The sequence below is a fragment of the Oryx dammah genome, unplaced genomic scaffold (assembly GCF_014754425.2).
Source record: "Oryx dammah isolate SB20612 unplaced genomic scaffold, SCBI_Odam_1.1 HiC_scaffold_21, whole genome shotgun sequence".
NCBI classification, from domain to species: Eukaryota; Metazoa; Chordata; class Mammalia; order Artiodactyla; family Bovidae; genus Oryx; species Oryx dammah.
This window is the reverse complement of record NW_024070205.1, coordinates 32996371-33068200: the sequence shown is the minus strand read 5'-3', so window position 1 is coordinate 33068200 and position 71830 is coordinate 32996371.

Below are 71830 nucleotides of genomic sequence, written 5' to 3'. Positions count from 1 at the left end.
GATTTTCTCAGTAGTCATTTACGTGAGAGTTGGACCATAAAGAAGGCTGAACACCAAAGAATTGATGCTTTCAAACTGTGGTGCTGGAGTAGACTCTTAAGAGTCCCTTGGACTACAGGAGATCAAACCATTCAATCTTAAAGAACTCAACCCTGAATATTCATTGGAAGAATTGATGCTGAAGCTGAAGCTTCAATAGTTTGGCCACATGATACGAAGAGCTGACTCATTGGAAAAGACCCTGATGCTGGGAAAGATTGAAGGCAGGAGAAGAAGGGGATGACAGAGGATGAGATGATTGGATGGCATCACTGATTCAATGGACATGAGTTTGCACAATCTCCTGAAGATAGTGAAGGTCAGGGGAACATGGTGTGCTGCTGTTCATGGGATCACAAAGAGTCAGACATGACTGAGTGACTGAACAACAAACAACAAGGGCTGCTGAAGCAATGTACGAGAGACAGGGGACAACAAAGGTCTGCTCTCTCGCAGTTCCAGGGGAATCTGAGGGTTAGCAGGTTGGTTCCTTCTGGCTGTGAGGAAGAATTCAGTCCATGCTCCTCCTCTGTGTGTATCTCTGTCCTAATTTCCCCTTTTAATAAATGCACAGTCATCTTTGACTAGGGTCTACTCTAATGATATCATCTTAACTTGATTATCTGCAAAGACTCTGCTTTCAGATAAAGCCACACACACAGGGACTTGGGGTTAGGACTTCAAAGCCTGTTGAAAGTGTGAAAGTGTTAGTTGCTCAATCGTGTCTGACTCTGCAACCCCATGGACTGTAGCCCACCAGGCTCCTCTGTCCATGGAATTCTCCAGGCAAGAATACTGGAATGGGTTGCCATTCCCTTCTCCAGGGGATCTTCCTGACCCAGGGATGAAACCCATGTCTCCTGCACTGAGGGCAGATTCTTCACCACTGTGCCACCTGGGAAGCCCATAACACCTTTTGGAAGGGATAAAATTTGCCCTGTAACATTCTCTCCCTGGAAGGGGTTTTTGGTCATTGTCAGGGAAAAGATGGAAAGGATTTCTAGGGTGAACCTGCTTTCCAAATGATGCTCCTGCTGGGGGTTCTGTCACACAAAACTTCCTTACTGACTGCTCCGTCTGTCCTAAAAACAGAAGAGAATGTTCTCAAAATAAAGAGGGTTGAGAACCAGAAACCAAAGAGGAAAAAAAGTCAGATTTTCAGAAATAGCAAAAGGAACTCAGACTGTGGCATCAGAGGGTCTGTTGGAGGAGGTCACCTAGCAGACCTGATTGCCAGGTCTCTCGAGCTGGCCTTAGGCATCAGAGTTTCCTCGCCTCTCCTTGTCCTTGAAAGTCTACCATTTACACAGTGGGAGCTGTTTCCAAGGACACAGCCCTGAGAAAGCAAGGTGTTAAGACCGTCTGAGCTCCTTTAAGGCCTCTCTATGAAAGACCCTGGAGAAGGCAATGGCAACCCACTCCAGTACTCTCGCCTGGAAAAATCCCATGGATGGAGGAGCCTGGTAGACTGTAGTCCATGGGGTCACTGAGAGTTGGACATGACTGAGCGACTTCCCTTTCACCTTTCACTTTCATGCATTGGAGAAGGAAATGGCAACCCACTCCAGAGTTCTTGCCTGGAGAATCCCAGGGACGGGGGAGCCTGGTAGGCTGCAGTCCATGGGGTCACTGAGAGTCGGACACGACTGAGCGAATTCACTTTCACTTTTCACTTTCATACATTGGAGAAGGAAATGGCAACCCACTCCAGTGTTCCTGCCTGGAGAATCCCAGGGGACGGGGGAGCCTGGTGGGCTGCCATCTATGGGGTCTCACAGAGTCGGACACGACTGAAGCGACTTAGCAACAGCAGCATGAAAGACCCTGATGCTTGGAAAGATTGAAGGCAGAAGGAGAAGGGGGCGACAGAGGATGAGATGGTTGGATGGCATTACCGACTTGATAGATATGAGTTTGAGCAAGCTCCGGGAGTTGGTGGTGGACAAGGAAGCCTGGGGTGCTACAGTCCATGGGTTGCAGAGTCGGACATGACTGAGTGACTGAACTGAACTGAACTGATGAACCTTTAAGATTCAGTGGGCAGGTGCCCAAGACAAGCCTTGTGAGTAAGTTCTCTGTGCATTGACCGGCCCTCTGCCAATCTGGGTTGTCAGCCTCTCTAGTTTCTCCTCACCCTCCATATTCAGGGCCCAGTTAGTGAATCAACATTGGTGAGCCCAGCATGAAGCAGGGGACTTGGACAAGAGTGTCCTCAGGAGAAGTTCTCAGCCTGCATTACCTTCTATGTGAGGAGGAGAACCTGTATGTCAGATGCTTGTGGATGTTCCATTAAGTACGGAGATGCTGAAAACACTGGTTGCTTTCATGCACTAGTTTGAAAAGCCAGGCAGAACACTCTATGACAGAGAATAATGGATGGCTGTGCAAAGGACTGGCCTCCACCATAGGCGGGTCAGCTGGACCCTGATGGCCAAACAGAGGCTGAAGCTTGAGTCAGAAAGTGGGAGGGAGAGCTGAGATTAGAGGAGGATGTGTGCATGTCCACCTCTCTGCTCCCTTTGGGCTGGCAGATGAGGTAGGGAGCAGGAGAATAAGTAGGAGACCTTCAGTTCAGTTCAGTTCAGTTCAGTTCAGTCCAGTCGCTCAGTCGTATCTGACTCTGCGACCCCATGAACCGCAGCAAGTGTGCTGTTTTGCAAAGCTAGGGAAGTCTGAGCGCTTATGACAAATGTGATCAGGACATTAAGAGGTAGATTCTCTGGGTAAGTGAGGCGAATGAACATGAAGATGCTGTGGTGATTGACAAAGAGGCTGGGTACCCCCTACCATGTAACCTCCAACACAAAGAAAATTCTAAATAGTAATTACCCTAGACTTATGGTGATAGAGAAATGTATCCCAAAACTTCTGGGAGGAGACTTGCAACCTTTCTCTGTCCCTTGAAGTTGTAACTCTTATCACATCTGAGGTGTAAGCACCCTGAGAAATGACTAAAACACTGCTCATGCTTGCTTAAAATTGAAAAAAGGGAGAAGGAAGCTTGTTATAAATACAGACTACTATACAAGCTCCCTTGCCCCAAATCTAGTCTACAGCCTCCATAGGATGACTTGTCAAGGACAATACAAAATTTAAAACTCTTCTCTACAAATATTAGCATTTAGCCATGTAAGTGGATACCTGATTCACAGTTAACAGTTATGGAATGAAAGCTATGAGGTTGTGTCTGTATGCCTAAAAAACAAAGATTTTGTGTTTTATCAGCATAATTTCCTGTGCTTCATCTTGTCTTTGATTACTTAAGAAAAACAAATCTTCTCTATTAAAAGAGCCAGTTATTGTTGTTATTTTTTAATAACTATGTAACTTTCTATATTTGCCTGAGAAGTCTTTAGTTGTCCCTTTGGTTAAATGGATAACTAAGTTTTGTATCACAATGACCCATAATCTTATTTAATCAAGTGTTTTAAGCCTTTTGATATTTTTGATAAGCTTCCCGCAAGTAAGGGTCTTCCCTGGTGGCTCAACTGGTAAAGAATCCGCCTACAACGTGGGTTCGATCCCTGGGTTGGGAAGGGAGAATGGCTACCCACTCCAGTATTCTGGCCTGGAAAATTTCACGGACTGTATAGTCCATGGGGTCACAAAGAACTGGACACTGCTGAGCAACGTTCACTCCCCCCCAAAATAAAATTCTAAACAAAAGTTTTATTGATGTTGAACTTCGGGATTTTCCAGAAGGTCCTTGGGACATCTCAAAGGATGTGTTTTTCTCCCCTTATAAAAGAGAGATAGTAAACTAATTAGGCTTATTTAATATGTTAAATTACATAGGAAGCATTGTCAAATGAGGAGTGATACTCAACTTTCTTTAGGGTATATTTGTATGAAATTTCTAAAAATCTGATATGTCCTGATATAATGTTATCAGTTATAATTTTGAAGTGTATGTCACAGAAACAATCCAATTTCCTTATCAATTTCATTATAACAAAGTCTTATCAGATTTTTTCTTTTTTTTCTTTCTGTTTTCTTTATTATTATTACTATTTTTTACTTTACAATATTGTATTGGTTTTGCCACACATCAACATGAATCCACCATGGGTGTACACGTCCATGACTATTTTAATGTGACAACCTAGAGGGTTGGGATGGGGAGGGAAGTGGAAGGCAGGTTTAAGAGGGAAGGGACGTATGAATACTTGTGGCTGATTCATGTTGGTATATGGCAGAGACCAACACAATATTGTAATTATCCTCTAATTAAAAATAAAAGAAGGTGTTTTTTTTTGTCATTTAAGGACAATTTTTGTTTTACTCTCATGTTTTTGGAAAAGTGTTCCTGATAAAAGTCTTCATCTTCAAGGAGATTCATGGAAAAGACTGACAAGTACAGTTTTCTGATAACTAAAATGAATTTGCCTTCCAATGGGAGGGGGAATAGAGACCTCGTTTCAAGTGCATCCCTGAGGGTACATGCACAGCACCCGCTACATGCCACGGGATGGCAGCCCAGGATCTGTCCCCACCCTCCCTCCCCACATCAGTAAGAAGAGCCCTTTCATGGATGATACAGTGTTAGCACACAAAGACTGGCCTCCGCTGAGGGTGCTCTGCAGCCTTGGTTGGACCATCTGTGAGGAGGAGGGTGGGCAGTAGACCCACAGGAAAGCAAGGCCCAGAAAACCAAGGTTTCCAGGAGTTGTTCCAGAGGCTGTGACTGATAAGGTACAAGCCTTTTTTTTTTGTGCTCAGTTGCAGTTTTGTCTGACTCTTTGCAGCCCCATGGATTATAGCCCACCAGGCTTCTCTGTCCCTGGTATTTTCCAGGCAAGAATACTGAGTGGGGTACCATTCCCTCCTCCAGGGGATCTTCCCACGCCAGGGATTGAACCCAAGTCTCTCATGTCTCCTGCTTTGGCAGACAGATTCTTTACCCCTGGCGCCACCTGGGTAGCCCACCCAAGCTCTAAGAATGTGAAGGAGATGTGAGCCTTTGTAGGGATTTGCAGTTTGAAGGACTTTTATTCCTAGCCTGGCACAGCGCCTCCATCCCTGGGCCTGGGGACCAGAGCAGCCTCTGCCTTTGAGAAGCAAAGACACTAGCCCAGGAAGTGCTGACATTGTGTTATGTGTGTGTGTGAGACTCTGGACGAGGTGAACTGGACACTGTGGCAGAGACACAGAGGACAGAGAAGCCCTTGGATTTGGTCATTGTGAGGACGTGACCCCTGGGTGACCCTCGAGCTGGACTTTGGTCATCAGAGGATCTGTACCCCTCCCTGTCCTTGGATGTCTGCTCGGACACCATTCTTGCAGTCAGAGTCGTTTCTAAGCACGCAGCCCAGAGAGATATGTATTGTTAAGACCATCTGAGCCCAATCAAGGCCTCTATGAACTTTTAAGATTCTGGACGGTGGATCTGGGGATACTTTGGTCTTTTGGCCCCAAGATAAGCTGCGTGAGTCAGTTCCCTCTCCCTGTGCCTGCGCTGCTGAGTTGGAGAGCCAGCTTCTAGCTTCTGTCTCTGCTCGCCTTCCATGGGATGGAGCCACTGTGTGAACCAACACTGAGTTCAAACCCCAGCTCTGCTGATACTTGCTGTGTGACCCTGGAACAGTTGTTTAAAGTCTCAGAGCCCCTCCCTCAATCTGTGAAATAAGGGTAATAAGAGCGCCTGCATCACAGACTCATTTCAGAGGGGCTAAGGTGAGGCAGGTGTGGACCCACTGCCCGCCTGCTCCTCTCCCTGTGTCCCCCGAGTGGGATCTCACCTGTAGGGGAAGAAAACAGCTTTATTTGCACTCTTCTAGGGTGTCCGCTGGGACTCCATAGCAAACAAGAGAAATGCATACAGGTTTATTCAATATAAGTTTTATGTGACGTGGGAACCTTTATAAGAAAATGAAGACTCAAAGAAACGATGAAGCCTGAGTGTTTTTATGTTAGGTTGAATGAAGAGTGAAAAGTTATGGGGAAATGTAATGGGACAATTGTGCGGACTCAGGGTGGTGAACCAAGGTGGGGCTGTCTGTTCAGATCACTCCTGCGATCTGGGATCCCCTTGTCTTGGGGATGTGGACGCTTCTGTCCTCCAGGCATGGGGGGGTTCCCATTACAGGAGGGCTTTTGAACCTGCTTCAGGGGATGGTCAGTGAGTCCTTCTCACTCCTGCCTTCACCTGAACAAGTTCCATGGGCCACCATGCCCAGTCTGGGGTCTGAACCCCGACACACTGCAGCCCCTTCTTCCATCGGAAAGAAGTGAAGCATGGCCTTAGACATACAGATGTGCTCTCAGGAACAATTTGGAAGAGTCTAGACTCTTGACTGGTCCGGGCTGACCGATGGGGCTGCTTGGGGAGGGGTGCTCCTGGAAATTAGGGTGGGGAGGCCAGGAAGAGGATGGGTGCAGACAGACAGACAGATAGACAGAGGGCATGGTATCCCAGGCGGGCCAGGCCTGGTGACAGGGCCGAGTGGTCTCTGCTGGGCTGGCTGGAGGGGCTGCGAGGGGAAGGCACTGCAGAGGGAGATGTTCCAGGTGCCAAGTTGGAGCCCGAGAAGGAGTCTAGAACCTATGCCCTGTGACTAGAGGACATTTTAACCTGGAAACTGAGGGGGAGGTAAGAACAGTGTCCCAGGGTGTCCTGGGGTGGGACTGGCCCTGGTCCCCATCTTCTCCGGTGGGACACAGTCTTCTCTCCTGCAGTGTAACCTTCACCCCTGTGCCACTTCTTTCCTCTGCCCTCCCTTTCTCTCATGTCCTGAACAGCAGCTCTAATCCCCTGTAGAATTGCCTATTCACTCCCGTCCTCCCCTGTCTGCCGAGCTGAGAGCCCCAGGAGAGCAGGGGTTGTACACAGAGCCTCTGACCCATGTGCTGACGTACAGCAGGTGCTCAGTAAAGCCCCCAGGAGCGCTGTGAAGCCCCCAGGAGCGCCGTGAAGCCCCCAGGAGCTCTGTGAGTGCTTGGCTGCTGCACCTCCAGCTGTGCCCAAGAGGATCTCGCTGGCTTTGGCTGGCCCAGCACCCAGGTGAGGGTGAGGTGCCCTGGTGGGCTGGCTAGCACGTCAGTGGGTCCCAGTGTGTGCTTCTCTTGGGAGTTTGCCCTGGGCCTGGCAGAAATCCAAGGCTTCTGGAGGGGATCCAGGGGCAGGAGGGACCAGCCACTACGAGTTAGGACTGTGGTTCTGGGCTTGGGTCCTGTGCCAAGGAGGGCTTCATGGTGACCCCCAACTTCCATCCTGGGCAGTGGATCAGGATCACAGGCCCAGCCTGCAGGTGGGGTCGCACCTGGGACCTTCTCCCAGGCAAAGGTCAGAGGCGAGTCTGAGTCTGCATTTTGGTCCAGCTGTTTCCAGGGAAAGTTATTCAAATTCCCTGTGGCTTTGGTTTTTTCATTTCTAAGTTGGGTCACTAATAATAGTGAGAATGAACTTAGAGTAGCACCCAGCTCCTGTGGGTTTAGTGCAGTATTTGGTGACCTGATGCCAAGTCCCTGGCTTGTCACAGACACTCATAAATGGCAGTTATCCCTCTTAACACTGTGACTGTTGCTCTTCTTAGGTTTGAGGGGTGTGGTTGGAGCCGGAGTGTCAAGCGCTGATGAACGTGAGTCTCAGAGACTTTGTTGACTCCAGGCAGACTTGAGAGCTAGGGGAGATCAGTCCAGTGCTTGGGGGCAGACGGCCTGGAGCCCCCATGTGGCCTCATCATAGAGGGAGTCGTGCTCCCTCCCTGGGGTTAAATCACTCTCTGAATCCAGACTCTGTGAGCTCCTTGTCGCCATGGCAAAGTTTCTGGCGTCTCCAGGAAACTTAGTCACGTTTGCAAGCCTTGCTGACTTGGAGAGACTTTGCCGTGGTGTGCTGGGAGGCTGGTCACTGCCTTTCACCCAGTTTTCCAGCAGGAGCGTTCTCTCTGGCCAGGGCCCCAGGCTCTTCCAGACTCTCTCCCAGGCTCTCTCCAGCATTGTCTGGGGGCCTGTTGATGCCATTCACCTCTCTAGGTTCCCGGGGGTCAGACAAAGAGGTTGCCAATTGGCAGCCCAGGTGGGCTGCATGGCATTCTGAGGCTGCCCACCCGGGACTCCCAGAGGGAGTGTGGTCTGACTGGCCAGTGCCATTCTCCCCTCCTATTTCCTGAGGACTGTGCTGCTTAGAATGGTTGCTGTGTTGTGCTTAGCCCCTCCGTCGTGTCCGACTCTTTGCCACCCCATGGACTGTAGCCCGCCAGGCTCCTTTGTCCGTGGGGATTCTCCAGGCAAGAATATTGGAGTGGGGTTGCTGTGCCCTCCTCCAGGGGATCTTTCCAACCCAGCGATCTATCCCAGACCTCCCACCTTGCAGGTGGATTCTTTACTGTCTGAGGCACCAGGGAAGCCTTTGAATGGTTGCAATAGCCTTCAAAGTGACTCACCGGTACAGCCCTGGAACCACATGGGGGCCTTTACAAGGGCCCTTCCACCCACCCATGCTCTCTGCCTGTTTCCGCTGGGCCCCGTGAGACTGTTCTCTGTCATTCACCCCCTCCCCAAAGTCTCATGTTTCCCCAAGATGAGCAGAAGTGTGTCCCTGAGTCTGGAGGAAGGAGCTGGTAGGAAAAAAAACTGGGAGAGGGGCAGCAGGGGTCTGGGGAGGTCTGCCTCATGAGGCTGGAAGCAGAAGTGGAGCAGGTGTGCTGGGTTGGACTGGGGCCAGGCCGAGCCTTGGGTGGGGAGGGAGGGCGGCTATCCCCCAGCTGACCACCAAGGCAGCCTCGAGGGGAGAGGGGCCTCCAGAAGAGTCTGGAGGAGGGCCACACATGAACCTCACTGAGCGGCTCTCGCGTGGGGCTCACAGTGAGCTGTACATCTGGTCCTCAAACAACCTGTGAGGAGGAGCCACTTCGATTCCATTGAAGAGATGGGGAAACAGGAGGATCAGATGGAGGGAACCTGCCCGAGGTCACAATAGTAGCAGACTGTGCTCTGACTCCTGGATCCATGTCGTTCTCTCCTCCCTTCTCCCATCAACCTACTAAAGTGCCTTCTGGGGGCCCATCTTTCCCAGAGAGGAGGCTCTGCCCGGGACCTTGGGGGTTGCGTGAAGGTCTGAGCCTCAGAGCCACTTGGTCTTCTTTCTCCATGGAGCTCCTCTCGTCTGGGTGACCCACCGCCTGGGGCGGGGGATGCCACCTACTTACCCAGGCCAGCCTGCCCTGACTTCTCCGTGAGGGAAATGTAAAGGGACAGCCCGTGGCTCCCACCCAACAGTCTGGGTCACTGAGTGCTGCCCACCAAAGGCATGGTAATCCAAGGGGGTAGAGATAGCCTGGTTCCCCATGTTTGGTAAAGATGTGGGAACCTGCAGATATCTCTGGTCTCTGCAGGGTCCCATGTGGAGCTGCTGTGGTCCTGGAACCCTAGGATACCAGAGCCCACAGTCCCAGCAGCAGAGACCTGGGTCCTGGGACCAGGGTGTGGGCCCCTCAGAGTCTTCCCCTAGCCCTGAGAGCCCCTACTGGCCTAGGTCCCTGCAGACTGGGACACAGAGGAGCCATTGGCACCACAAGGCTCCCCATGGACAGCTCTGCAGGATGGGCTGAGACAGGCCGGCAGCCTTCTGGGTCTGACACTCCCTGGGGATGGCAGTCACTCTGCGCACTGCTCCCTCACTGTTTGAATTGTAAGTCCTCTTATTTGGAATAACACGGACTTGCACATCTGAATAGTTCAAGCAGGGAAAATTCAATCAGATGCCAACTGAGTAAATGCCAGGGGCTTTGAAGAAAGAACTTTAGAGTGACGGGTGGATAAACATTTGAGTGAAAGGCCCCTTCTCGTGGCTGCCACTGGGCTGGCTCTGTCTGCACCGTCTGCTGGGTGCTGCTCAGTGTTCACGTCCAGCACCACAGCCCAGCACCATCTGTGCACAGATATCCTACTGCAGAGCAAGCAGGGGTTTTGGGGGGCTTGAATTGAGGGTGGCTCCTGGAGAGCCTGCTGTTAGCTGGCACCAGCATCAACCCTTGGGGTCTGGAGTCCCTTCCTGTGGGTGGTATGCAGGGCCTTCCTCCATCTAAGACCCTGCCTGGGATCCAGCATGGGATCCTATGCCTGCAGAATCACTTGGTGCCTTTGGGAAGGACCACGGGCCTCAGCCCACTTACTGAAATGAGACAGCATTTCAGTTTCCAGCAGATGCTGGGGGTGCTTATTGGCTTCTCTATTCACTCCTGATCACCTTAAAACATGCTGGGTGCAGGCTAAGTTTCCCTTTCTGCCCTGCTGTAAGCACCTTCCAGGAGATTCTCCCAATGGAGCCCCTGGGACTGGTGCCTTCCTTGTGTGGGGTCTGGGAGGCCGGCATCTCGGTGCAGTGCCCCCTAGCTGCCACCAGGGGTCACTAGGCTCACAGCAGGTTGGAGGGTGGACACTGGGTGGCTGGAAGCAGCCTTAGGGGCAGGGGCAGAGAGCCCAGGGGAGGAAACCAGTGGCAACCTGGATGAAGATTTTATTGATGTCGAAGGTCAGCCCAGCCCAGGCCCTCTGGCCAGCTGAGCTGTGGGCTGGGGTGTCCTGGGAGACGAGTTGCTGTTCTAGAGCTGCAGACACCTGGGGTCCTGGGGTCTTGCTGCTGGTGACTTTCAGGAGCCATGAGGCCGTCATGTGGCTTAGGGGCATGCTGGAGTCATTCTGAGATGGCTTTAGATCCTGTGTGGACTTGGGCCACTTCTTTAACCTCTGCAAGCCTCAGCTTCCCCGTTTGTAAAATGGGAGAAATGAGCAGGGAAGGAATCAGTGGGGCACTCAGCCCGGGCCTGCTGTGCTGCCATTGCTCAGCAGACGGCGAAGACGGCTCTTGCTCCCGTTGACAGCGTTTTCGGAGGGACTGTCCTTTCTGTCACCGTCTCCTCCAAGATGCTCTGTGGCCCCTGCTGGGTTTTAATGTTCCTGATCTCCTGTTGATGATTCCTGGGGCTTCAGCCAAATAAGCGCTTCAAATGAAAGCGCTTGCCACAGCGCAGAGCTGGGTTGCCGTGGCAACGGGAGCAGGGATTTCAGTTCTTCCCTGGAATGTACACACGCGTGTGTGAGAGTCGTACTGTGGGGTTCTGCCCGTGAGTCTGGTTGTTACCAGAGTCACTCCCATGGAGCCAGAGCTGGCAGGTGGCTGGAGAGAGGGAGGAAGATGGCGTGTGGGTGTAATGCTGAGGCCCCCTTCTGTGTGGAGGCCAATGTCAGCTTGGGAAAGGCTTTGCTCGAGTGCTAGGCCCGTGTTGAGAGGAAAATGTGGATTTCCTCATGCAAACTTGGCCTTTCAGGCAATCTCAAGGCCTCTGCTGAGTCAGGTAGGCGGGGTGGTGCCCAGGTGCTCCACAGCCTTGGCCGGGCCTCTGTGTGCGGCGTGCTTAGTTGCTCCGTTGTGTTTGCACAGACTCTTTATGTTTGCTCAGACTCTTTGCAACATCATGGATTTTAGCCCACCAGGCTCCTCTCCAGGCAAGAATACTGGAGTGGGTTGCCATGCCCTCCTCCAGGAGATCTTCGCAACTCAGGAACTGAACCCAGGTCTCCCACACTGCAGGCAGTTTCTTTACCATCTGATGTGCCTCCCCCTGAGTGGAGAGGAGTCTCATTCCCCAGGGAGAAGACATTTCTTCTGGCTGTGTTGAGGAAGCAGCTCTCATGGATGGATCTTGCTGGGTTGTGTCCAACTCCGGTCACTTACGGTGCCTGGGCCAGTGGTCCTGGCCTGGCCGTAGTCTTCTCTTCCCTACACCATCCAGCCCTTAAGAGATTACATACCTTTCCTCTGGACCATTCTCCCATTGATAGGTTTTCTCTTAGTTCTGCCTTCACCTTTGACTTTGTTATTGCTTTTTCTTTTACCTCTCCTCCATCTATCTTTTCTGTTAAAAAAGTGTGTGTGTGTGTGTGCTCAGTTACTCAGTTGCGTCCGACTCTCTGTGATCCCCTGGACTGTAGCCCACCAGGCTCCTCTGTAAATGGAATTTTCCAGTGGGCTGCCACAGGGAAGCCCCTCATAGATGTGTGTGTCTGTATCTTGTCTGTGTGAGGATGACTGTGTGTGTGTGTGCCTGTGTGTATGTGTCTCGATTTGGCTATTGGAGATGAAGCTCAGACTTCTGAGCTCAGATGCTCAGCTCTGGCCGGGGATTGATTGAAGTTCAGAGAAGGGCCGAGGCAGAAGCAGAAGAGGCTCACTGTGACCTCTGGATTCTCAGAATTCCAGACGCTTTCAGCACCAGTCCTCATCTTAAGCACAGGATGTTCCTGGGAGGTAGGCTTGCTGTCTCATGTGTGGGTTGGCTGGGATTTTTTTCAGTTGAAAGCATCAAAGCAGCTTGTGCAAAATCAAATAAATAAACAGAGGCATAAAGGAAAGAAAGAATGTGTGTGTGCACACATGAAAACATACAAACGCATATATGCTCACATGCAGACAGGCAGACACATATAGACTCACACACACACACACACACACACACACGCATACGCACCATATGGCCCAGGTAATTGGAATCCAGGCTCGGCCAGCTGCCTGTACAACTGGATCCGACCTCTGACCTCCAGGTCTCAGCCCCACCTGGCCCCAGGGGAGCCTCCCCCTGAGTGGAGAGGAGTCTCATTCCCCAGGGAGAAGACATTTCTTCTGGCTGCGTTGAGGAAGCAGCTCTCATGGATGGATCTTGCTGGGTTGTGTCCAACTCCGGTCACTTACGGTGCCTGGGCCAGTGGTCCTGGCCTGGCCGTAGTTTTCTCTTCCCTACACCATCCAGCCCTTAAGAGATTACATACCTTTCCTCTGGACCATTCTCCCATTGATAGGTTTTCTCTTAGTTCTGCCTTCACCTTTGACTTTGTTATTGCTTTTTCTTCTACTTTTCCTCCATCTATCTTTTCTGTTAAAAAAGTGTGTGTGTGTGTGTGCTCAGTTACTCAGTTGTGTCCGACTCTCTGTGATCCCCTGGACTGCAGCCCACCAGGCTCCTCTGTACATGGAATTTTCCAGGCACGAATACTGGAGTGGGTTGCCATTTCCTTCTCCAGGGGATCTTCCCGACCCAGGGATCAAATCTGCATCTCTTGTGTCTCCTGCATTGGCAGGCAGATCCTTTACCACTGTGCCTCCTGGGAAGCCTCAAAAAGTGTACTATACACCAAATGATGTTCAAACATAAAAACTATTGCCATGAAAAAAAAGACCAAAATCCACGCTTTTATAGAACATACATCTATGTATCCAATTCTCTCTCTCTCTCTCTATCCACACATCCGTCCACCCAAGTATGTATCTGTCTATCCATCTATCCACCCACCCATGCATCTGTGTATCCATCTACCCATCCATCTACCTGTCTATGTATCTATATCTATCTACCTGTGCATCTTTCTATCCACTCACCCACCTATACATCTGTGTATCTAAGTATCTATCCATTCATCCATCCATCCATCTATCTACCTACTTATCCATCCTTCCATCTCTCCAGTCAGTCATCCTATATCTGTGTGAGAAATCAAAGCACATGATTTGCTTTGGCCAATGAAATATGAGCAGAAGTGAGTGATTCATGTTACTACTGGGCAGACATTTGGAGGCAGTTCTTGCTCTGCCACATTTCTTTTCCTCTGCACAGAGGTTGCCACATTCTAGGTATTTCTTGCTTTATGGATGTGAGCCCTTGAGTGAGGACCACTATGACCTGCAAACTACCCTCTCCCTCTGCATAGCAACTCTACTCCTTCAGACATGTGATTTAAGGATGGATCAAAACTTTCTTACCAGCCATTGCCAAGTTTGGTTGTTTTTTCTGTAGCACACCCTGGCCTGTCCTGGCTGATAGATACAAAGTGACAGATTGTTTTCCAGATGGTTATGCCAATTTACTTTCCCATTCTGAGTGTCTCTGAGTGTCTGTTTCACTCTATTTCTATCTGCGTGGAATAGTCTCTTTCTAATTTATTAAAATTTTTTTATCAATTTGAAAGGTGAAAAGGAATCACATTTTAATGTTCATTTCTGGGCTTAGTAGGGAGGTTGAACATACATGTAATGGCTATTTGCGTCTCTTTTTTTCAGTAACCATTTTTCTTTGTGCCTACTGAGTGCTGGAAACATTTCTGAGAAGTTCTGTTCAGTGCGACCCAGAAGAAATTAGGGGTAAGCTTGAAGTACAGGCATGCAAAGGACAGGAAGGAAATTCCCTTGTGAAATAAAAATGTCCTGCAGGAAATTCCCTGCTGGGGGCAGAGCAGGTTTATGGACAGCAGAGGGTCTGGACCTGTGAGGGCAGGGAGGGAGCAGAGAGAGAGCAGAGAAGCTTGGTTCTCAAGCCTGGAGCTCCTGTAGAGGGGCTGGCAGGCATATGCTAAGTCTGGTTTATAAACATCCCCTGTTTTGCTCTGTTTTTGGTCCCCCTACGTCTGCAGGGTCTACAGGTGGGTGATCAGAGCCCCTTGGGTCCCATGTGGCCCCACTCTGGCTTGCCCTGTGCTGAATGCCCCACTCTGCCTTCCACAGCTGCACTGGAAGGCCTGGTGCAGACGTGGGGCTGCTCATCACAGCAGATCATTATCTCTGAGCTTCTGTAAATGCCTCCTGTGGTGCCCTCTCTGGCCCAGGTCTTTAGAAGTAAGCTGCTTACATAACAGCTTCGACAGTTCATTTGAATTAATTTCCAACATTAAATTTACTTTAGGATGAAGTCTACTGAAGACCTATGGGGAGTGGGAGGGGGTTGGGCTCTAGGGACAGGATCCTCCCAGAACTCCCAGTCCAGCTAAGAGCTGGTGGCTCCCAGAAAAACTGTTAAGAGGCAGTGGTTGGGAAAGGCCACCAAGGATTCCACGTTTCTCCTCACTTTATGCCATGATAAATGATTCAGGTAAATTGCTCTGGCCTGTGGGAAGAGCCAGATCATGCAGAGGACATCAGCCATGAGGTTGATTGAGCAGAGGTGACTGGGTCTGCCATGAAGATCAGGACTCGCGAGTGCTTTTGATTGTTTCACAACCCAGGAGAATGCTCCAGGGACCTCTGCCTTTGAGAAGCAGTTGGATGGCCAAGGGATGTCTGCTCCTCCACTCGGGCTGGTTCCACTTGTCCCCTCCACTTTTCCCCTGGAAAAGCCTTCGGAAGAAAGGACTGATGCGTTGAGATGTCTGGTGCCTGGGAGCACAGAGTCAGGGAAGCTCCATCCTGGAGATGAAAGAGGAAAGAGGTGGGAGAGACAGTGAGCTGGAGAGCTTGAAGAAGGCCAGGACTCGAGGGGATGGAAGTCTGAAGATGGAAACCTCAGGGACTTGTAGAAATCTTGGGAGGGCACAGGATGTGGACACACTACAGACATGAGAGAAGTACTGGGGTCCATCAGGGCCCAAACCCAAAGGACCAGTGCTCCTGGCCTTCTCCTGGGTGATCAGTGAGTCCAGTGATTCCCAAGGCCTCACCTGATTTAACTGTGGACCCCAGAGGCTGCAGACAATGGCATGTGTGCATGTTAGGAGGGGAGTCCCCTGCCTGTATCTCCTGGCCCCAGATCAGAGCTCTCGTGTGCATACACACACACACACACACACACACACATACACTGCCAGGCGAGCCCTTGGGTTTGTGTCACAGACAGCCAGCTGGCCTGCTAGATCAGACAAAAGCCAAGGAAACTCCCTCCTCAGGGCCAGAGGTCAGGTCAGGGGACAGAGAGCTGGCCAGGTCCCCACTACCCTGCAAGGGTGAGGCAGGCAGGAAGCCTGATAGTTTGATTTAAAAAAAAAATCTGTATCTCTCTGAAATCCCCAACCAAACCCATCAGAAAGCATTGCAATGAAAACACAATCCCCAGACAAACTGTGTTTTCAGTGAATCAAGGATCATCTGGGGGACACAGAGAGGGGCATGGTCCACGTCCCCTGTCTGCTGCCCCCGGCTGCTCTGAACTGGGGGCTGGGTGAGGAGGAGCAGCCCAGCTGTGGGGTCATTTATACCCATGGTCAGAAGCTTGCGCCCCGGGGGCTGTGTCTTCCTGGAGAAGGTCACACGGTTCTGCCGGGGAACTGTTTTGACTTTAATTATTCAGCACTTGCACCGCGTGGAGTGCGGGCCTTGTGAGCGGAGACCGGATGTGAATAACCTTTCATGCCAGCAGAAAAGCTTAATAAGGTGACATTAGGGCCCAAGACGCCTCGGCAGGACGTGGCCTCTGCAGCTTAATAGCCCATCAAGAGACAGCTGCTGGAGGATCCATTTTTTCTGCCGCTAGCAGGCCACCAGCCCAGAGCCTGTTCTACCCAGGGGGCAGAGCCCCACCCTGGGATGGGATGCGTCCTGAGGGGAACAAGAGGGCTGGCAACTGTGTCCCACCTCCCCAGCTTTCTAGAAGCTGGCTCCTGGGCAAGGCATCTCTGTTCTCTGAGCCGACTTCCTTGTCAGGTGTTCATTAAGAGCCTAGGTGTGCAGGACACTCTTTATACCTGTGTCCCCTCTGAGCAGAAACACGGACAGTTCTAGGATCTGTGGCTGCCTCTAGCCCAGGAGTGCGTCATCTGGTCCCCACACCTGTAGGCTCTCAGAGAGGCCGTACTGGCTAGTCCTTCCTTCACCCACAGGCTCACTCAGCACGTTGTTCCTGGGTGCTGCCATGGGGAGCCTGAGGCCGGGTACTGAGGGCGTGGGCACCCATGAGCAGGCCTGGCAGGTGGGCATAGGAGAGGCTGAGCAGGCTGCATGTGGCACGTTCCCTACCCTGAGCTTTCCTGGTCCTGAGATTTGTCTGAAAAGCCCGTCTTTGTCTCCAAGTGTTCCTGCCCTTGACTCTCGGCCCTCCTCTCTCTTTCCCGCCTTCATCTCTCCCGCCCCCTTTCCAATTTTCCAGTTTTTGAGCATCTCTTGGGTGCCAGGTATTCTTCTGGATACTGGGGATTCAGCAGAAAACAGAACAAAGTCCCCACTGTGTTTGCTACCAAGAGGGGCCTGGAGCCGGGTGGTAAGCCCCTGGGAGTCTCCAGGTTCTGGCTCTCACAGCAGAGGTCAGAGCTCCATTTCCTGCTGCAGGGCTGGGCAGGACCCCGTGAGTCCAGATGTCCATGGCTTGTGCACCCAAGAGCCCAACGGGCTGTGGGAGGGAGGGGAGGCTTTCAGATTGGAGGAATCTGCTGAGCTGAGAAGAGAAGACTCTATAAATGGGCATCACCAGATGGTCAATACCGAAAGCAGATTAATTGTATTCTTTGCAGCATAAGATGGAGAAGCTCAGTGCTGTGCTGTGCTTTGCTTTGTCACTCAATTGTGTCTGACTCTTTGCGACCCCCACGGACTATAGCCTGCCAGGCTCCTCTGTCCATGGAATTCTCCAGGCCAGAATACTGGAGTGGGTAGCTTTTCCCTTCTCCAGGGGGTCTTTCCAACCCAGGGATAGAACCCAGGTCTCCCGCATTGCAGGCAATTCTTTATCAGCTGAGCCACAAGGGAAACCCAAGAATACTGGAGAGGGTAGCCTATTCCTTCTCCAGGGTATCTTCCCAACCCAGGAATCGAACCAGGGTCTCCTGTGTTGCAGGTGGATTCTTTACCAACTGAGCTATGAGGGAAGCCCTAATTGTTTTACAATGTTGTGTTAATTTCTTTGTTGTTGTCCTTCAGTCACTCAGTTGTGTCTGACTGTTTGCAATCCCATGGACAGCAGCTTCCCTGTCCTTCACCATCTCCTGGAGCTTGCTCAAATCCATGTCCATCGAGTCGGTGATGCCATCCAACCATCTCATCCTCTGTCCTCTTCTCCTCATGCCCTCCATCTTTCCCAGGCTTAGGGTCTTTTCCAGTTAGTCAGTTCTTCGCATCAGGTGGCCAGAGTATTGGAGCTTCAGCTTCAGCGTTAGTACTTCCAATGAATATTCAGGGTTAATTTCCTTTAGGATTGACTGGCTTGATCTTGCATTCCAAGGGACTCAATACCACAGTTCAAAAGCATTAATTCTTCAGTGCTCAGCCTTCTTTATGGTCCAACTCTAACATCCATACATGGCTACTGGAAAAGCCATAGCTTTGACTAGATGGACCTTTGTTGGCAAAGTAATGTCTCTGCTTTTTAATATGCTGTCTAGGTTTGTCATAGTTTTTCTTCCAAGGAGCAAGCATCTTTTAAATTCATGGCTGCAGTCACCATCTGTAGTGATTTTGGAGCCCAAGAAAATAAAGTCTGTCACTGTTTATATTGTTCTCCCATCTATTTGCTATGAAGTGATAGGACCAGATGCCATGATCTTTGTTTTTTGAATGTTGAGTTAAGCCAACTTAAAAAAATAATAATTAATTTATTTTAATTGGAGGCCAATTACTTTACAATATTGTGGGGTTTTTTTGCCATACATTGCCCTGAATCAGCCACAGCAGTACATGTGTCCCCCATCATGAATCCCCCTTTCACCTCCCTCCCCATCCCATCCCTCTGGGTTATTTCATTGCACCAGCTTTGAGTGCCCTGTTTCATGCATTGAACTTGGACTGGTGATCTATTTCACATATGGTAATATACATGTTTCAATGCTATTCTTTCAAATCATCCCACTCTCGCCTTGTCCCACAGAGTCCATATCTGTGTCTCTTTTGCTGTCTCACATATAGGGTTGTCATTACCATCTCTCTAAATTCCATATATATGCACTAATATACTGTATTGGTGTTTTTCATTCTGACTTAATTCACTCTGTATAATAAGCTCCACCTCATTAGAGCTGTTTCATCCACCTCATTAGAGCTGATTCAAACGTGTTCTTTTTAATAGCTGAGTAATATTCCTTTGTGTATATGTTGCACAACTTTCTTACCCATTCATTTGCCGATGGACATCTAGGTTGTTAAGTCAGCTTTTTCACTCACCTCTTTCACCTTCATCTCAAGGTTCTTTAGTTCCTCTTTGCTTTCTACCATAACGGTGGTATCATTTGCATATCTGAGGTTATTGACATTTCTCCCAGCAATCTTGATTCCAGCTTGTTATTCATCCAGTCTGGCATTTCACATGATGTACTTTGCATAGATGTTAAATAAGCAGGGTGACAATATACAGCCTTGATGTACTTTCCCAATTTGGAATCAGTCTGTTGTTCCATGTCTGGTTCTAACTGTTGCTTCTTGACCTGCCTACAGGTTTCTGAGGAGCAGATTAGGTGGTCGGGTATTCCTATCTCTTTGAGAATCTTCCACTGTTTGTTACGATCCACACAGTCAAAGGCTTTAGTGTAGTCAATGAAGCAGAAGTAGATGTTTTTCTAGAATTCTCTTGCTTTTTCTATGATCCAACAAATGTTGACAATTTGATCTCTGGTTCCTCTGCCTTTTCTAAATCCAGCTTGAACATCTGGAAGTTCTCGGTTCACGTACTGCAGAAGCCTAGCTTGGGGAATTTTGAGCATCACTTTGCTAGAGTGTGAAATGAGTGCACTTGTGCAGTAGTTTAATTTCTACTGTATAGCAAAGTGACTCAGTTATGCATATACATGTACATTTTAAAAAATATTCTTTTCTGTTATGGTTTTTCTCAGGATATTGAGTATAGCTCCTTGCTGCACAGAGGACCTTGTTGTTTATCTGTTTTTGGTGTAATAGTTTGCATCTGCTAACCCCAAACTCCCATTCCACCCCCCCACCCCGGCGCACCTTCCTCTTGGCAGCCATGAGTCTGTTCTCTATGTCTGTGAGTCTGTTTCTGTTTCATATATGGATTCGTGGCATATTTTAGAATCCACGTATAAGTGATATCATATGATATTTGTCTTTTTGACTCCCCTTAGTATAATAGTCTGTAGTTGTGTCCATGTTGCTTCAAATGGCATTATCTCATTCTTTTTTATGGCTGAGTAATATTCCACTGTATATATGCACCACACCTTCTTTATCCATTCATCCATCAGTGGACATTCAGGTTGCTTCCTTGTTTTGGCTATTGGTGCTGCTGTGAGCCTAGAGGCGCATGTATCTTTTTGAATTATAGTTTTGTCCAGATATATTCCCAGGAGTGGGATTGCTCGGTCATATGGCAACTGCACTTTTAGTTTTCTGAGGATCCTCCATACTGTTCTTCATAGTGGCTGCACCAACTTACACTCCCACCAACAGTGTAGGAGGTCAGCCTGCAGCATATTTCTTGACTGTGTGATCTTGGATGTGTGTTTCTCGCTAATGACTGTGGATGGTCTAATGTTTTTCCCAACCACCCTTTCATGGATGCTGGCAGAAGACACGAGAGAGGGTCTCCCTGGCACAGAGGCAAAGCTATTGTAACTCTTTGCACAGCAGGCAGCACCAGCTTCCCTGGTCTCCTTGTTTCCTCTTTGTCCCCCGGTCCCCCAGTGTGACACTGCATGACCTAGGTGCTGTGTGTGCAGGATCCTGACTTTGGGCTTAAAAAAAAATTTTTTTTTAATTGCAAGATACTTGCTTTACAATGTTGTGTTGGTTTCTGCCATACATCAACATGAATCAGCCACAGGTATACATGTGTTCCCTCTCTCTTGAACCTCCCTCCCACTTCCCTCCCCATCCCAGCCCTCTAGGTGGTCACAGAGCACTGGGTCGATGTCCCTATGTCACACGGCAGATTCTCGCTGGCTATCTATTTTACACACGGTGATGTATATGTTTCCGTGCTGCTCTCTCAGTTCATCCCACCCTCTCCCTCCCATACTGTGTCCACAAGTCTGTTTTCTATGTCAGGGTTTCCATTCAGTTAAGTTCAGTCGCTCAGTCGTGTCCGACTCTTTGTGACCCCATGAGTTGCAGCACGCCAGGCCTCCCTGTCCATCACCAACTCCCGGAGTTCACTCAGACTCATGTCCATCGAGTCAGTGATGCCATCCAGCCATCTCATCCTCGGTCATCCCCTTCTTCTCCTGCCCCCAATCCCTCCCAGCATCAGAGTCTTTTCCAATGAGTCAACTCTTCACATGAGGTGGCCAAAGTACTGGAGTTTCAGCTTTAGCATCATTCCTTCCAAAGAAATCCCAGGACTGATCTCCTTCAGAATGGACTGGTTGGATCTCCTTGCAGTCCAAGGGACTCTCAAGAGTCTTCTCCAACACCACAGTTCAAAAGCATCAATTCTTCAGCTCTCTGCCTTCTTCACAGTCCAACTCTCACATCCATACATGACCACTGGAAAAACCATAGCCTTGACTAGATGGACCTTTGTTGGCAAAGTAATGTCTCTGCTTTTCAATATGCTATCTAGGTTGCTGCCCTGCAAATAGGTGCATCAGTACCATCTTTCTAGATTCCATACACTTGTGTTAACATACAATGTTTTTCTCTTGCTGACTTACTTCCCTCTGTACAATGGATTCTAGGGTTCATCCATCTCATTGAGACTGATTCAAATATGTTCTTTTTTAAAGCTGAGTACCATTCCATTGTATCTATGTACCAGAATTTCTGTATCCATTCATCTGTTGATAGACATCTAGGGCCATTTTTTGAATGAGCTACAGGCAAACCTGCCTCCTTTTGCCCTGGAGAGAGACATTATCTTTATGATACTGATGCAGACAAACCTGCCTCTGCCCTGGAGAGAGATGGTTTCCTTGTCCCTACGATGCTGTTTGCTATTTAAACACCCTTGGAAAGATAGTCTGCAACCAAGGCTGTGGGTACCTCTCTGAGATGTACAGAAACCTGAGACCAGGGAGAACTGTGCCTCAAGTTAGGAGCTCATCCTAACTCATGAGCCTGTCCCCTCATCTGGAGAAGGGACAGTGATGGAACCCCCCAGAGCCAAGGGTTCCTCCAAGCCGGATGTTGATACTGGCTGTCCCTCTTCACAATCCTCGCCCCCCTCCACTCTCACCTTGTCTGTGGTGAGGGTGGGGGAACCAGAGGAGAAGCTTTACAGATGTGGTGGTCCCATCAACTCCTGGCCATTTTGTGAGCTCTCCTGCTGGTCTGCAGCTTCAATCTGCTGGGACCCCCCGCTCCAGGTGCTGCACTCTGGGCCACCTGAGGCGCCCTGGCTGGCATGCCCTTCTCCAGTGAGGGGTGACTGGTAACTGACGGCTGGCGAGACTGCGACTCTCAGAGATGAGAAGTGCCTTTTCTGCTTGACTGTTCATCGCTTATGTGAAGCAATCTACATTTCCAGCTGTTAATGAAGGATTCTAGATGTGTTAGGAAAAAAAAAACCCCTCAAAACCTCTATTCTTTGCCCTTGGATAGTTAATTAAATTCCAGAGCTCTATTTTTAAGTTTTAATTAATAGCATAGAGCACTTGGCATGTCGGCCTCATATGGAGTCAGTCCCTCCCTCTGCCCATCTTGGGGGAAACCACGTTTCTATGTGGCAGGTCCTGAGGTCCCCACTCAACAGGGCTTATGGGCTGGCCAACCTCCTCTGGAGGGTGACCTGGGCTTTGCTTTGCTGGTGTTGCTTCCAGGAGAGAGTGAGGGAGGCGCTTTTCCTCTTTTGAGTTAGTGGCTTGTCAGAGGGTCACCTGAGTCCTTGTTCCTGGGGCTGGGGTTGCAGGTTGGTGATGAGGGGCATTTGTCGGCCCTCTGATGGGTCCCCTGAAGTTCAGGAATCCCTGAAGTTCAGGAGACCCCTGAGCTGGGGTCATGGAATCGACAACGGGCTTCCTTAAGCTGAGAACTGCTTCATGTCGGTTGTAGCACTGCAGCTTTCTCTCTGAAATTAGAAAGCTTAATAGAAATCACAAAGTAATAGTATTGGCTTTGGTTCATTTCAGCTTGCAAACCTTTGCTGAGCACACACCAAGTGCTGGGTTCTGCGCTGCCTGCCTGGGATCTGTGGATAGACTCCAGGGCTCCTTGTGGCAAGACAGGGGTAGTGCAGGTTCTAATGTCAGCACAGGTTGAAAATAAGTGCAAGTACTAAAAATCACTACCACACAATCCCTGGACTTGAGTGCATGGGGGTTCAGAACCCAAGGTGTCCTCTTCTGTTTTCCTGTGTTCTAGCTCTATCTTCTCTGAATGAATAGGACCAAGGTCTAGTCTGGACAGAGTTGGGGCTGTGAGACAAGCTCATAAAGTGATGGTTCTTTATTCTCTTCCATGAAACCCCAAGGGCTTCCCAGGTGGTATGAGTGGTAAATAACCTGCCTGCCAATGCAGGAGATGCAAGACATGTGGGTTCAATTTCTGGGTCGGGAAGATCCCCTGGAGTAGGAAATGGCACCCTATTCCAGTATTTTTGCCTGAAAAATTCCATGGATAGGAGCCTGGTGGGCTACAGTCCATGGGACTGCAAAGAGTCAGACAAGATTGAGTGACTGAACACACACACAAAACCCCAAGATGTATAGCTGAGTCCTTACAAGTTAATTTCCATTTAATGCCAACAGTTTATACAAAACAGCAAAGTGAAAGAGAGATCAGGGGAGATTTGTTTAGCCTGAAAGAGGACACAGACGGTGTGTGTAGGGGGAGTAAGGATTCAGGGTCCTTCGCGACTGTCATACTGAGAAAAGGAAGGCAGACAGAGAAAGACAAATATCCTATAACATTGCTTATGTGTGGAATCTAAAAAAAATGATACTAGTGAACTTATTTGCAAAATAGAAATGGGGTCACAGACATAGAAAACAAACTTATGGTTACCAAGGGAGAAAGAGGTGGGGAGGGATAAATTGGAGATTGAGATAGACATATACACCCTACTATATATACCAACAACCTCAGATATGCAGATAGGAAGGCAAGAAACACCTGGAGTAACAGGCAAATTTGGCCTTGGAATGCGGAATGAAGCAGGGCAAAGACTAATAGAGTTTTGCCAAGAAAATGCACTGGTCATAGCAAACACCCTCTTCCAACAACACAAGAGAAGACTCTACACCTGGACATCACCAGATGGTCAACACTGAAATCAGATTGATTATATTCTTTGCAGCCAAAGATGGAGAAGCTCTATACAGTCAACAAAAACAAGACCAGGAGCTGACTGTGGCTCAGATCATGAACTCATTACCAAATTCAGACTCAAATTGAAGAAAGTAGGGAAAATCGCTAGACCATTCAGGTATGACCTAAATCAAATCCCTTATGATTATACATGGAAGTGAGAAATAGATTTAAGGGCCTAGATCTGATAGATAGAGTGCCTGATGAACTATGGACTGAGGTTTGAGACATTGTACAGGAGACAGGGATCAAGACCATCCCCATGGAAAAGAAATGCAAAAAAAGCAAAATGGCTGTCTGAGGAGGCCTTACAAATAGCTGTGAAAAGAAGAGAGGCTAAAAGCAAAGGAGAAAAGGAAAGATATAAGCATCTGAATGCAGAGTTCCAAAGAATAGCAGGAAGAGATAAGAAAGCCTTCTTTAGCGATCAATGCAAAGAAATAGAGGAAAACAACAGAATCAGAAAGACTAGAGATCTCTTCAAGAAAATTAGAGATACCAAGGGAACATTTCATGCAAAGATGGGCTCGATAAAGGACAGAAATAATATGGACCTAACAGAAGCAGAAGATATTAAGAAGAGGTGGCAAGAATACACAGAAGAACTGTACAAAAAAGATCTTCATGACCCAGATAGTCATGATGATGTGATCACTAATCTAGAGCCAGACATCTTGGAATGTGAAGTCAAGTGGGCCTTAGAAAGCATCACTATGAACAAAGCTAGTGGAGGTGATGGAATTCCAGTTGAGCTGTTTCAAATCCTGAAAGATGATGCTGTGAAAGTGCTGCACTCAATATGCCAGCAATTTTGGAAAACTCAGCAGTGGCCACAGGACTGGAAAAGGTCAGTTTTTATTCCAATTCCAAAGAATGCTCAAACTACCGCACAATTGCACTCATCTCACATGCTAGTAAAGTAATGCTCAAAATTCTCCAAGCCAGGCTTCAGCAATACGTGAACCGTGAACTTCCTGATGTTCAAGCTGGTTTTAGAAAAGGCAGAGGAACCAGAGATCAAATTGCCAACATCTGCTGGATCATGGAAAAAGCAAGAGAGTTCCAGTAAAACATCTATTTCTGCTTTCTTGACTATGCCAAAGCCTTTGACTGTGTAGATCACAATAAACTGGAAAATTCTTCAAGAGATGGGAATACCAGACCACCTAACCTGCCTCTTGAGAAATCTGTATGCAGGTCAGGAAGCAACGGTTAGAACTGGACATGGAACAACAGACTGGTTCCAAATAGGAAAAGGAGTACGTCAAGGCTGTATATTGTCACACTGCTTATTTAACTTCTATGCAGAGTACATCATGAGAAACGCTGGACTGGAAGAAACACAAGCTGGAATCAAGATTGCCGGGAGAAATATCAATAACCTCAGATATGCAGATGACACTACCCTTATGGCAGAAAGTGAAGAGGAGCTAAAAAGCCTCTTGATGAAAGTGAAAGAGGAGAGTGAAAAAGTTGGCTTAAAGCTCAACATTCAGAAAACGAAGATCATGGCATCTGGTCCCATCACTTCATGGGAAATAGATGGGGAAACAGTAGAAACAGTGTCAGACTTTATTTTTGGGGGCTCCAGAATCCCTGCAGGTGGTGACTGCAGCCATGAAATTAAAAGACGCTTACTCCTTGGAAGCAAAGTTATGACCAACCTAGATAGTATATTCAAAAGCAGAGACATTACTTTGCTGACTAAGGTCTGTCTAGTCAAGGGTATGGTTTTTCCTGTGGTCATGTGTGGATGTGGGAGTTGGACTGTGAAGAAGGCTAAGCGCTGAAGAATTGATGCTTTTGAACTGTGGTGTTGGAGAAGACTCTTGAGAGTCCCTTGGACTGCAAGGAGATCCAACCAGTCCATTCTGAAGAGTCCTGGGATTTCTTTGGAAGGAATGATGCTAAAGCTGAAACTCCAGTACTTTGGCCACCTCATGCGAAGAGTTGACTCATTGGAAAACACTCTGATGCTGGGAGGAACTGGGGGCAGGAGGAGAAGGGGACGACCGAGGATGAGATGGCTGGATGGCATCACTGACTTGATGGACGTGAGTCTGAGTGAACTCTGGGAGATGGTGATGGACAGGGAGGCCTGGCGTGCTGCGATTCATGGGGTCGCAAAGAGTCAGACATGACTGAGTGACTGAACTGAACTGAATGTCAGAAAGTGAAGAACTGAAGGCGTTCTTGATGAGTGTGAAAGAGGAGAGTGAAAAAGCTGGCTTAAAACTCAACATTTAAAAATTAAGCTTTGACATCTTGTCCCATCCCTTTTTGGCAAATAGAAGGGATAAAAGTGGAAGTAGTGATAGGTTTTATTTTCTTGGGCTCCAAAATCACTGCAGATGGTGACTGCAGCCATGAAATTGAAAGACACTTGCTCCTTGGGAAGAAAGCTATGATAAACCTAGACAGCATATTAAAAAGTAGAGACATCACTTTGCACAGAAAGGTCCATTTAGTCAAAGCTATGGTTTTTCCAGGAGTCATGTATGGATGTGAGAGTTGGACCATAAAGAAGGCTGAGAGCCAAAGAACTGATGCTTTTGAATTGTGGTGCTGGAGAAGACTCTTGAGAGTCCCTTGGAAAACAAGATCAAACCAGTCAATCCTAATGGAAATTAACCCCGAATATTCATTGGAAGGACTGATGCTGAAGCTGAAGCTCCAATACTTTGTCTACCTGATGCGAAGAGCTGAATCATTGGAAAAGACCCTGATGCTGGGAAAGATTGAAGGCAGGAAGTGAAGGGGATGAAAGAGGATGAGATGATTGAAGGGGATGGAAGAGAATGAGGTGATTGGATAGCATCACAGACTCAATGGGCATGAGTTTGGGCAAACTCCAGGAGATAATGAAGGACAGGGAAGCTTGGCGTGTTGCAGTTCACGGGGTTGCAGAGTCGGACACAACTTAGCAACTGAAAAATAACAACAGCAAACATATAAAATAAATAACTAATAAGGACCTATGGTATTAGCACAGAGAACTCTACTCAGTACTCTGTAATGATATATGGGAAAAGAATCTTAGAAAGAGTGGATAGAGGATTCCCTCTCTTGTGGTCCAGTGATTAGGACTCTGGGCTTCCACTGAAAGGGCCCAAGGACATGCAGAGTTTGGTCAGGGACAGCTTGGTCAGGGAACTGAGCTCCCACATGCTGTTGTTGTTGTTCAAGTGCAGCCAAAAATAAAGCAAGATAAATTGAAAAGGAGTGGATATATGTGTGTGTATAACTGATTCACTTTGCTGTGCAGGCAGAAACTAACACGAAGTGTTAAATCAACTATACTCCAGTAAAGATGAAAAGACTCAGGTCTTGCAGAGAAGGCTCAACTGACTGGGTGCTGGGGGTACTCAGAGGAGTGGGGTGGGGCCCTGGGCCCCCAACTCTGGGCTTGGGGACCATTTCCAGGATATGGCACGCTGCTTCCTGAAGAGTGCATTTCCTAGCTAAGAGGATGCTAGATGTGGAGCAAGATTTAAAGAACTAAACATCTAGGCACATCCGAGTGCCTCCTCCACTGTAGATGAACGTTGTCACACTGTGAACTCCACGTTACCTGTGGCCCGCACAGGGTAACTGCCTAATAAATATTTGTGGAAGAAATGGAAGAACATTTACTATTTTTCTCTCCTTTGAAAAGAAGACCTTAACTTGTCCTCTCACTAATCCAGTGGTTCTCCACCAGGGGCTATTTTGCCTCCTAAGGGACACTTGTCTGGGGACATTTTGGTTGTCACAATGGGGAGGAGGTGTGGGGGCTGGGGTAGAGGGGAGAGATACTCTTAGACATCCCACAATGCACAGGAGATTCCTCCACAACAGAGGTTTATCTCCCTAAACGTCAATAGTTGCACCCCCAGTACCTGGGGCATGAAAGACTTTGGGCTGGAACCTGATGATGGGAGGCTGACCCTTATAACTCTGAAGCCCGCCCTCTGCATTCTTCTCACCTGAAACCTTGTCTCTGGTGGGGAGGTTGGTACGTGGTGATGGATGGGCTCAGGACCCCCAGAATTTACCTTCCTGTGGCTCCTGCAGCTGGTCCTTCTCCTGACCGCCCTACAGTCTCAGTGCTGATAGACTTCTCGCCCCCTGAAGCCTCAGCTAAGGCCTTGCCCTTCCCAGCTCTGGGGGATCCTATGGCCTTTCAGAGCAGGAATTGGGGGCTTCCCTACCTTCCCTCTGGCTGCTCTGGCTACCACCCCTGCCCGACAGGCAGGCATCACCACCCTGCCTTTGGGTTTCTCTGCCCCTAGGCTACACCCCCTCCCAGAAATCCACCCCCCACCCCACTGTCAGGCTGCCCACCCCCCTCTTCTATCCTGTTCTGTGACACCACAGAGCACAGTGCTATGTTCAGCCTTTGGACGATTCTCCCTGGAATCACTCCTGGGCTAAGTGCTCGTGAAGTCCGTGACCCTCGCCAAGACCCTAATACACAGCTACTTGAGTCTGCTGAGCTTGTGCCAGCTCCCCACTAAGTGCTGGCCATGTGTGATCACAACAGTCTAATGAATGGATGGTCCTATTGTCACTGTGGGAGTAAGCAGAGGCTGGGAGTGGAGAAGTAAGTGCTTTCATGGCAGGGCTGGGCTGTGGATCGGGGAGGGGGTGGCCAGCCTGGACTGGCCCCCTTTCCCCCCCAGGATAGCTGTGGGCACATGGCAGCACTTGGTTAAGACCTCATGGTGTGAGGGGTGATGCTGATGAGGACGGAGCTGGGCGGGTACCCATCAATGCCCTGGGGCAGTGATGAGAGAGACCTTGGAAAACTTGGATTTCTCCATCAGCGCCTCCTCTTCTTTCTTGTCTCTCCACATCAGGACCTGCTCTTGGGCTGTGGAGCTGGAGGCACAGGAAGGAGGGAGCCGTGGGCGTGTGGGCCCCTCTGTCTTGAGGAGATGGGCTGCTTCCCTTGCCAGCAAGGGCCTGAGCTGTTCCCCGAGCTGCACTGCCCCGTGCCCTGCAGGCTTACCACAGACCACACTCCTCTCTTTTCCCGCGGGGTCTGTAGAGTGTCTGACACGTTGCTCGGGGTTTAGTTAGCTGCAGGCCATCCAGCACTTAGGGTGTGAGACCGTGCTCCACAAAGTGCCAAGTGTGGTACTCAGGTCCCGGGCAGAGGAGGACAGCTCTGTGACCTGGAGGTTGGGGAATGGGGGCATCATGGCCCTGACTTGCTAGCCCGGACAGACCTGGGGGCAGCTGTATCCCGGGAGCCTCAGCAGAGGATATGCAAAAACGAGTCCCCTCTTTGAACGGCTCTTCCCAGGGCAGACATCGCTAGGAGCCACAGAACAAAACCCACGTTGGGTTTTGCCGAGGTCCCCAGTGAGCAAATAGCAGGCAGTTGCCGGCTGTGCCCCTCGAAGGTTCAGACTGACCAGAGACAGGCGAGTCGGGGGCTTTGGAACCGGCTTGCTGACAAGTCTCAGAAGAACTATACCAGGAGGACCCTGCCACCTCTATCACCAAGTGGATGGGAAAAGCAAAGCCCTGAGGGGCCTGTTAGGGGTCAGTCGTGGTGGGCAACTTGGGATTGGACTTGCGATCAAGTTACAGTGCCCCCTAGTGGCCGGCAGCCCGACTTGGCTCTGGTGGGTCATCTGCTGTCCACACCGGGCTAGGACTCAGCAGGTAAGTGAAATTTAAGGATAGATTCACTCTCAGGGTCATGCAAGTACCTTACTTGCCTGGCCCTGTCCATGAACGTGAAGGAGAGAAGCAAGCTGGGGGGACGCGCCAGCCCCCGTGCCCTTCCAATTCCCTCCCACAGAGTAATGCTTGGGGCAGGGGTCCGGTGTTGGGTCTGTGTGCATCTCAAGAAGAGTGTAAACACAACAAAATAAACCTCAGAGCAAATTGCTGAAAAGTTCCCTTAAAAGTTAGAGAGATGCATCTCTGGTCTTTACTGCCAGGGGATCAGTGGAGTCCAGGTTGGGACTTCTTTGTCAGTTGTTAGTGACAGAAAGTCACTCAGTCGTGTCTGACTCTTTGTGACCCCATGGACTATACAGTTCATGGAATTCTCCAGGCCAGAATATTGGACTAGGTAGCCTTTCCCTTCTCCAGGGGATCTTCCCAACCCAGGGATCGAACCCAGGTCTCCCGCATTGCAGGCAGATTCTTTGTGGGGCCCTAAATGGGAAACCTTAAAAAAGAAGGGCTAGAGCTAAGATGGCGCCTGGTGGAAGAGATGAGGGCACGGCCTAAGTTGTCTGTCAAAACTTTTGATTGGCTCTCTTGATTTCCGTGCACGTGGACAGTGCGTGATCACCATAGACTCCTGTTATAATGATGGCACATGACGATTTGACCTTTAATGTGATTGGTGCAACTATGGAAAGTCCCTCGCAAACCCCTCCCTGCTTGCCTTTATAAACCAAGAGCTTGCAGCAATAAAGCGGAACTGCTTAGGCGGCACCCCTGTGGCGTCTTATTGTCTCTGGCTCGAGGGGCTGGGTTGGCGGACAGCAGGCTCACCTCTGCTCGGGACCCCTCGGCTTTGCTGAGGGAAGTTCCGTTGCCTCTCTCTTTCTGCGGAGCGCCCCCCGCAATTCTTTACCAGTTGAACTACAAGGGGTAGCTGGGTGGGTAAAGAATCTGCCTGCAGTGCAGGAGACTCGGGTTTGTTCCCTGGGTTGGGAAGATTCCCTGGAGAAGGAAATGGCAACCCACTCTGGTATTTCTTGCCTGGAAAATTCTATGGACAGAGGAGCCTGGCAGGCTACAGCCCATGGGGTCGCAAGAGTCAGACACAACTTAGCGACTAAACCACCACCAGTAACAGAAAACTCAGCCGCCCAGCTGGGAAGGAGGCTGTCATCCAGGGGTTGAGTTAGGCTTCCCAGGCCCACTCTCTCCCTTTCTTGCTTTGGTTCTGATCCTTTCCCATTTTGTCATCGGTGGAATCCTCATGATGACAAGATGGCTGCTGCTGCTCCGATCTCACCATCCTCTAGATCTTCTTCCCAGCAGGCACTGCAGAAATTCCATGGCATCTGTTGGCTCAGTTGGGATTACATGCCCATCTCTGGACCAGTCACTATGGCCAGAGAAATGCAGTTCTCTGATTGGTTAGGTCTGAGTCACATGTTCACATCTGCAACCAGGGTTGGAACGACTATGCAGTTGAAACTCAGCGAGCAGGGATGGGTGGGTGGGAGGAAGAGGAAACTGGCCAGACAGAGCATAACAGCAAAATGTGCAGTCCTGCAGAAACTGAGAAAAACCAAACCTACTGGGCACTCGGTGCTCAGACTCTGAGACAGTCATTGTCCACGCTTCTGGGTGTCCTGGTCTCTGCTCAGTTTTACATTTAGTTCAGTCCAATCAAATAGAGTTGTCAGTAACTAATCCAGATCTGAAAGTGAAATTTCAAAATGGCATTTATTTATTTATAAGATACTTTTGATGTGGGACATTTTTGAAAATGTCTTTATTGAATTTGTAACAATATTACTATGCGTGTGTGTGTGTGTGTTGGTTTTTTGGCTGCTAGGGATCTTAGCTCCCCAATCAGGGATTGAGACCGTACCTCCAGCATTGGAAGGTGAAGTCTTAAACATTGGACCACCATGGACCTGGAATTTAGTTCAGACTTAATCATGATTTCCAGTGGTCTTGAAGGCATTAATTGTTTAAAGACACTTAGTGAAACTTGATCAGTCTGTCCAAACATACACAGGCCTGGGACAATGTGTTCACACCATGGCCAGACGCTTCTAGATGCCTCCCAGTGCAGGGCGGGTGCAGACGGGGCCATGGGAACAGGTGGGGCGCTGGCCTGTTCTTCCCTCCAGGAGCCTCACTGGGCAACGTCTCATGACGTTGCCCCCACGTCCCCCCATCTCTGGGTTCCTGTCTTCACTGTGTACTCTGACCACTGTTGCCACTTTCCAGGCTCAGGGGTTTTCCACAGGCCCCTGAGAGAGCCTAGAATTCATGCCACGTTCACTAGTATTATACCATTTAAAGGACAGCTGGAGTGGGGTGGGGCTGTGGCCTCTCCAGGACACACCGGGCTGGGTCTCAGGCCTCCTGACCCAGGCCCTTATGCTTATGTCCTGCACTGATGCATGGACGAAACTCCCTCCCCTCACCCCTCCTGTCCTGGGGTGAGCTCACGGCAGTGTTGGGCGGAGGGTGCATGGACCCACAGCCTGTCTGTAGGCAGTGAGCCTACTCTGGCTGAGGGATTTAACCCATCTAAATGGTCCACCACAGCCACCCAGGGCACAGAGCAGCAGCATCTTTGGGCTCAGGCAGGTAAAGGGTCTGCTTGCATTGGCCCAGAGCCCACAGTCCATGTCGGCCATTATTATTGTTATTATTAGACCTGAGACATTTATTATGTCAGCCCTAATGATAGGCAGGCACCTTGCCAAGTTCTGTGCATGCCATGGCAAACACAATCTTTGCCTGTGGGGAAGATAGGTGAACCAATGATTACAATTCAGTGTGATGTTAGCTTTTATACCCATCTTGCTCCAAATGGGATTAAGGTAGCCATAAGGCGTGCTGGGGGCTTTCCTCATAGCTCAGTTGGTAAAGAATCTGCCTGTAATGCAGGAGACTGGAGTTTGATTCCTGGGTGGAGAAGATCCTCTGGAGAAGGAAATGCAGTCCACTCCAGTATTCTTGCCTGGAGAATCCCATGGACAGAGGAGCCTGGCCGGCTACAGTCCATGGGATCGCAAGAGTCAGACATAACTTAGCGACTAAACCACCACCAAGGCGTGCTGAGAGCAAGGATGGCAGGCGATGTGCCCAGGTTCTCCAGGAGAACTGGGAAGGCCCCTGTCTTGCAGCAGAAGGAAGTCAAGGAAGGCTTCCTGGAGGTGATGCCCTGAATGTGTGTCTTGTCCTGAGAAGTCACCTTTCCCTTGCCTCTGTTGGGGAGGGTGGTTGTGGCTCTTTAGGCTGTAGTCTGATGGAGCTGAGGGTTCTAATAAATTATCACAGGAGGGCACTCAAGCTGTGATCTCTCTCCCAGAGGGTGAAGGTACTGCTTCCTGCTCCACCAACCAAAGGGTTTTTAAAAAATTCTTCTTTTTTTTTTTTTTAACTGAAGTACTCCATAGTGGCTCAGACGGTAAAGAATCTGCCTGCAGTGTAGGGGACCCCTGGGTTGGAAAGATCCCCTGGAGAAAGGAATGGCAACCCACTCCAGTAATCTTGCCTGGAGAATCCCATGGACAGAGGAGACTGATGGATTACAGTTCATGGGGTAGCGAAGAGCTGGATATGACTGAGTGACTACGAAGAGCTGGATATGACTGAGTGACTAACACTTTCACTTTTTCACTTTTCATAGTTTATTTACAATGTTGTGCAAATCTCTGTTGTACAGAAAAGTGACTCAGTTTTATATTGGGTTGGTCAAATGTTCATTTGAGTTTTTCCATAAGTTCAGTTCAGTTCAGTCCTCAGTTGTATCCAACTCTGCGACCCCATGAACTGCAGCACGCCAGGCCTCCCTGTCCATCACCAGCTCCTGGAGTCCACTCAAACCCATGTCCATCGAGTCGGTGATGCCATCCATCCATCTCATCCTCTGTCGTCCCCTTCTCCTCCTGCCCCCAATACCTCCCAGCATCAGGGTCTTTTCAAATGAGTCAGCTCTTTGCATCAGGTGGCCAAAGTATCGGAGTTTCAGCTTCAACATTTTTCATAAGACGTAGTGTAAAAACCCAAACAAACTTTTTGACCAACCTGACACATACACACATTCTTTTTAAATATTCTTTTCCATTATGATTTATCCCGGGAGATTGGATATAGTTCCCTGTGCTGTGCAGTAAGACCTTATTCATCCGTCCTGAATGTGATAGTTTTCGTCTACCAGCCTCCAGTTCCCAGCCCATTTCTCTCCTCCCCATCCCTTGTGAGTCTGTTTCTGTTTCATAGATCACTTTATTCGTGACATATTTTAGATTCCACATAAAAGTGATATTATATGACATTTGTCTTTCTCTTTCTGACTTACTTCACTTAGTATGACATTCTCTAGTTGCATCCATGTTGCTGCAAATGGCATTATTTAGTTGCTTTTTATGGCTGAGTAGTATTTCATCGGAGAAGGCAATGGCACCCCATTCCAGTACTCTTGCCTGGAAACTCCCATGGACGGAGGAGCCTGGCGGGCTGCAGTCCATGGGGTGGCTAAGAGTCGGACACGACTGAGTGACTTCACTTTAACTTTTCACTCTCGTGCACTGGAGAAGGAAATGGCAACCCACTCCAGTGTTCTTGTCTGGAGAACCCCAGGGACGGGGGAGCCTGGTGGGCTGCCGTCTATGGGGTCGCACAGAGTCGGACACGACTGAAGCGACTTGGCGGCAGCAGCAGCAGCAGCGGTAGTATTTCATCGTGCATGTGGACCACATCTTTTCTCGTTCATCTGTTGATGGACATTTAGATTGTTTCCATGTCTTGGCTATTGTGAACAGTGCTGCTATGAATGTAGGGGTGAATGTATCTTCTTGAATTAGAGTTTTGTTCAGATATATTCCCAGGAGAGGGATTGCTGAATCCTTTTTAGTAACTCTGTTTTTAGTTTTCTGACGAAACTCCATACGGTCCTCCATCTTGGCTGCACCAACTTACAGTTCCACTGCCAGTGTAGCATGCCCCAAAGGGCTTTTTAATACCCCAAATGGAAGGGCTGGGTTTCTAGGCACATGGCTGTTCCTTTCAGCTCAAAGCTTATGTGGAGCCAGCCAGTATCCATGGGGTCCTGGCCATGGGACTCTCTGGGCCCCATGGGCTGCTACAGGCCCCAGCTGGAGGCCAGCCAGCAGCCCCCTCCCACCCCCTCACAGAAGAGGGCCATGGGGTCTTCAGGTGCCCTCCAATGGGGCCCAGGCTTTTTCAGAGCTGGGGGCTCCTAGGCTGACCTGTTTATATGTGGTCCTTTTTGAACCTGTGTTGGATTAATTTTATTTTAAAACTAATTTTTATTGGAGAATAGCTGTTTTACAATGTTGTGTTAGTTTCTGCTGTACAAAGTGAATCAGCTGTACGTATACCTATATCCTCCCTCTTTTGGATTTCCTTCCCATTTAGGTCACCGCAGAGCACTGAGTAGAGTTCCCCGTGCTATACAATAGGTTCTTGTTAGTTATCTATCTTACATATAGTAGTGTATATATATCTTAATCCCGTTCTCCCACTTCATCCTATCCCCCACTTGGTATACATAAGTTTGTTTTCTGTGTCTGAAGTGAAAGTTGCTCAGTTGTGTCTGGCTGTTTGCAACCCCAGGGGATATACAGTCCATTGATTTCTCTAGGCCAGAATACTGGAGTGGGTAGCTGTCCTCTCCTCCAGGGGATCTTCCCCACCCAGGGACTGAACCCAGGTCTCCTGCATTGCAGGTGGTCTCCTTGCCAGCTGAGCCACCAGGGAAGCCCAGTTCTGTTTTGCAAGTAAGGTCATCCTTGCCATTTGTCTAGATCCCACATGTGAACATTGCTATACAGCACCTGCTTTCCTCTGTCTGACTTGCTCCACTCTCTGTGACAGTCTCTAGGTGCACCCATGTCTCTTTGGATAGGTTTGTGCTTCAGTGGCGGTGGCACTGTCGTGAGAGCCACCATGGCACCCGGTGGAAAGTTCCAGAGGCGAGGAAGCAGCGAGTGGTGGTGGCAGTGACAGCAATGCCGGTGGGGCTCCGGGGGCTCCTTTACCTGCCCAGTGGCCTGACTGCGCTGTACGTCTATTTCCGATGACACACGTGACTTCTGGACACTCTCAGCCACTTCCAATCCCTGCGGCAAGTCAGACCCTTGACTCTGTAACTTTCCTTTTACTCTAGCAACTGGTCAGATGCACGGAGTCTATATGAACCATCACAGACTAGCTCTCAGCCAAGGAGGCTGGGACAGCATGTGTCACTAAGGCAATTCTTGACAATTTAAAACGCAGGATTTTAAAGGCTGGATCCAGGGTGGTTTAGGAGAAGGATGGGTCTTCTTCACACAGTGATGGCAGCTGCCTGTGGAAGTCGCATGATGGGACAAGGGGGCAGGGCCTGGTGGAGGCCCCAGCCCTGCATCTCTGTTGCCATGGCGACACAGGTGTCTGGGCCTGTCCCCCATCACAGACTTCTAGGGTGACTTCTAGGGTCCTGTTTTATTCTAAGTTTCTCCATCAAGCTCGCCCCCTTACACTTGAAAGTTTCGTGTTTGGAGACATGTTCTGTTACAGAGACTGACTGGCTTCAGTTTGAAGACTATTCTCTTGTGAAGCTCTACACTGGATTTTGACCAGGACATCCTAGCCTGTGGGGCTATTGGCTCTCCTGAAAGGAAGACTGCCTGAAGGGAGAGGGGGCTGGGTCCTTGTGGGGCTGAGCTTGTCGTCTCTACCAGCCATGACTCTATTTTCAGGTGCGGGCTCCGACCACAGCATCTGGGGCCAGTGTCTCAGGAGCAACGTGGCTGTAGGAGGAAGAGGTGTTGGAGAACAGATCACTGGGGGCCGAGTCTTCTCTGGCTGAGCTTGGTGAGTGGATGGGGCTCCTCTGATCTGGCCTTTGTGCGGTGTCCACAGTTGAATATCACTTCCAGAAACATCTGTCCTTAAAAGATCAGAACCGAACTAGATTGAGGGCTCCATTTACACACCCTGGATGAACCAGACCCCGCTTCGGCCTCCCTGGCATCGGAGAGTGGTGCCCAGCCTGCATCCTGGTGATTGCTTTTCTGCAGGATCTAGTTTTAGAAACCACGTTCTCCTTTTGGCTGACCTTTCTGCTTTAAAATTGCCTCTCACTGAACATGTTACAGCCCCAGGTTAGGATGTCCCTTCATTTCATTCTCTCACTGGGGGGAAAAAAACTCTGCAAAAACAGAACTCACAACACTGGCAATTCAGCCACACCACGTGTTGCTGTACTCTGGAGGGTCCCCCTGGTCCTCGCAGAGGGAGACTGAAGGGGATGCTTTATTCTCTGGTTTCTAATGGAGGCTGCTGCTTTCTCCAAGATCTCCTCCTAGTTTGGGGAAAGAAGGCTGAGAGGTGGGGTTCACCTGCAGGACCCTAAGAAGGGGTCCAGGTCTGGCCTGAGAATGCTGGGGAGGCGGCAGTCTCCAGAACACAGCACCTCTCTCACTCTTAAAAATTTTTTTTAAAAATTTTGTATTTGGATATAGTCGATTAGGGCTTCCCTTGTGGCTCAGATGTTAAAGAATCTGCCTGCGATGTGGGAAGCCTGGGTTCGATCCCTGGGTTGGGAAGATCCCCTGGAGGAGGGCATGGCAACCCACTGCAGAATTCTTGCCTGGAGACTCCCCATAGACAGAGGAACCTGGTAGGCTCCAGTCCATGGGGTCGCAAAGAGTTGGACATGACTGAGCAACTAAGCCCAGGCCATAATCAATTAACAGATGTGACAGTTTCAGGCAAACAGTGAAAGGATTCAGCCATACATATACATGAATCCATTCTCCTCCAAACTCCCCTCCCATTCAGGTTGCCCATAACATCAAGAAGAGTTCCATGTTCTATACAGTAGGTCCTTGCTAGTTATCCATTTTAAATATAGCACTGTGTACACGTCCATCCCAAACTCCCTAACTACCCCATCCTTCCATCCTTCCTCCCTGGCAACTGTAATATAACACTGCTCTTGAGGGAGCATTTGCTCCTCTCTGATGGTTCCCATCCCTCATTGATATTTTGTGGGTCAGTCACTCCATCGTGACTAAGTTGCTTCAGTCATGTCCAACTCTGTGATCTCGTAGACTGTAGCCCATCAGGCTTCTCTGTCCATGGGATTTCCCAGACAAGAATACTGAGTGGGTTGCCTTCTCCAGGGGATGTTTCTGACCCAGGGATCGAACCCTCATCTCTTATGCCTCTTGCATTGGCAGGGAGACTCTTTACTGTTAGGACTACCTGGGAAGCCCTGATCTTTTATGAGTAAGATGTCTATTCCCCAAGGGTTTTGAAACATAGCTTTGCTTGACTTGGAAATTTTAGACTCATGTGCGGAGCACAAGCCACAGGACTCAAGTCGATCAAGGGTGGGCTGTGCCTGGGGGTGCTTTCAGATGTCTCCATGGCACGCATTGGCTGGCCCTGGCTTGCTTGGACCAGGCCCTGAGTAGGGAGGGCAAGGCCTCCCAGGTGCCCTGAATGGTTGTGCTGGTTGTGTACTGCTCAAGGGCCCCTGGCCTAGCTGGTGAGCTGGTGCTGACATCCAGCCTGCGGCTGCTTACCAAGCCTTGTGCCTGGCTCACTACCGTGTCCCCTGGAGGATGGAGAACATTCTCCTTTGCACAAAAGCCTCTGTGTGGGTGGCCCTGGGACCCTCCCTGGGCTGATTCCAGAGGGGATATGTATTAGGCATGTCTTTTAGTTGCTGTATTCTGATGCTTTGACAGCTGGGGCCTTGCTGAGCCTGGGGGTTCCTCCTCCCAGGACCAACCAGTTCCCAGAGACAGACCCAGGGGGACAGTGCCTTTCAAGTCCAGAGCTCATCCCACATGTACCTTCTTTATCAGACCCTGAGACTCTTGGCTACTGTCCATCTGCTTCAGTTACCCTAGGGCAGGTACTAGCCAATGAAAGACTGCTGGTGCCCCGGAACCCACTGAAATGATCCAAACCAAACCAGCTGATCCTAAGCCTGCTTTCTTTGCCCCACTGCTGATCCCTTCTACAGAAACCACAATGAAGGCTCCTGCTCACAAGGCTACCTCTTCAGGCCAGCTACCCTCCCCTCTGAGACAGGTCAACAAGACCCTTCCTCCTGTCAATAGGACCTTCCTGCGGCACTGAGCTGGGATTTCGCTGCCAGGGTTGGGTGGGTGTGAATGGTAGCCAACCCAGCGTCCAGGAAAATTAGGTGAAAACATCTTCAGAGGCTTTCCCCACCGGGAAGACTATGACCCATCTTAGAAATTCCCTGTTGCCCTGATGAGGGTACAGAGTCCCCAGGCCCCAAATATCACTTCCAGTTGTTTAGCTCAAAAAGGCAGCTGTAAAAACATCACTGAGAACAGCAGCACATGCTAAGAGCGAGGAGACAAACCCAGAGAGGTAACGAGAGGCCAGACATAAGGCTTGCTTTTTCAGAATTGGAACTCTGCAGAGATGCCTGGTGGCTGGATGGGGTGTCAGAGAACCAGGGGTTAATTCAAGTCCTTAGTGATGACGAGGGCATTTCCTGCTTTGTCCCCCACTAGAGTCTTCAAGGTCAAGCCATTACCTCCACTTTGTGGCTGAAGAAAGTGGACTCAGGGAGGAAAGTTACACTGGCTGTGACTTTAGGAACATGCTTGGGTCCATCTCAGCCTTCTTGTACCTTACCCCTTCTTTGGTTCCTCCTTGATTTTCAAAGCAGGAGAGGTGCATACTTCAGGGGTACCCAGAGAGTCACACCTCCTCTGGGAGTTGGGTAAGACAACTGCAGTGTGGGAGGTGGAAGAGTCTCAGGCCCCGGGTGCTGACCTGGCAGTCACATGGAGGTCTGGCCACCCGATCATCAGTCTTCTGTGCTGAGGGTGACAAGGGCATTTCGTGGGGGAGGTAAGAATGCCACAGAAATAAAGGTTTAGGGACCAGTCTCTTATTGGTGTCAAAGTCTATTGAATCTCTGTTCACAAGTTTGCTGAGCATCTGCTACATGCCAGGTGTTGCCTTAGGGCTGGGGGTGCAGTTGAGTGACAGCCAATCAGCTCTTGCTGAGCTTACCCTATGCTCTTCCCAAAACCCTGGTACAGAGAGAAGGAGCTGGAGGAGGGCCTTGGATGGGTCTCACTTGCCAGGAAAGTAAAGGACACAGGGATTGGAGGTCAGGGAACAGAAGAGCAGGTAGACCAGATAGATGGATGCTGGGCTTTAGGATTAGTATTCAGCCCATCACTGGGGGCTTCTGAACACAGGCTGGGGGTTGTCTGGGGCTGCTCTGGTTTTAACCTGCCCTTCATCACTGCTCAGAGTCACAGACAGCATGCCACACAGGCTGCACAGCTACTGTGCAGTTCCCTGAGTCTGGGGGCAGGCCCTTGATCACCCCCAGTTCAGAGCGTACTGGGGAGCCTGCCTGGTGCTTTCCCATTCAAACACCTCTGGTCCACTGACCCGACTGCTGGGTGACTTTGGCCTCAGTTTCCCTGCCTGTGATGGAAGCAGCTGCCCTAAATGACCCCGGTGGGAGGGAGTGGGGTAGGGGTCTTTCCTTGCTGGGTAAAAGTTCCTACATGTGCCAGATGCCAGCTTTTGGACCAGCTGCTCATGAGCCGTGACGCAGTGCCTTTCCACCAAGGACAGTGAGAGATTTATCTGGTGGTAGGGCTCTTTTCCTCCCCACTGCGTCTGGCAATAATGACGGAGCGCCCGGGAGTGCCAGAGCCATTTTATTTTTATTTTATTTCTTCCTGAAGTTCAATACTTTCCAAAGCACCTCCACATGGTAATGCTATTTTCCTGGCAGGAATGCGTTTATTGGAGCTGTCACTCATTGCCCAGCCGTTCTATCTCAGTTCTGCGGCAGGCCTGACAGAGCGATACAGCCGTCTATAATTTAAAAACTGATGAACCCCAATTGCCAGCCCAGACCTTGCCGGTGGCACAGGCTCTCTGCAAATTGGTTACTAGTAAGTTCGTGGCCCTAAGTGACTGCAGTTTCTCTCTTGGCCAGTTTCCTCCCTTGCCAGCCTGACTTGCCACCCTGGGTTAGGGGGTGCCCTGCTGCTACATTCTATGTCTTGATTGACCACGAGGGGGTAGGACCCTAATGAGGGAACAGGAGGCTGGGGGTCATGACCCAGCAATGACCCAGGGCACGTGGCAGAAGGAACACAAGTTTGACAGCCAGATCTTGGATTTGAACCTGAGTCTGAATCCTGTTTGCTCCTTCTCAGCAATGAGCTTCAGGTTTCCCATCTGTGATGCGGGCCAGGGGTACCCTGGCTTCTGGGGCATTTGTGAAACTACAAGGGGTTCCAGACAAAATGGGGGGCTTGGGACAAAGCTGGTGCTTCTGCCTGGGTGGCTGTCTTGCCCAGAGTGGTCTCAGGCACCTGTCCACATCACAGGATTCTAGGTCTGGCCTGGGGGGCAATGTTGACTCCCCCGCCCAAAGCAGAAGAGTTTCCCTTGATCCCTGCATCTTGGCACTGGATCTGCCAGTTGTTCAAGTTCTTCTTCATTCTCCTCCATGGGCTGTTCATGTCCCCCATGGGGTCTCTCATCTCCCCTGAAGAAGCACCTATTTCATTTGCTCCCCTGGGAAGCAAGAAAAATAGCTATTTAAAAAAAGAGAATCTGCTGCAAACCCAAAACCATATAGAAGTTAGGTAGAGACAGGTTGCCTGCAAACAACCAAGTAAGATGATTTCTGCTTAAAACATTCGTGAGCTGTAGGCAAATGAAGTTTTAAAAATACTTAAAATGGTTTGTTTTTCTAAGTAGACTAAACCTTTTCCCTTGCTGATTTGTCATAGTAACTTGCTAAATATCACTTTCTTTTATCTTTTTTTCCCTCATATCTTCTTTTAAAAATTATTTTGTCTTTCTCTGAATCCATCCCTCCAGCTGAGTGATTACACCTTTCCCAGGAATGATCAGAACCAAAGTAGGGGTATTTGCATTTGTCAGTTGTGGTTGGAAATATTAATAGCAGGAACACAGCCCACACTGTCTTCAGCTCACCACTTCTAACCAGGGAAGTGGATGGCGCTGGTCCAGGGGAATGGGGTGTGAGTGCTGTCAGCATGGGGTTTTGTTTCTTCAGACATGTTGCCTTTCCACGACCAGAGCCAGGGCTACAAATGACCTCCTTTGCCATCTTCCAGCCTTGGACAAGACACTCCCTTCTCCTATCTGGAGGGAGAAAAAACCCAGGACAGGTATCTCATTGGTTCAGCTCACATTGCATTCCCACCCCCTGACCAATCAGTTTGGCCTCAGGGTTCAAATGTATGATGGACAGCTCCCCCCACCAATCAAGTGATTGGACCCTAGCAGAGCAGGAAAGAGGAGACGTAAATGTGGCCCCTAGCCACATCCCCTAGAGGGGATCCTAGCATCCAGGAACCTTATTTTGCATCCCCTGGAGTTTCTCTTCATGCTGCTTTCTCCCTGAGGAGAAGAAATGGAGGCAGCTCAAACCAGATTTCTCAAAGAACATACTCTAGGCCTCGGCTTCTGTGACATTCAGAGAACAGCCTCAGGATTTCCACTCTGCCCAACTTCACAGGAGGGAATTGCCGCAGCTGTAATTGGCCTTCCCCCACGTTCCCAGGAATACCAGGTTTTTCATTTTAGCTCCCTCCTGTCTGAAGGAGGATGATTAGTTGGTAGAGCAACATCCTAATGTTTTGGCTGAAAACCAAGGCACTTGGGGAGAGCGTTTGGGCTCATCAGATACATGTGTTCCCACACATCACACCCTCTCTGCCCCTGCCCCACTGCTGAGAAGATGAAGGGAGAAGCAGGAGGAATGGGGGGCGGGGGGACCAACTCATGTTCACAGACACAGTCCTGGCTGCTGGGATGCTTTGCATTGGTTATTTTTTGCCTCCTCTGTGCATAGGGGTGATGTGAGGGCTGAGAGTCAAAGGCATTTTTGATTCTTCCATGATGCATTTTGTAAGCGGCCACACCTAGGACTCCCAGGTGACTGTCTGGGGAAGGAGGAGCAGGGGGTGGGGCGAGTGGGAGTTGGGGGAGAGGGACACAGGTGACTCCCCATCTCTTGGCCTTTCTCTCCATCCCAGGAGAACTGTAGCCAGTGAGGGAGAGCTGGGTCTCTTCTTCCCTCTAATCCTTGGAGACACGTGCATGAGTGGGAAGCTTGGGGAGGCTGCTGGAGGGATGTCTTGGATGGACAGAGTTCACCTTGGAGAATTCTGACATTGAGACCTGAGAATAGGGTGGGCTGGGCTGGGGTGCATACCCTTCCTGGGGGTGGGTGGGGAGGGTCGAGCCCAGGGGAGCTGATCCTGAATCTGAGTCTATTTTCCATCTCACTGCACAATTGATTAATCAGGTTCTTTGGTTTTAATAAGTCGGTAGGTCCAGATGTTTCCCATTGTATGTTACAAATGTTAATTATCTTCTAATTACTTATTAACCGAGGCTACGCTGGCAGCGAATGCCCCAGAAGCCCAGCCAAATGAGTCCACAGCTTCGTAGCAGAACTGCTTCTTCTGGCAGCAGCTTCCAGAAATTTCTCATCCCTCATAGGGTTTTTTCCAATAGTTATTCTTTTTGGAGGAAAGACTCAGTGGCCTATGCACTAGGGACCCATAAGGCTAAGCGTTTGGAGCCCCATGGGGCAGCCTGACACCAGCCATACTGGTTTATCTAAGTTGGCTGCTCAGCCAGGGTGTGCCCAGGGCCCAGAAGGGTAGTGAGGTGCAGGAGCCTTATTCTGGCATCGGAATGCAGGTTCACCTCTGGGGCTGCTTTTCCTCCTAAATGTCCCTCAGTCTTTCTCCTTCTTCTGGAGTGGCTGGGCATCCATTCCTCTGGACTCAAGTCAAAGTCAACAGGATGGACAGTGTCCCAAGCTGAGGCTTCAGTGAGGTTCACCCTCCAAGTACTCACAGTGGGAGAGACTGGTCTCTCATTCTCTAATGCCTGGATTTGTACCTTGACAGGTGGCTCTGTCCCCAGGGTCTTGGTCCCATCTAATCTTAGCAGTTGGACCCTCTCTTGTTGTTGGCCAGCATGTGCCATTGAGGTACCTCCCAAGGATGGCACACTTGGGAGCTGGCATCCCCTTCTTGCTGCCCCTTGCTCAGCTCAGCTGTCTCACAAAGAGATTCTGCAGGATATCCTCCTTCAAGAAAGGACCTGCCCCATCACCTCCCTGGGGACAGGCATCAGTCACGTTACAGCAAACCCTCCTGTGGCTTCCTCCCTTGAGACCCCTTTGTTATTCATGAGGAATAAAAATAGGCGATGTGGAAAGTAAAACCAGATGGATGTCATCATTGATCGGGGTGGTTTGTGACAGTCATGTAGAAAATGACGACCTATTGTTTTCCTGGTGTTGAGGCTGCCTTGATCTCCATGGAATCTGGGGGTGTGATACATGCATGTTCCCAGCAGCATACTCTGCTCTGATTTGTGAGCACATATAGGCATGCCATGCATCCAGCAGACTCCTTGCAGCTTCTGGTGGCTCCCCTGTGTGTTCATTCATTCACTTATTCATGTGTTCATCTACCCACCCACATACCCATCCACGCACCCATGCCATTATATCCACTTATCCATCCATTCAACCATCCATCCATCCTCCCATCTGTCCTCCTACCCAAGAAACTTTGAGTACCAGACAGCCAGTGAGCTGTGATGCTTAGAAGGTAAACTGCAGGACAAGGATGGTGTGGGTGTAACCTGCCAAGTGAGTCTGTTCAGGCTCACTGAGTGACTTAACAGAATTTATTATCTGACAGTTGCAGAGGTTACAAGTTGGGATCGAGGTGTTGATGGGGCTGTGTTTCCTCTGGAGGCTCCGGGGAAGGATATTCCAAGCTTCTCTCCTGGCTTCTGGTGGCTCCTTGGCTTGTGTTGACATCACCCCTAGTCTCTGTACAGAATTCTTTCTCTGTGTTGTCTGTGTCCAAGTTTCTTCTTCTTTTTTTTTTTTTAGGACATTATTCATATGGAGTTAGGGCTCATCTTATTTACCGCCTCTTAACTAATTGCATCTAAGTTTTCTGGAGTGACACAACTCATGATGCCTGCTGTACTGTTGTTGTTCAGTTGCTTAGTCGTGTCTGACTCTTTGTGACCTCATGGACTGCAACATGCCAGGCTCCTCTGCCCTTCACTATCTCCCGGAGTTTGTTCAAATTCATGTCCATTGAGCTGGTGAGGATGCATTATTCGAGGTGCCTTCTCCTCCTTTTGCCTTCAATCTTTCCCAGCATCAGGGTCTTTTCTGATGAGTCAGTTCTTTGCATCAGGTGGCAAAGGATTGGAGCTTCAGCTACAGCAACAGTCCTTCCAATGAATATTTTTCTTCCCAAAGAGCCATCCTAGGCCAAACTGGGGCCTAGAGATCCAGGTCCAATCACAGCTCAGACCTTCTCTCTTGGCATGGAATCTTAATGGAGTCAGCCAGCAAATGCCACATTGTCACCTGCCTCTGAGTTCCATTAGGCACTGATTGCAGTAAACTCAGTGAATCACCTTGGCTTGGCATAGAGAGTGAAACCCCCATACCATGCTTTTCCTATTTGAGGCAAATGAGAGGCCAAGCTAACCATGCCCTGGGTATCCACTGATTGCATGCCAGGCTGGGAGTGTGCTTGGTGAGATGATATACGTGAGGGGTCCTTGATTATGTATATCCATCAACCTGGATTTGGTTAAATTCTGCAGCATTTAATCAAAACCCTCCACGCAGCAGTATCTGAAACAAGACAAATGTTTTATATCACTCTGTGTAACTGTGATTTGGAGGTGGGCGTCTGCAGGAAATTGTTTAAGATAGACACTCCAGCATACCTTCATCCTCATGGTGCAATGTGGGTGCCGGAACTGCCATTTCATTGATGGCCCTTAGGGAGACTTTCTGGAAGTACTACACCAGACTCACATCTCATTGGCCAGTGCTGGATCACATGACCACATTGAGTGCAAGGGAGGCTGGGGTATGTAGTCTTTTAGTTGGGTTTATCTTCACCCAGCTAGAAACTGACTTCTGTTTCTAAAGAAGATGATGAGGTTGGGTATTGGGCAGGGAATTGGGAGCCTCTGTCCCCTCTGTCAAAGGACTTGTCTGGCTGCCTCTTAGCAGTGGGGACCTGAGTAGATTTGGGGTACACAGTGTGTATGTGAGGAGCTTCTCCAATAGCTCAGTGGGTAGAGAATCTGCCTGCAATGACAGAGATGCAGGAGATGTGAGTTTGATCCCTGTGTGTGGAAGATCCCTTGGAGAAGGAAATAGCAACCCCCTCCAGTTTTCTTGCCTGAGAAATCCCATGGACAGAGGAGCCTGGTGGTGTGTGTAAAGATGCCAGGTTTGGTGTGTGGGGGCGGGGGTGGACATGAGACAACAGCAGGGAGTCCCACCCCACTCTCCTTGAGGTGGGCCATAGTAGTGTTTTCAGTCACTTGACGGCTAGAGTTCTCAGGTGGTCAGCTCGGCTTCCAAGGGGTGTCCAGGGCCCAGGAGAGCTGCTGCTGTCCTTCAGTACTTAGGTGGCCTCTGGTTCTTCTGCAGGCTGCAGAAGCCTTTCTTGGAGTGAAAAAGATCCATGAAGTATGCTGAGCACTTGACATGTACGACTCATCCAGACCCTCTGATGTCCTGGTCCCTCTCAGAAAATAGTCTTTAATTTATTTTAATTGGAGGATAATTACAGTATTGTGATGGCCTCTGCCATATGTCAACATGAATCTGTCACAGGCACACATGTGGCCCCTCCCTCCCTACCTCATGCCTCCAGGTTGTCACAGAGTACCGGCTTTGGGTTCCCTGCATCATACATCAAACTCCCGCTGGCTATCTCTTTTACATATGGTAATGTTTATATTTCACTGATATTCTCTCAAATCATCCTACCCTCTCCTTCTCCCACTGTGTACAAAAGTCTGTTCTTTATGTCTATGGGATCTAGAAAGATAGTACCAATGATCCTACGTGCAGGGCAGTGAAGGAGACACAGACATAAAGAAAATACAGTCTTACTGTCTGCGTTAGTTTCAACAGCTGTCTGACTTTTCTTTAAACCAGAGTGTTTAGTCCAGTAAAACACTTGAAACCTGATCTCCATCCCACATCAGTGTCTGCGCCCAGGGGTGGGCCTGGCCAAGGCCGCAGCCATGGTGTGGCCTGGCTGGGGGCTTGTGGCCTTCCTTGCTCTGGCCAACCCAAACCCCACTGCCCACTCAGTCCCAAGGCCTGTGGTCCTTCTGAGGTTGGAGTGGGAGAGAAGATGGTGGGACAGATAGAGCGTTTGGTGCTGAGGCTCTGGGGCTTCTTGGAGAGGCGCCACTCTCTAGCTTCCCCATGCTAGCCTAGTCACCCTCACTCTCCTGTACTTCCCCGACAGCCCCGGGCACCTGCCACCCACTCTCCAGAGATGCTCCCAACCCATCACCCCTTCAGGCAGCCTACTGGGAAGAATCTTTTTGAACTGGACCCAGGACTGTCATTCATCCTCAGGAGTCCCACAGCTTGCCCTGTACTGGGTGGCCCATGACCCCTACAGCCCTCTCTGCCTCCAGCCACCTGGAGGAGGTGCTGCTCACAGCCTCTGCTCTGGACTCTTCTTCAGGACTCAGCTGACTTCTGTCTCCATTCCACACTTTCTTGGAGAACCATGTCATATTCTCTCAGAATCTCCTAGAAGCTCCTCCTGCTCCTCCAGGGGAGAGTAGGGACATTCCCACCTATTGCCCAGAGGGGCTCACAGCAGACTGGCTTCTTTCCCAAGAACTGGACTTGCTGATTTCAGCCTCCTTCTCTTCAGCTCTGATGCCCCATGCCCTCCAGGTGGCTTGGGCTGAGGACCTGGGACCAGTTTGCCTGTCACACACAGATGCTGGGACTCTCTGCTCAGAAGAAACAAAGTCAGAAGACCCATTGTGGCATCCTGTCCAGCACAGAGAATTGTCTGAGGAAGTGTTACAAAGGAGGATTCCTGGGGACTGTGTTGAAGTGTTAGTTACTCAGTTGTGTCTGACTCTTTGCAACCCAATGAACTGTAGCCTGCCAGGCTCCTCTGTCCATGGGATTCTCTAGGCAAGACTACTGGGGTAGGTAGCCATTCCTTTTTCCAGGGGATCTTCCCACCCAGGGATTGAACATGGGTCTCCTGAATTGCAGGCAGATTCTTTACTGTCTGAGCTACCAGAGAAGCTGTAGCCACTAGGGAAGTCCCAGGATCTGGCTCAGCAGGGCTGAAGTGGGGCCAAGGAATCTGTATGCTTGAGTGGCACCCCAGCTGAGCCAACGCTGGGTCCTTCAAGGACTTTGGGGCTGTTCTGAAGGAAGCAGCACATGCTAGCCACCCACCTGACCGATCCAAAGCCTGCCAGCCCCCAGGCTTTCCATGGCTAGGCAGCATTTCCAGACACTGTGTTAAAATGGGTGTTTTATTTTTCCAAAGCCCACTGATCGAGTCAAATGCCTATAATACAGCAGTGTTATCTGCGGAAGACATGCATGCTTTCTTGACCAGATTTCCAAGAAATTTTATGAAAGGCTGATTTTCTTCGTGAGTACTGGCTCCTTTATGGGCTGGAATAGAATTGGTTGGAATTGATATTCTATAGCCCTCCCCCATCCTCTGCTGGTCTAAGATGTTATGGTCTCTCCTCTCCCTTCTTCATCTTCAAAGGCAGAGCATAAATTAGACGAAAAAGGTTTTTCAAACAGTATTTAACCTCTCCTTAGCTGGCAATCACAGACTCACTCTTATGATTACAGAGCCCTTCATAGAATGGACATGGCATCAGAAACAGCAGTGAGATGAACACGGCTGAAGGAGTATCCTGCAAACTGCTGACAGCCCCCCAGACCCCCCATCAACCTCCCTTCCCACCCAGTTCCTGCTGCCTCCTCCATCTGCCCTCTCAGATTCAGTCTGCACTGTGGCTGGATCCCTGGAGGGTCTTGGACCCCCTGCTCTGCCCAGGCTAACCATGTGTCTTTTCCAAAACCAGCTTGGTTTTTATCTCCTCATTAGTCATGGATACCTATTCTAGCCTATGTAAGTACCATCTTATAACAAAGGTCATGTCATCTGCCTGGAGGAGGTGAGGACTGGCAGATTCTAATCACATGGTGGGTTCTCTTGGCCACCAGTCCCATCCTTAGGTGTGGTACCAAAGTAATCTGATTTTTTAAATTTGTTTGCAGTATTAAGATTTATTAAGACAATTTACATATGCAAAATTACTCTTTTCAATGTACAGTTTGGTGAGCTTTTATAAACATATACAGTAAGTGTAATCGTCATACTCAAATACAGAAAATTTCTATCACCCTCCAAAGTTTCCTTGGGTACTTATACCATCTACCCTCTCCCCCAAGACCCAGCTCTGATTTATGTCTTTATAATTTTTCTGTTTCTAGATTGACATGGTCCATGGGGTTGCAAAGAGTCAGACACAACTGAGTGACTGAACTGAACTGAGATTGACGTATAGATAGGTTCGGATAGTGTGCAGCCAAAGTCACCTCATTAACGTAAGAGATAACTTCGCTGCTCTCATCACTAAGAAATTCCAAAGGTTTTAGGAGCTCTGTGCCAGAGATGGAGACGAAGACCAAATGTGTTTCTTTTAATCACAGTATCACACTAACCTGTGTATCAATGAATTGTTTTTCAGTCGCTCAGTGGTGTCTGACTTCTAGTGACCCCACAGACTACGGCACACCAGGCTTCCCTGTCCTTTACTATCTCCTGGATTTTGCTCAGACTCACGTCCATTGAGTTGGTGATGCCATCCAAACATCTCATCCTCTATTGCCTCCCCTTTCCTCCTGCCTTCAATCTTTCCCAGCATCAGGGTCTTTTCCAATGAGTTGGCTCTTCACATCAGGTGGCCAAAGTATTGGAGCTTCAGGTTCAGCATTGGTCCTTCAAATGAATATTCAGGGTTGATTTCCTTTAGGATTGACTGATTTGATCTCCTTGCAGTCCAAGGGACTCTCAAGAGACTTCTCCAGCACCACAGTTTGAAAGCATCAATTCTTCGGCACTTGGCCTTCTTTGTGGTCCAACTTGCACATCTGTACATGACTACTGGAAAAACCATAGCTTTAACTACATGGACCTTTATCGACAAAGTGATGTCTCTGCTTTTTTAATATGCTGTCTAGGTTTGTTATAGCTTTTCCTTCAAGGAACAAGTGTCTTTTCATTTCTTGGCTTTAGTAATTGTCTGCAATGATTTTGGAGTACAACACCTATGTGCCATATCTTTTATCTCTAGTCCAACAGATGCTACTTGATTTCAAATGTACCTTAAGTTAACATCCCCCCACAACCCCTTCAGTGAGGTTAAGTCATGTACTTATATTACAGCTAAGTTCTTTTGTCACAGTCTCCATGCCATCCTGGAATCCTCTGATCTCATTGAGTTTTAAAACAATTTTATATGCATTAAGGTTTACTCTTTAAAAAAATATTTATTTATTTGGTGGCATTGTATCTTAGTTGTAAATGCAGAGTCTTTGTTGGGTCACATGGTATCTTTCATTGCAGCACACAGACTCTCTAGTTGTGGCACATGGGCTTTGTTACTCCATAGCACGTGAGATCTTAGTTCCCCGACCAGAGATAGAATGTGTGTTCCCAGCATTGCAAGGTGGGGACCACCAGGGAAGTCCCAAGGTTTACTCTTTGTGCTGTAAAAATTCTGTGTGTCTTGACAAGTGCATGGTGTCACGTATCTACTGCTATCATTCAGGATTAGTCCACTGTTCTAAAATATTCTCTGCTCCACCATTTCAACCTCTCCCATCCCTAAATCTCTGACAACCACTGAACTGTTTTCTGTCTCCATAGATTTGCCTTTTTCTGAATGTCATCTAATTGAAATCATAAAGTATGCAGTCTTTTAAAACTGGCTTATTTCACTTAGTACTATGCATTTAAGGTTCCTCCATGTCTTTTTTTGTGACTTGACAACTCATTTCTTTTTAGCACTGAATAATGCTCCATTGTCTGGACCTATCACGGTTTGTTTACCTCTTCACCTACTGAAGGACATCTTGGTCGCTTTTAGTTTTTTACAATTGCTGATAAAGCTTCTGTGAAGATTCTCATGCAGGTTTTTGTGTGGACAAGTCTTCAGTGTATTTGGATAAATACCAGGGAGCATGATCATTGGAATGTATGGTAAGATAAGTTTATCTTTATAAGAAATTGCCCACCTCTCCTCCCAAGTGGCTGCACCAGGCTGCATCCCCACTGGCAGTGAATGAGTGTTCTTGCTGCTCCACATCTCCAGCGTTTGGTGTCATCAGTGTCCTGGATTCTAGCCACTCTAGTCGATGTGCCTTTGTATCTCATGGAAGTGTGGTTTTAACTTCACCCTTTACAGATGGAGAGGATTCGTGTGTCCAGCCCCTCATTGTCATGGGTACCTTTATGGAATAGACGGAAGGTTCTGCAATCCTGTCAGTGGCCTTAGTTCTCTCCTGTTGGGGATGGGTCCCTTGGACTTTGACGATTTCAATTCACTGTTTGAGTCCACACAACTGTTTGCATGAAAAGCACTCAGAAAACCTAGAAGCACAGTTCATCAATGGGTAACTTCATGTTTATGCAGCAATTATCCAACCTGGTGACATCACTCTAGTGCAGGAAATATAGATCTTTCCCTCCCGATAAATCAGCTGGCCTTCACTGCCATGGGCATCTGTTTTCAGGAATGGTTGATGAACAATCACCACTAAATTACATGTGAACTTTCTCCCTTTATGTTAAAAGTGTGGTTTCTGCCTAGCAGGTGGAGGCAGCAGAATAAGGATAACCTCTGACTTAAAGGAAGTTGAGCAGAAACACAGTGGACTCTGGGAGAGGCAGATATCTGAATGAAGTCTTTTCTTTCTGCTTCTTTCCCCTTTTTTCTATTTGTTTGTGTCAGTTTTTCACAAGTGCCTGTTGATTTGATTTTTGAGATATGAAACCTTCAACTTTTCTTGCAGTATTTCTCAGCAGAGCAGAAAAACTGAATCCTATTAAAATGATACAAACACCCTGGATGTGTGTATGTGTGTGTGCACATTTTTTTTATAACTTTTGAAAAGATTTTGGAACATGTTGAGCCCAGATTGAATATTTACGGAAAAGTAACCAGGGCTTCATTCAAAGACACGTCCCTGTGAGATGAGACGGATAAAGAAAACAACTTGTCATTCAAAGCAAGTCTTTGTGCCCTAGAAGTGAGCTACGGCAGGGACAGGGGAGGCAGCTGGACTGGTTGCCAAGGACGCTGGGGGGACATAAGGGTTTCTGGAAGACCCTGCTGGGGGTGTGCTGCAGCTCAGCCCCTCCCTCCTTGCAGGAGATGCTCTGCAGGAGTTGAAACTGCCTGCTGGGGACCTGGAGCTCACACAGTAGGGATGACAATGAGGAAGCCCCTGGGACTCCTTGGCAGGAATGAGGCCCAGTGAGGTCCCGGCTTGCCAAGATCATGAAGCGGGGAAGTGGCAGCTGGGTTCTCAGACTCGGCCTCCTCCTTGGCTCTAAGTGATCCAAACAGTGTGAGGTGTTTCCAGGACAAGTGTGTGCTCAGTTGCTCAGTGATGTTTGACTCTTTGTGACTCTATGGACTGTAGCCTTCCAGGTTCCTCTCCGTGGGATTCTCCAGGCAAGGATACTGGAGTGAGTTGCCATTTCCTCCTCTAGGGGATCTTCCTGACCCAGGGATTGAACCTGCATTGTAGAAATAAGCATTAGTAACTTCCTCATGGGAGGGCTTGGGGACTTCCCCCATGGCGGGATCCATCCATTCATTCAAACAATGTTTGTTGACCGCTTTCTGTGGGACAGGCCCTGCTAAGCACTGCCAATCAACGGGGCAAAGGTACTGATCTTCCAGATCTTGCTTGGGGGAGGGTGGTCTGGGTGCCGTGGAGACCCATCTGCTGTCTCAGAGCATCCTGGTTGACCCCACCGTCTCCCTTCGGCCTTCCTCAGTCTTCCAGAGGGCCTGTCCTTTTTCCCAAGTTTGCATCAGCTTTCAAAGATCCCCTGAACCCCACCCTTTGTATTCAGTCTTTCTGAGCTGGTTAGAGGGAAAGGAGCATCAGAGGGGGAAGTGGAGGGCTGCCACTGAGCGTCCTACCTGAAGCCATCACCTGCCTTTTCTGACCACAGGCATATGAACTCTTTCCTGCCCCCTTTATTGTCCGCCACTCATTTGGGGCTTCCCACATGGCTCAAGTGGTAAAGAATCTGTCTGTAATTCAGGAGACTCAGGTTTGATCCCTGGATTGGAAAGGCCCCCTGGAGAAGGGACTAGCAACCCACTCTAGTATTCTTGCCTGGAAAATCCCATGGACACAGGAGCCTAGTGGGTTACAGTCCATGGGTTGCCAAGAGTTGGACACGACTGAGCAACTAACACTTTCGATTTAAACAAACATTTATGGGCATTGACTGATTGCCAAGTTTTGTACTGGCATAGGTGTTCAGTTACCAAGTCGTGTCTGACTCTTCTGTGACCCCCATGGACTGTAGCCCGCCAGGCTCCTTTGTATATAGGATTTCCCAGGCAAGAATACTGGAGTGGGTTGCTATTCCCTCCTGCAGAGGATCTTCCCAACCCAGGGATTGAACCTGCATTCCTGAGTCTCCTGAATTGCAGGCGAATTCTTTACTGCTGAGCCACCAGGGAAGCCACTGGAAAAAGGCTTAAAAATAGAAAGAGGCTGTGTGTGGTCCCAGCCGTCAGGGCCCTGGGCCTTTTGCTTAGTCAGTGTGGATGGTGCTTAGATGAGAAATCCCGGACTCTAGGAACAGGCCCTGCTTCCAGCCCATCTCCCAAGGGCTGAGGCTGCAGTGGGGTGAACTTGCAGAGTTCAGGGTTTGTCAGCATCAGGGACTCCTCTGTCCAGGATGTGGAGGATGCCAAAATGTCAGGCTCCCAGACCACCTGGTGGAGCCATTCCTGAGCGCCCAGGAGTCCTGGCCTGGCCCGTCTCCCATGTGTGGGAACTGATGTCAGCAGAACACTGCTGCTCCTGCTGGCAAGACCTGCCTGTTCACGGGCATTAGGGGCTCCATTAAATTGTTAATACAGCCATCAGAGTGCCAGCATATTATCTCTCTGCCTGGGAGGGATCTGATGGTATTTGCATTTCTATCACTTTGTTTTTATTTATGTAACTTTCACCTTGATGGAGAGCATGTGTATACAAAGTCCTGGTGGATGGAGAGACCTAGGAACCAAGAGACAACCCCATGGGGGGTTTCACATGGGCATGGCCCAAGCTGCTTGCGGGTCCTGCAGGGGTCATTCCAACACCAGAAGCATCAGTGAGGTCAGCCTCCAGCTGGGCCACCAGAGACTGCCCTGCCCTGGCTGGTTCCTTATCCTCCAGCCCTTTGGTTGGGCGCACATAGCCAGCTTGGGTGCCAGGAACTGTGCCCGGTGATGGATAGGGTGGGAAGGAAGGCAGATGCCCCCCGTGCCTTTGTGGAGTTCAAGGTTTGCAGAGCAGTGGCCCTTGGTCATGGGGAGTTCTGTCCCCAGGGGACGCCTGGCTAAGTCTGGATCATTTCTGCTTATCACACTGTGAGTAAGGAGGGATTCAACAGGCAGCTGTCTGTGAATGCCTGCATGAGGCTAAGCGCCCTGCAGTTCCCAGAGGCTGATCCAGCCCCTGTGATGATAGAGCTCTTGGGAGGAAGATGGGGTTCAGGCAGGAACTGCCGAGGTGTCTGGTTAAACTGACACTCTAAGGAGTAGGGGAAATTAGCAGGGGCAGGTGTGTGCCTGTGTTTGTATGTGTGCGTGCACATATTTGTGTGTTGGGAAGGGAGGGAGGACGTGAGAGGAGTGTCATGTGCAGAGAACATGTATGACAAAGCTGGGAGGCGAGCAGGAAGGTCCTTGCAAGGGGGGCTGGGAGAAGCCAGTGCCCTGCAGGTCCTGGGGTTGAAGTAGATGGGAAGCCCCATCAGCAGGGCCTGTGATCTCTGCTGGGATTCCAGCCTCTGCTGAGTGCAGGTGATGTGTTTTTTGTGTGTCATTGCTATGACACGCTCGAGTTTTTAAAAATTTCCCCAACTGCCTTTTAGAGACAGCCTTACTTTTGTTTCCTGCGGCTGCTGTCACAGATGACCTCAGACTGGGAGCCTTAGACAGTGCAAATCCATTCTCTTTCAGTCTGGAGGTCAGACGTCTGAGATCCAGGTGTGGGCAGGGCAGGGTCCTTCTGAGGCTTCTCCCCTTGGCTTGCAGACGGTGGCCTTCTCCCCATGTCTTTGCAGCATTTCCTCTCAGTGTGCACCTCTTTCCGGGCTCACTTTCCCCTTTTCATAAGGACACCGTCATACTGAATGAGGGCTCGCTGTGATGACCTGGCTTTAACTTGATCACCTCTCCAAATAAGGTTATGATCTGAGGTCCTGGGGGTGAGCACCTTACTGTGTCTTCTTGGGAGGAGGGGGAGATGTGAGAGGCACGGAGACAAGGCGTGTTGTCATGATCAGGTGTGAGGGGAGGTGGCTGGGACAGGAGGGGGTGGCAGCGGAGGGGTGGGCAGATGGCCTGGGAGGAGCCTGGTGGCAGGACCTGGATTAATTGGACCCCATGGGGTCTGCTTTAGAATCTCGAGAAACCATCTCCAATAGGTTTTACCTTCATTTCTCTCTGTTGTTAAGAGTACAGCCTTGCAGTGTTACGGGAAATTTGACAAAAGGCCAAGTTCATGCTGAGTCTTCATAACTTTATACAACTGTTTTCAAATGCCTAACTCTTAGCTCTAGCCATAAATTAAAAAAAATTAATTTATTTGCTTTTGATAAAGTCATGCATACTCATCTTGGGACATAGATGATTCAGAAAGTCCGGAAAAGCATAAATTATAAGACAAAAACCACCCATAGTCATTTAAATGGCAACTTGGAATTCCTTCGCATGGTTATTTAAATGCTCTCCCCAGGTTGGATGTTTGAATTATTATAAAAACTTTCACTGTATTTTAAAATGTCAGCACCCCGCCCCCCCCCAACCTCATTATCATAAAAGTGTTTGTCTGCACTTTGAGAGCGGCACTTCATCAGTATGGCACTTTGCATTTCTTTAAACAAGGAGGGTCATATCTCTCATATTTTGCTCTCATCCTGCCTGAATGGTGCCAGCCTGCCTTTGTCCTTTCTTCACTGAGTCTTGAGGATGTTCTCATAGCCCCGTGGGAGTTCATTGTGAAACAGGAAGGAATTCTTCCAAAAAGAGAGTGTAGATGCCAACTAAAACCAGCCTTGAGAGTTCGCCCACCCCAACCCAGTGTGGCTCCAAGCACATGCTCTGCCCAGCTGTCTCTGCTTCACATGAGGACAGGGACAGTGTAGACTGGGGGTGTGGGGTGGGCATCAGACCCGTGGTGCGTCTCACTTGGTCCTCCACGCCAGGGAAAGAACCCCAGCGACTTGCCCCCATCTTGCTGGGAGCTGGCTGAGGTAGCGCCTAAACCTCATAGTCAGACCCTGAGCCCCAGATCCATGCCCTTGTGCCCTCCTGGCTGCATGTGGCAGGGCTGGGTCCACACGAGAGGAGGGGGAAGTTGACTCCTTGGGCACTTTCTGTTTTCTGAGGCTCCCGCTGCTCGTGGAGGTCCCCCCTACTCAGGCCGAGGCCTAACCTGATTCCTTTCTCTTGTTATAACCCAAGCTGGAACCCGTGTGTCTCTGCCTCCAGGGAAGATGAGCAGCCCAAGGTCTCCAGAGGGAAACCTGGTCAGCCTGGACATCTGACTGCAGCAAGATTCCCCAACATGAAGGGAAAAGTTAGCGTGCCCAGTCAATGCATCATCACCTTCATCTGCCCTGCTGAGTGATTATTTCCATTCTACAGATGAGGAAGCAAAACTAGAGATGCTAAGTAATTGCACTGAAGGCCTGTCAGTGAACAGCATCGGAGCTGGGGTCTGAGCTCCCTCTCTGTCAGGGTGAACTTTGGGGACCACATTGGCTTCATGTCCTCACTTCAGGACTGCCAGTCACCTTGGATCATACACACACACACTCCATACGTGAACATACATTCTCACACAGTTATATGGACCCACAATTAATACATATACTCATATACTTGTATATTTATGCACACACAGCCCCACTCTCAGGCTTGTGCTTTGCTTTGTTTGCCTGTCTATACATTTGTGACTGTCTCCAAACAGACACCGGGCTGTGCAAGGTCTCTGCCTCACTGGGATATCGACTCTGTCATGTTCCATGTTGTCATTCCCCCCGGCCTCTTGTTTTTTTTTTTTGTTCTAGTTTTGTGTGCTTTCACTGTACAACTCTCTCCTTCCCTCTTTATTCTTCACTGCCTCCTTCTAGATGTGTTTCTATTACTGGTGACTGCAAATTGTTTTTGGAGGAACGTGCTGATTTATACACGTGCATGGGACTCCATGTGGTGGGGGTGGGTCTTGGATGCTGGAGCTGGAGGGTCCCAACCATGGCTGGCCTGGGTTGGGGGTGGGCATCTGTGGGGAAGAGGGGGTGGTAAGGATGGTGGGGGGCAGAGCAGTGGACATCACGGCTTCTTGGTGGGTTTGCACACAAAAGGGCAATCTTTCAATTCTGTGAGCTAAAAAGACATTTTCCAGGAACTATTGTTCTGGTGACTTCATGTGGCTTCAAACAGGGAGACTCTTTCAAGGGTTTGGGAACAGTTCTCCTTCTACTGAAAAGGGTAAATTTCATGCCCTTTCTGTGGATCCTGGGAGAAGCTATTCTTAGAAATAGTCTGAAAAAATTCAGTATGCTTGGAAATGCCATAGATTGCAGAAAATTTGAAGGGGAGGGAAACTATAATTCCTCCAAACAATTGTCTTCTTCTGTTGAACAGAGATATCATTAATTCTATTTTTAATCAGCAAATGCTGTATTTCCAAATATAAATATAAAGGGGCCTCGCCAGCTATCAGCCCACTCGGAAGGGGAGCCCTGGAACCTCAGTCTTGCCAACAGAGCTTGGCCAGGATTTTGGGAGAGGCAGAGGGGCCTCTAGCCCAGGCCTGCCCATGGCTCTTCTGGCTCAGGTGTCTATGAGCTACAAAGACCAATTGCCTGCTCCCCTCCATGGATTGGAAGGGCAGAACAGGGACAGGATCTCCCCTCAGAATTAATCACACTTTTCTATGAAATCAGGCTTGGTTGGGAGCGCCACATGGACAGACTCTTTTTCGATGGGCAACTCTGTCCAGCTGGAAGGATGAACTGGGGGCCACACCCCTGACTGGAGCTGTTATCCTGAGCCTGCAAATCCATTCGTTTATCTCTGCATGGGACACTGTTCTCTCTTCACCACGTGGCTCAGTTGCAGTCTTTCCTCAAAATGTTTACTTTTACCACTTGTGGTTGGGAAGAGCTTGACTCTTGCAGACCCATGAGTCCCTGAATTTGGGAATTCCCTGTTCTCCCTTTTTGACCTCATCTCTCTCTTGCAACACCGTACTAGATTCTGACAGCAGCCAGCACAGGCTCTCAGTCTCTTCCAGCTCCTCCCCCAGGGCAGTAGCTATGCTGGGTACATGATTTACTTCTCAGGTCACCACAGATGACCGTGTTGTCAAGTGTCCACCACCACCTAACAGCAGCTACCATCTTTCCAGCCTTGAGTTTTCTAAACTCGTTGCCTGATCATGAAGCCCAAGTCACACATTTTGGATTTTTGTTGCAGCAGCATCTTACTTCTGGGATCAACCTCTGTACTGGTTAAAATGGGCTTGATTTTGATGAGGCAGCAACCAGCCCCCAGGTTTCAGTGGCTTGAACATATTCTCATGCTCCCTGTCCATGCTGATTTGGCTGTGGGCTCTGATGCATGCTGTCCTCCCTCTGGGAGTCAGGGTGCAGAGGTTTCACCACCTGCAGTGTTCCTGGGCACCAATGGACTGGTGAATGCAGCATGGGGGCTCATAGGATGCTGCTCCCCTGCCTTTATCAAAGTGTGTCACATGACCAAACCTAACTTAAGCAAGTCTCATGAGTGCACCTAGCTTCTGCTCCCACTTCACTGGCCAAAGCAAGTCCATAATCATACTTCACTTGGGCTCCCATTCCACTGGCCAGAGCAAGTCAACATGAACATACCTAACTCCAGGAAAGGTAGGAAGAACAGAGCCTTGCTCAGAAGGAAAAAACCTGGATGTTGGGAGACTCTCTAAAGGACATAGGTTTTAAACAATAGTAATGGTTTCTCTTTGATCTGCATGCCTGCCAAATATGCAGAAGGCAATGGCACCCCACTCCAGTACTCTTGCCTGGAGAATCCCATGGAGGGAGGAGCCTGGTGTGCTGCAGTCCATGGGGTCGCTAAGAGTTGGACACCACTGAGCAACTTCACTTTCACTTTTCACTTTCATGCATTGGAGAAGGAAATGGCAACCCACTCCAGTGTTCTTGCCTGGAGAATCCCAGGGACGATGGAGCCTGGTTGGCTGCCGTCTTTGGGGTCGCACAGAGTCGGACACGACTGACGCGACTTAGCAGCAGCAGCAGCATCCTGCCAAATAAAGGCTCAGTTCCTTCAGCTGTTTCTGATAATATTCCAGACTCAGCTTCTTTCCAGAAGCCTTCTCTGTGTTCCTCAGTTTCTCTCTCTTCTGCTTGCAAGCTATTATCCACATTTAACACAAACTCTGGAGCTGAGAGTCAGTGCTCTGGGAAGAGTAGAGAACAAGGCTGGGTGTGTTTTGTAATGGTTCAAGTGTCAGAATGGCCAGTGCAGACAAGGGAGGGGCTGGGAGCACTATGTCCCCAAAGGAGAGGGCACTTTCCTTCAGGTCGCTTTCCTAGATTTTACTTCAAACTCCCGCCTCCCCACCCAGGAGGGGCTCTGGGATGAATCAGTGCCCTTTCTCTTCCTCTCTTGCGGTGTCACAGTCAACATGGGCAGTGTGGGCTGGGGCTCTGAGAAGCTCCGTAGTCAAGATACTTCTTGCACTTGGATTTTGTAGTTTTGTTCAGTTTGGTGTGTTCCCAACCTATTCGATGAGACAGCCCTGTCTTTCCCCTATCCAGGGCAGGGCAGCCTGGAAGGACTGCTGTCCCAGGACCAGAGGCTGGCCCTTCCCAGTGGAGAAGGGCTTCCTGAGTCAGTACACTGCCGCAGGCTCTGGTTTCCAGGCACTGGATTCAGCGATGGTCTGGCTATTAATCAAAGTAGGCAGCTGTTTATTGTTCAGTGTGCTCCAGAGTTGGAGAGATTCTTCCTTAATTATAGTTTAGAGGTTTCATCCAAATGAATTAGTAACTACAGCCCACCCCCACACCCCACCACCCCCTTGTGGTATGTCTTCCCTCTCTGGTGCATAATTCGACTCACGCTCTATTTCCCAGACCCACTGGACTCTTCCCTACAGCCCAGGTTCCCTCAGCTTAGCTCCCGAAACTCAAAGGAGATGTAGGCACAGAACGCTCCAACCAAACTCTGCAAGAAGATATCTCTCAGCCTTTGAGATCTTTGTATTTCTGGGCCTGAGCTGAAGCACTGGCTCACTTCCTACTTTGGGAATTTATTTCTTTGAAAAGCAGAGTGACACTTCCTTTTCAGATGGTTGCTGTCTTGCCAGGAAGAACCAGGGTGGGGGTGCTGTCTGCCAAATTGTCCCCTCTCCCATTGCCCCAAACCCACACAAAAGAGCCGTTTCAGAGGGACCTTTAAAAACCTGGACAAAAGGACAAAGTGACAAATGGAATCCCTCGTCCAACTGAGCTCAGTCTGCAGGGCCGCTTTACCAGGCTCCCTCCCAGCCTTAGCCTTCACAGCCTGCCCCAGACCCCAACATCAATCAGTTCTCTCCAAAAGGTCACAGCCTTCTCTTCCAACATTTTAAAAGGCAGTGAACAAATCACATGACTTTAAGATAGTTGTGCCTGGTATCCTCACGTCTCCTCTGGCCAGTGACCTGAGAGTGTGTGATGTGATAGAACAGCTCAGGCACAGTTTATTTCCCCATTCACAAACCTGTATTTCAGCTGAACAGCCCACATCACATGTGCCTGGCAGTGGGCTAACTCTGGAGATGTGTAGAGGTATAAACCTGAACCCTGCCTTCCAGGGGCATGTGGTCTGCTGGCAGGGAGAGATGGGCAGGGGTGTGAGGCTCTGTGCAGGGACAGGTGGGCAGGTTCTCTTCAGGGCCTGGTGCTATGCAGAGGAGGGAGATATCAGCTGTTCTTTATCCAAGAGGGCAGGGGAGACGTCACAGATGAGCTGAAAGGCTCTGGAATCCAGGAGAGACTGGTCTGGATGAGACCCAGGTCTCTGTGCAGGCGGTGTCGCGGCTTCTCCAGTGCCTCTCCATCAATCCCTGGGCATCTGGTAAAGGGCAGGTTCTGCCTCAGCAGTTCTTGGGTGGGGCCAGAGACTCTGCATGCCAAGCAAGCTACCAGCAGAGACCGATGCTGTTGGAAGAGGACCACAAAGATGGAGAGAGTTGGAAAGCTGAGGGTGTGACAGAGAGAAAGATCTAGAGCATTGAAGGTCCTGATGTGTGTAGCAGAGTATGGATTGGGATAGGGAAACAGAAGCAGAGTCCCATCTTCAGTGCGTTATATGACTGAGGAGTGCTGGGTTCTTCTTTGGGTTTCTGGAATGTCCTCTTCAGGTGTCTATCTGACCCCTCATCCCATTACCTGTGTTTTCTTTCCCCCTTTAGCACATATGAGACTGGGGTGGGTTACCGTGTCTTTCTGACACTGAGGGTGACTGGATCCACCTGCCTTTTCTGAGCTCTCCCAGGTCTTATTCACTTAACTTGGTATCTCTGTGCCTGAGATGTAGAACTGATTCAATTCATGCTTGGGAATTTAACTTCTTCGTCTATGCATTGAGAACTTCTTTGCTCGCTTGCTGGCACTGGAGCCCCACAGTAGTGGGCAAGGTTGCCATGTCTGGTTGCCCAGGTTGGACACTGTGGGAGGTGTGCTGCCAACAAGGCCTGAGCAGGCAGGAGTTGTCCTGGTGAGGCAGTGTGTGCTGGGGCCTCCATTCTTTGGGCCTAAAGTAACATCTCACCACCAGTTGTTGCTTCTTGCTTCATCTCCATCCTGCAAAGGCCTCCGGCAGGTCCTGGCCTGGGTTCCGATCAAAGTGAGGAGAGGCAATGTCATCCATCTAAGATGGTTGTGAAAGTTTCACGTCCAGGCTGTGATTCCTGTATCCAGGCATGTAACACACCTGCTGCCTCTTCATGCATGAGAAAACAGCTGTTCCCCATGGACAGAGTGGTACTTGCTCCCTGTGGATGGAGTGGTCCCCAGCACTTGGCTTCCTACTGAGGCTCCAGCTAAAGATGACCAGGGGGATGTGGGGGAGTGATTGGCACTGGGTGAGTTGGTTGATGCTGAGCTGGTGTGGCCTGAAAGTCTTGTGGCACAGGAGGTCCTGCCTGGGATCGCTGTCTGAGGGGACTGACTCTCCTGCAGGACTTGTGAGCCTTCTGCTGCAGAGTGAGTGGAAGCTTCAAGGTGACATGTCCTCCCAGCCTCCACAAGCCTGACCGACAGATCCAGGTTAAAAACCAGATGGATGCACAGTGATAACCACACTCTCTAGCTTTTCACAGAGCAGCTCATGAAGCACTGGCCACGTCCTACTGGTGTGGGATTCTAGAACTCTTGGTTGTGTCTCTTGGTGGTGGGCTGATTAGGTCTGGGCTGGGAGCTCAGGACATCCAGAGGGAAGGGACAGGCCATGCCTTTGTGTCCTCAGAGCCACCCACTTTGTAACCATCTACAGAACTGGGTGCCTTCTGTCTGTTGGCTGATATCTGAGTGAAGCCTGGGGTGCTGAGCTGTGGACAACTGTTACCATTTCCACCAGGGCCTGGAGCTCAACTTCCCAACGTTCTGTTCCCACTTGGATCCTTCTGCTAGGAGCAGGGTCATTCTCTCTCTCCCCTTGGCATCTTTGCAAAGGAGCTTCTCTGTCAGGACGGATTCTCCAGTGAGCACGGCTGTCCTGAGCTGGAGTGTTAGACATGATTTGCTCCAAACCTTGACCTCAAAACCCCAGACTGTAAGCTTTGAAAATGCAGGCTTTTCAACACTGGGTACAGGGTAGGGGCTGGAAAGTTTTCGGCAGAGGCGGCTCCAGGCTGCTCTTCCTCTCTCTTTGATCCTTCTCTCCTAATTGCTGGTGCATCCTCTCAAAGGCTGTTTGTCCTTTTATACCAGGAAACAGGAAGCCATCTGGTTAAGGTCCCAGGCTCCGGAACCCAAGTGGTTCAAATCCTGGCTGCACAGCTTACAAGCTCTGTACCTTGGGGTCAGTTCCTTAGTTAGGCTGATACTCAGTGTGCAGCTTTGCAAAATAGGGACGTAAAATGAGGTGGCCATGAATGTGAACTGGGGACATTGTGGGAAGAGGATTCGGCAACATGTAGCATGTGGAGAGTTCCCTTCATGCTGGTGGTATCTGTGACTCAGTGAGGCTGCGGGGAGGGTGAGGCAGGCAGCCCAAAGCCTGGGGGCTATTCCGTGACTCCTGAATCAATATGACTGCTTTCACTGGTTTTGACTCAACACGAGGTTCTCAGTTCCAAAGCTTTTCATGAAGCTAATTGCTAACACAGTGTGACAGTTAGATGATGACATGGGCGATGCAGACAAGTTAGTTAGGAGTGGGACTCCAGCCAGGTGAACAAACAACAGGTGTTACAGGGTGGAGTGGATGTCATAAAATTGATGTTGACTTCATTCACTGAAGATTGGTCAGGGTGAGGAAAGGAAAGAAAGATGGGTGAGAAGGGCTTCCCAGGTGGCACAGTGGTAAAGAACCTGCCTGCCAACACAGGAGATGCAAAAAATGTGGGTTCGATTCCTGGGTCAGGAAGATCCCCTGGAGTAGGAAATGGCAACCCACTCCAGTATTCTCACCTGGAAAATTCCATGGACAGAGGACTCTGGTAGGGTAGTCCATAGGGCCGCAAAGAGTCAGACATCACTGAGCAACTGATCACACATGTCCGAGGTCTCGCTCCTTGGAGCTATGGTCCTGGAGCTCATGAGTGGTGGGTGGGGAGGTGGGTTTTCAAGGCAGGAGTTGCTCTTGGATGGACTTGCTGGGCCAGAGGGTGAGGTGGGAGTGGGTGGCTGACGGGTCTTCTGGGAGCCTTGGGCTCTCCTTCTCATCGCAGTTGGAATATCTCCTCCTTTGGTTTGAGCCTTTATGTCTGGAATGTTTTGAAAGAGCAGCTGTACTGCTGCACTGGTCCAAACACATGCTCTTGAACAAAAGGCTGCTCTGATCAGTGAAGCAGGAAAGTTGTGATCCCTTCCATGAAGTCAGCAAGGGCTCTGGTACTCAGTAGGAAGAGCAGAGATGAACAGAGGGAACAGCTATTGGGAGGGAAGTAAAACACTTTGCTTTTATGCCCTGACATGCCAAGTATTCTATTAAACTAGTACAAAGAATTCATCCTCTTGTTGTTGTTGTTCAGTAGCTAAGTTGTATCTAACTCTTTGTGATCTCATGGATTGCAGTGCGCCAGGGTTCCCTGTCCTCCACTATCCGAGTTTGCTCAAACTCACGTCCATTGAGTCAGTGATGCCACCCAGTCACCTCATCCTCTGTTGCCTTTCCTCTTCAAATGTGAACAGAATGGATTGAGAATCCACAGCCAATATTTTCAGTGGTTATTGGCCACCTAGACCACAGTGAGAATGAGTTTCGAGAATCCCAATTTAAGAACGAGGTTCTGTAGAATAAGGCAGAAGTGGTTTTGGCAGGCAGAAGGCAGGATGCAGATAGGGTGGGTAGGTGGGTGAGTGAATGGGGATGTTCAGGAAAGAGAGACTGGATGTCAGAGAAGACTTGGCCACCAGACTTGGGAGTGCCAGGGCCAGGCTCAGCAGCTCTGCCTGGCTCTCAGCATGGAGAAAGGGCTTGTGGGGAGCAGGGCTGTGCTCCTTTCTAGGGAGGGGACAGAGGGTAGGCTTGAGGACAGAGTGGCCATTACTACTGTTTCTGCAGCCTTGGTTCTCTTCTCTACTCTGGGTGGAACTAAACCAAGTGGCTGCTTTCACTTAGCCAGCAGCACAGGGGCCGAGCCATAAATTACAAACCATTAGTCTCAGTCCAGTTGGAGAAGGACCCTCCTGGAGGATGGAGGAGCAGCAGCAGCCAAGGGTTGTGCTTGCATGTGTGTGTGAGCTGGTGGTGGGGCGTGGTGGCCAGCTGGCTCGTGTGATGAGTAGGTCGATGTGGTCAGGAACACAGGCAGGCTTCGGCTGAAGGGACAAGAGAGTACCCGGGGCAAGACCAGACCAGTGCTTTGTCTCTTGGGGCAGAATTCCTGAACCATGATAATTTCTCTGCTGCCAAAGCTGGACCCACAAAGGCTGTAATTAATTGAGACAGGAAAAGATGCTTTAAATTTTTTACAATTTGCATAATGGATCTTTGTTTTAAAAAAAGAAAAGAACAAAACGCAAGCTCTCAGGCATCCTGGCAGTGCTCCACCTGCAGACGCAACCTGGCAGGGGCTATGCCTCTGACCACAAAGCTTTTCTATGAAAAATCAGGTTTACTGTGGGTTTTTTTTTTTTGGTCTGATTATAAAAATAATGCAGGTTCGCTGTAGAAGGCTTGGAAAATGTGGAAAGGGATAGGCACGCTTTGATGTCTTGCCATTGGGAGGGCCTGGCAGTGACGGGTGAGGTGTTTTTTGTTCTTACCTCGGAAGCGGTCCCCTGACGACCTCTCTTGTAGTGGTACAAGCTTCCGCGGAGTTCATAAATCCCTATGGCAGCCCAGCTGATGGCTCTGTGTACTTTCATTACTGAAGGCTAATTGCTCCATCTCCACATGCTCCTGGGATGGAGGGGGATGCTGGAGGTGTGGAGAAGGGAGGGTGGTGCTCTGAGAAAAGTGTGTTTCGGTGCTGACACGGCCCTGGGAAGACGGATGGGAGCAGGCAAAGTCAGGTGCTTAGTGAGTCCTCCTTGTACCCTCGGCCACATGCTTGTGTCCTTTAACCTTCAAAATGACCTAGCAGATGGGTACTATTATTGAACCCAATTTACAGATGAGAAAGAGGAGGCACAGAGAGGTTAGGTGGCTTGCTCAAGGTCACACAGCTATTATGAGTCAGAGCAGAGATTCAAATCAGGCAGCCTGAGCTGCAGTGCCACTGAAGTCAGGCAGCCCAAGTACAAAAGTGTTGTAAGCTGTGGTGGGTATATTTTTAAGGTGGCCTTTTGGGACACACCCGTGGATAATCCCCTCCCTTTGAGTGTGGAGGGGCTGTGAATGCAATGGGATGTCATTTGTCTAATTAGGTTACTTTATACGTCACGGAGAGTGCAGAGATGATTGCTGTTGTTCAGTCACTAAGTTGTGTCTGATTCTTTGGGACCCCATGGACTACAACACTCCAGGCTTCCCTGTCTTTCACTATCTCCCAGAGTTTGCTCAAACTCATGTCCATTGAGTCAGCGATGTCATTCAACCATCTCATCCTCTGTCGTCCCCTTCTCCTCCTGCCCTCAATCTTTCCCAGCACCAGGGTCTTTTCCAATGAGTCAGGTCTTCACATCAGGTGGCCAAAGATATGATAAATGTTCCTAGTCAGTTGACTTTAAGTTCATGAAAAAGGGGATTGTCCTGGGTGAGCCTGACCTGACCTAATCAGGGAGCCTTTAACAAAAGAGCCCAGAAACCAAAGATTGAAAAAGTCAAAGCTGAAGCTGCAGACACCCTTCTGTTGACCTTGAAGAAGCAAATATCCATGCTGTGAAGGGGACCCCATGGAAGGGAACAGTGAGTGGCTCTGAGGAGCCGAGGGTCTTAGTCGTACAACCACAGGGAACTGAATTCATCCAACAACCAGTGAGTCTGGGAGAGAATCCCAAGCTTCTCACATGAGAAGCTCCCTGTCACCTTGATTTCAGCCTCTTGAGACCCTGTGTAGGGGACTCGCCTGAACTGAACCTAGACTCCTGACCCTGGAAGCTATGAGATAATAAATGGGTGTTTTGCTTATATGTGGAATGTAAAAAAATTGTACAAAGAAACTTATTTGCAAAACAGAAATAGAGTCACAGATATAGAAAACAAACTTATGGTTACCAGGGGGTAAAGGGGGAGAGGGATAAATTGAAAGATTGGGATTGACATACATACTATATATAAAATGGATAACTAATAAGGACCTACTGTATAGCACAGGGAACTCTACTCATTACTCGGTAATGGCCTGGCCTAAATGGGAAAAGACTCTAAAAAAGAGTAGATATATGTGTTTGTATAACAGATTCACTTTGCTATACATCTGAAACTAACACAACATTTAAAAAAAATCAACTATATTCCAATAGACATGAGTTTGAACAAACTCTGGGAGATAGTGAAGGACAGGGAAGCCTGGAGTGCTGCAGTCCATGGGGTCTCAAAGAGTCAGACATGACTTAGAAACTGAGCAACAACATATTCCAATAAAAATTTTAAAAAATAAATGGGTGTTGTAATAAACCTGCTGAACTGGTGATAATTTATTACACAGCATTGGTAACTAATACACATGCAAACGAAACACTGGAAGGCACAGCCCCTGTGCAGAGCAGGGGCTTAATTAGCATGGCCCCACCCCCATCTTCATCCCAGAAGCCAGCTGTTTTGAGCAAGGGCTGGGTGCCTCTGCACAGGCAGGTGGGCATGACGGCAGACATGCTTAGGACACCTCAGTCCTTTGGCAGTGTCGGGTGGCCCAGACACTTGTTACTTAAGAAAAGCCAGCTAAGACTGGATTCCTTCTCCAGCCACCACAGGCTCTTAAGAAGTCATAGCAGTCACACGGTTGCATAACTCTTTCCCTCTAGGCTTAGAGGCTTAGAAATGAAAATATTTTGTCTCTTTTGCTTGGCGGGGGAGTGTGGGGGTGTTGGAGTCCTGCAGGTCCTTCAGCTGTAATACATAGCACTGTAGGCAGCCCTATTACCAGCCTCTAAAATATGCAATCGAGGGGAAAATGGATAATGAGATGAGGTTTGAAGAGCGAGCTCTGCCTGGTGTACGAGCACCCAGAAGATGGAAAAGGAGTCATAAACATCAAAAGTGGAAGAGAAAATGTAGCAATCATGTCCTTTGAACAAACACCCTAATCATCTTTCTAAGATCTCATGCCAGGTTGCCACAGGGCATGTGTGTTAAGAATGACATCCTCCTCTTCTTCTGCTCCAACAAATCACAGCTGAAAAGCCCCTCCATGTGCTCAGCAAGATTCAGCCTCATGAGGCAGAGGGAAGGGGTTGTAAGGACTCAGATCATATGCTCTAAGCTAGAGGCAGTATGCTCTCACATTTGAACAAATCCCCTGGGGCCTGATAAGGTGTCCACAGAGTTACAGTGTGTTCCAATTCCCCAGACTTCAGAGAGAGACCCTAGGGTGCTTGTCATCTCTTTCCCATCATCTGCCTAATGTTTTCCTGTTCATCTGTGATAGTCACCTCCTCCAGATAGCCTCTCTGACTGCAGTCTGGGATAGGCTCCCTGTTCAGGGTCCTGATGTCCACTGGACTCTCAGAGCAACTATTACAACTGTGGTTTTCAACCTTCTTGACTTACTATCTCACTTGACATCCAGATCCTAAGCTTCTGGGGGCAGGGATAGTGTCTGTGTGCCCCAGTGTCTAGTCCAGTGCTGGACATGCAGAAAGAATATTTATAAACTCCTACTGGGAAGGTGGGTAAGAGGCCATGCAAGCCATCGAAGGAGGGGTTGCCCTAAAGGTTTTTTGGAGTGTTCTGCCTTTCTTTTCCACCCTCATTTTGAACTTGAGGTGAGTCCAACCTCCCTTGTTTTACACAGAAGAAGACTGAAGCCCAGAGAGTCGAAATAGGCTGATGGTTCTAGATCCAGAACCATGCAGATGGTTGTTCTGTTACATCATCTTGTCTCAGTGGAGGATCAAAAGACAGGAGGTAGAACAGACCATTGGAACATCCTGAGCATTTGCATCACATCACACTGACAGACATCCACCTCTGATGGAATGTTAGTTTCGTTTACAGAGGAAGTAGGAATGTATGGGAAATGCTAAATGGGGTCAGGATTAGGGTCAGATGAGTAAGGTTCCTAGGGCATCAAGTTCAAGAGGTGTTTACTTGAAAGCACTTGCCTGACTCTGAGAGTGAGCCCCTCCATACAGTTCACCTTATATCAGACCTGCCATTCAGTCATGATTAGGACCACGGAAAGTGATGCTGAAGGATTGAAGACTTGGAGACAGACCATCTCAGGAAGATCTATCCATCCATCTATTCATCCAACATCCACCCATCTGTCCGACCTACTATCCACCCATTCATTCACACATCCATCCATTCATTCACATATCCATCCATCCACCTATCCTTCCACACATTGATCCACCCATCTACCTATCTGCTTTTGCAAGCTTATATTTTCAATGAATCCTTTAATTATCTTTCGTTCTTTCTTCTCTTTCTCCCTCTTCCTTCCTCTCGTTTTCTTCCTTCTTCTTACGCTTTGTCATCATCATCTATCCACACATATATATTTACCCTGTTTGTATATCTTTATGTACAGATGAACTGTCTTTCCTTTGGACAATGGGATTCACCTCTTATTACCTGACATACACACTCACCTCAGAGCCTTTGAACATGCTGTTCCCTAGACTGCATTTCCTTCCACTTTCAAATGTTTGTTCTTTATTCTTCAGTCTCAGTTCTAGGCAGTGTCTCCTCCTCTGGTTGACTTTTCTGGGGCTGCTGCATCTGTTCTCCATGCCTGATAGCACCTGATTTTTCTAAAAATAATCTTTTCTCCCCTCTTAGGAATAACCTTGATGGGGCAGCAAACATGAAGATGCCTTTTTGTTACCCATCCAAGTGGCAGGCGCATAACACAAGTGAGACCAACTGGATTCTCCCTTCTTCACTGTAATTCCCAGGGTTTTTGGTCTTGAGTAGAGAGAAGAAAGGAGGGAGGTAAATATATGGTTGGCAGGTGTACTTTCCAGTAGCTTTGTCAGGGGTGGTTTATTCTGCCAGACCCTTGGAGAACCCCATTGCTGACCTCTTCTGAACTCTGGCCCCTACCTCATGCCCTTTTACCCTGATGGACACAGAGGTGGTCTTTCTTGCTTATCCAAAGGCTCCTAACAGACAGACCTCTTCAGAGAAGACTTGATTACTTCCTTTCTTTTAAAAACATTTTGGCCCTGCCGCACAGCATGCAGGATCTTAGTTCCCTGACTAGGGATTGAACCCACGCGCCCTGTGGTGGGAGTGTGGAGTCTTAACTGCTGGACCACTGGGAAATCTCTGTGATGACTTTCTTTAAGTCTGTCCCTCTCTACCCTGCCTCAGTTTCCTCCTTGCTTGCTTAATAGCAATCAGCACAGTTTGTTTATGTTTATGCACTTGTTTGGTTTCTATTGGTAATGCCTTTGCATATGTTTGTTGTCTCTCCCAGTAGAATATAAACTCCGAGCTTCCTGAAGGCAAGGGCTATGTCTATCTTGATCATTGATTTCTGTGTCTGGCACAGTGCCAGGCACAGAGTAGGAACTCAACACATATATGCTTAATTATGATGAAATTTTGAAATTGTGATTAAGAAAGTAAATTTTCCAAGCCTTCTTCTCAGTTGTGGAGTCAGGGCGTGAGTGCTGACCTCCTGGACCTCAGCTATGTCATCTTCTGTCCCACCATCCTATTTATTTCCTGCAGTGTTTATATGATCCTGGATTTAAAGATGATTTAGAAGAAAAAAAATCCTTGAAAGCTTGGCGTTAGAAGTTCTGGCTCTGGATTCAGAGAGACCTTGGCTCCAGTTCAGTCTCTGTACCTTCCTGCCTGTGGGACACTGAGCCTCAGTATTACCATCCCTAAAATGGGAATAGGCACATCCCCATCAAAAGGTTGCTGCAAGAATTAGCACAGTGCTGATCCTTGAGCCGAAAGAGCTTAGCACAGTGTCTGGCAGCTGGAAAGCATCCAATAAATATTTATTGTATAGGAAAAAACCCATGAATGAAGTTTGAAAAAGTAACTACTTGGAAGGAAATGTTCTCTCTCAGAATCCTGATGAGCCACAATGCATTTAAAATGCATGCTGTTGTCTCCATCCCATTATTACTCTTCAATCCCCCTTCCTTCCTCCCCACCCTCCGCCCATCTGTGCCCACCTGGCTAATCACAGGAAGCTATTTTTATACTTGACGTAGTGGAAAGGTAGCAGATTAACAACCCCAGAGACATCCACTGCTTCTATTAATATTAAACAGGGTATTAATTTTACCAGTAACTGAAACATTAAACATGTATATCCATTAGCGGTCATTATTTTAATCTCCAGAAGCTGTCTAGCGTATTCCAGGAATAGGTCTGATCCACTCTTCACTATCTCCTTTTCCTAAATTCACTGGTGAATCGAGGATCATAGTTTTCATTTCCCTGAGGGGACCTGGATAATTATAAACTCCTAGCTGTTAAGGGAGAAAGTCTGAGAAACCATCACGTTCAATTCCCTAATTCAGTACTATGAGACCCCCGAGACTAGACTCGCAGCATGTGGAGTGCTCGCTGAGAGTGGTCTTCATGAGACTCCAATCTCACAGGGCTGCCATCCTGATGTGCTGACTCGGAGCACTGGCTCTTAACTATAATTGTTGAACATGCAGATCTTGGCTGGTAATGACCCCAAGTGGATCTAGCTCAGCACCTTTGGAATGGTGATATGAGGGGCTAAGATTAGTTAATCATGATAGGCTGCATACTATGGAGTGAGTGCTGGGCAGCTTATTAAGCAGTAACATAAGGATATCCAATGTCAGCTAACAACTAGTAACACATAGAATAGTGCTGACGGCAACTCCCAATCACTTCTCTCTAGGAAGCTAGTGAAACCCTCAGGGTGAGACTGAGGGATGGGTGTGGCCCAGTGGTTAAGAGCGTGGCCTCTGTTGTCAGACATGCATGTTTGCTTTATGCTCAGTCCCTCAGTTGTGTCTGACTCTGTGACCTCTTGAACCACAGCTTGCCAGGCTCCTCTGTCCATGGGATTCCCCAGGCAAGAATATAGGAGTGGCTTGCCATTTCCTTCTCCAGGGTATCTTCCCAACCCAGAGACTGACCTACATCTCCTGTGCATCCTGCAGCGGCAGGCAGATTTTTCATCACTTAGCCACCTGGGAAGCCCTCCAGTGTCAGGCAATTTAGGCTCAAATCCTAACTCTACAACAGGTTATCAGA